Genomic DNA, 72089 nt, shown 5'->3' with positions numbered 1-72089 from the left:
TTTGGTTCTTATTTTTTTAACTATTTTAATTAAGGCTACAAAGAAGTCGAGTGACCCATGACCCAACCTGATCCGGCTCATTTAGACTCGATCCAACCCACTTTAAAGGATCCGTAAGGCCGAGTCGGGGTCTGAAATTGGACTTGTTCCTTTTTTCGGTTTAGTTTGAGTTCACTGAATTTTGACCCAATCCAATCCGACCTGACCCATTATTTTTTGGGTTAATTTTAGATCGTTTATTCAACGACTTGATCCGACCCGATCCAATCCCGAATTATCCAATCTGGGCCCGTAGGGGCTTGTTGAATTCTTGGTCAGCATTCATATCATTGTTTGTACTTGCCGTAGTCATGAATTAATCTGATAATATTATCAGTTTGTTAGCATCTGCTGGTGAACCATTGTCTCTTTAGATTGTTAATGTTGTTGGAGTTGTCAGAACATTTAGTTTAATTAAGTATAATCAATCTGATAAGACTGATGTGGGGCATCTAGTTGATGGATAAACTGGGACACTTAAAAAGGTCCATGTGAAAAACCATTTTTGCCAATCCAAACAACATTTGAGACATTTTTCCTCTAGTATTATAAGATATTTTTTAATTCAAAAATAAAAGTTGTGGCAGGCTTCCAGTTGAATTATGTAAATTTCATTACGATGCGACATTGTTATTCTTCGAAATGTGTATGAAATTCCATTTGTTAATAGAGTCTCCACTTTTTTTGATATATTTGGGGGATGTTTAGCTTGGACTAGTTAGTCTAAAATGTGTTTAAACTTACTTATCTTGGTAAAGAAAAATTACGGATAAAAAGTTCAACTTTAAAGTAGTGAATTATGTTTCTTTATTAAGAATTATAGCATGACCCGATCTGGACCTGAATTGGACTCGAATTTTTGGATTGGGACCGGGTTATGTATGACTTGACCCGATCCGAATGACCTACTGGGTCAAAAATTGTAGCCGTGGACTCGACCAGACCCGACCCAATCTTCTATTTGATTGGGTCTAGATCCAACATTAGGACCTAAATAAGAAATCGAGTTTGGTCGAGGTCATTCATGACCCAATCCAACCTAATCCATTTGCACTCCTAATTTTAATATGGTCATTACCCCATATTTCAGCCACTTTCTCTCATCGAAAGTTCTTGCTAATATTAACCAATGATTATATGACTGGTGACAATGTAAAAACTGATTTGCAGGGCCGGCCCAACCCTTAGGCGACTTAGGCGGTCGCTTAAGACCCCGGCCCAAAGAAGGCCCACCCCAGAAAAGGCCTCAAAAACAATTGGGGCATTGGGCCGCCCCTGCTGATTAGATAGATGATTACATGACCGATTGATGAAGATATAGCATATGAATGATGATGTGGTATATAAGTGATGATATGGCATAACACAAAAAATTTTATTTTGATGATGCATATATAAGTGATGATGTGGCATATGAGTGATGACGTGGTATATAGATATCCAATCGTCAAGTGCCATACACACACACATACACACTATGTTAAATTTGGATCCAGGAGTTACTTTTCAGCCACAAGTGTTATTGTTCAAGGGGGTTCTTCAAGTTCCACATGCCACCAACATCTAGTAGCTTAGATGCCTGAACTGTGGCCCCCCTTAGTCTAGTATGGCATCCTCCAATTCAAGAATTGTGTGGATTTTGGAAATAAACACCTCCCAGACAACCACCAACCACAGAATCAAATATCTGCCAGCAAACGCACCTTCAACATATCCACGCCTCCCATCATCAACGCAAAAGACGCTTCGTTCATAAAATCAACGCACGTGAAACAGGACGCCACTCATAAGCCCTAGAAGGACACTCCCACGTGGACATGTGCCTCCCTTAGATCCTGCCCATCATGTCCTGTCGATCCTGCAACGAGACAAAATCCTTTGTCCCCGCCCTCCTCTCCCTCGCCGGACCAACTGCGACCCACCGTGCCCCAACATCAGCCCAGGAGTAAAAAGAGAGACCCCGTAGAGGCCATTAAAGAGTTATATACAACAACCTTAATAGTAGTTGCGGCACTGATATCACTAGAATCTTCTTAATCTCAAAAATTCTTCGCCCTATGCCTCCACTTCCCATTCCATAATATAAAGTCCTAAAGTGAAGGGTAAATGGCCCTCGGTCTTTAAAATTCCGCACATAACGCATCTCATGCCGACACCACATAAATGCACCCAATTTTTTCCCTTTTTTTATTGCAATCAGCAGCACCAATGCCATGGAATGGTGTGAACCGAAATCATTCTTCATACACCAAACCTCACCACACCTCACTTGAGTACCCTTTTTTTTTTTTTTACTGTCTTTTCTTCAGAATTGTACAAAACAAAACAAAACGAAAGGAAGAAAGGTCGTAAGAAAAGAAAAGACCTTTCAGTCCTCTACAAATGTACACTCCCTCTCGGTCACATATTTACATTCCAAAATAACAACCCAAACCATCATTGCACACCCGCCACGTGGCACAATTTCGAGTCGCCGGCTGCCTCATCCCTATTCCGCCTCCCTCCCCCGCCTCGCCGTCCTCGGCTGCCTCAACAGCTCGATCAGCGCCTCCGCCTGAAATCCAGAATCGATCAACCAATGACCAAAAAATATACAAATAAAGCAATCATAATAAAGTGGAATTTTTTTTAAAAAAGTATTAATTAAAGAAATAAATAAAAAAATTACCTCGAGTTTGGCTCGGGTGGTGCCGGACTGGGAGAGGGCGACGAGCGGCGGGATGGCGCCCTCGCGGGAGACCATGGCCCGGTAGGCGACGCTTTCCTCGCAGATCTGGCGGAGCGTAAGCGTCGCGATCTCCTTCTGGCGCTGGGTGCCGACTTCGACCATCTCGACGAGGACCGGGATGCCGCCCTCTTCCACCGCGGCCGCCCGCCCCTCCGCCGCCGCCACCAGCGAGTTCAGCACGTACGCTGCCTTGTCTACCATCCCGGACTCCGGATCCGCCATCAGCTCCAGCAGCGGCCGCATGACCCCCTCCTTGACGGCCCGGATCTTGTTCTCCCGCGTGGAGCACAGCGAGTAGAGGGCAGTCGAGGCGTCCTTCTTCCCCCGCGGGCCCCCGGTCTCGAGGAGGTGGACGAGATGGGGGATCGCGCCGGAGCGGCCGATGGCGATCTTGTGCTCGTCGACCTGGGAGAGGCGAAGGAGGGCGCAGGCGGCGTTCTCGCGGGCGGCGGGGGTGCCGGTCTTGAGGGCGCGGACGAGGGGGCGGATGGCCCCGGCGGCGAAGATGGCGTCCTTGTTCTCGTCGCAGAGGGAGAGATTGAGGATCGCGGTGACGCCGTGCTCCTGTAGCTGGGGGTCCGGGTGGGAGAGGAGGGCGACGAGTGGCCGGACGGCGCCGGCGCGGGCGATCTTGAGGCGGTTCTCCGGGTTGTGCTTGGCCAGGAGGCGGAGCACCATGGCCGCGTGGAGCTGGGTTTCGACAGGGGCGGAGGGGGACTCTAAATCGGAGATGAGGCCGCGGACGACCTCGTCGGAGTAGTCGGCGGCGCAGGACATGAGGAGGCGGTGAAGGGCGGCGCCGCCGTTGGAGGCGGACGGGGCGGCGGAGGGGAACTCGCCGGAGCGGTCGCTGTTGCAGTCGCTGAAGGCGCCGGAGGAGTCTCCGCCGTCGCTGAAGTTGCGGGCCATGTACCTATAGTTCGCAAGGCTCGCGGTTTCCATCCAAAACTTCTACCCACAGTGGAAAGAGAAGAAAAAGATGGTGCCTTGCGTTCGAGAAGGGGGAGGGTGAAACATAAGAAGAGGAAATATGCGAGGCTCGGGGACAGGGCGGGCATACCGGGGAGAGCTGACACGTGCGAGGGGCCAAGCCGTACGGAATCTCAGTGGCGTGCGCACGTGGGAAGAGGGGACGCCTGGGGTGGTTGTGGTATATGGCTTCTTCCGTTAGCAAGAGAAAAGTCGGGTTTTGGGCCAAATCTTCTGCTTTTTCAGTGACAAGATATTCTCTCTCTCTCTCCTCCTTTCTCTCTTCCACCAAGAATCCCTGAGATTACTTACTTGATCTGACTGGTGTTCTTTTTTCTTATTTTTTTGTTTTTGTTTGATTTTCTAGTTTTAGATTTCGGTAGTTTACACTTGATAAAAGGTTCTACATAGTTGAAATATTTGGAAAGTGAAAGAAAAAGAAAAACTATGAAGTTGAAAATTTCTGCTAAAAATACAGCATTTTATTTCCATGATTTTTATGGAACTTGTTAGTTATACCTCAAGGGTCTTTTGAACTAATGCGCCAGATTGGTTGCAGCAAAACAAAACAAAAAAAAAAAACACATGAAAGCGTAATTATCATCTAAATATGCTTGCTTCTTTCGTATTTATTGGAAACATTCATCTTTTTGATAAAAATGTTGACAGATAAAAATATATGACTTTTTTTTTTCTAAGTATAGTGATAATCATTTCTTTTCTCAAACTAACAAACTTTCTAACAAATCAAACATACAGATGTTTACTTTTCCATGGATAAAAAGGATTCCCCTTTCCATGAATTCTTTTTGCTTGGTTGGGGAGAGAGCTGGTGTAATTTTTTGATCCATCTATTTATTTTCTTTTATTTTATGAAAAAGAGAATTTTTATAGTTACCATAGTTTAAAAACTCTTCACCATCTCAGTGTAAGCCATAAAATTAAACTATTGAGATCTAATTATATTTTCATCTTATTACTTGTAAAAACATTTGTTTGATTAAACTACTCAACCATCTATACCCATCTAGATCGCCACTTTATATCCAGTTTCTCTATTTATCTAATCCGAGAAAAGATATGTTTCTTTCCAATGTACTCTTTTTCTTTAATTTCTTAATTTTTTATTTTTGTTCCTATAAGTAAGACTAAAGAAAGTCTAGCCGAAATTAATTACACCTAAGGAATTCGATCCAAAACCTCATCAAAAACTTTCAGGCTTCCATCCCTATCCCAAAAGCTCTTGTAACTTAGGGAAGAGGACCTCCTCCAATAAGGATAACTTTTCCTACTAAGACTCAAGACCTGCGGGTTCCCTCAATCAGTGGTACGTACAAGAAGGCGGAGATCTAGTTGGTTCAGGTAGTATTCGGTGATAAGCTCCAACTGGATCAATTGGCCCAAGAACAGGCTATGTAAGATATTGATTATGAGCGGTTCAGGGTGGGATCAGAAGGTCTGAAAAATTCCACCCGACCTCCCCCAGGGGGGGTGAAGGTTCCTCTTGGAGACTGCCATGACTAGATTTCAGCTATGTCATTGATATCAACAACTAATGACTTTACCAACTAAGCCGATTGGTACCATTAATCCTTTTTTGTTTATTAAAAATTAATTTCAATGTGTCTATTTGGTTGGGGAGAGAGCAGGTGTAACTTTTTGATCCATCTATTTATTTTTTTTATTTTATGAAAAAGAGAAATTTTTATAGTTACTATAGTTTAAAAACTCTTCACCATCTCAGTGTAAGCCATAAAATAAAACTATTGAGATCTAATTATATTTTCATCTTATTACTTTTAAACACATTTGTTTGATTAAACTACTCAATCATCTATACCCATCTAGATCGCCACTTTATATCCAATTTCTCTATTTATCTAATCCGAGAAAAGTTATGTTTCTTTCCAACATACTCTTTTTCTTTTATTTTTTAATTTTTTATTTGTGTTTTTATAACTAAGGCTAAAGAAAGTCTGGCCGAAATTAATTATGGACTAGATTTCAACTATGCCATTGATGTCAAAAACTAATGACTTTACCAACTAAGCCGATTGGTACCATTTCTTTTATTTTTTGAAAAAGAGAATTTTTATAGTTACCATAGTTTAAAAACTCTTCACCATCTTAGTGTAAGCCATAAAATTAAAATATTGAGATCTAATTATATTTTCATCTTATTACTTCTAAAAACATTTGTTTGATTAAACTACTCAACCATCTATACCCATCTAGATCGCCACTTTATATCCAGTTTCTCTATTTATCTAATCCAAGAAAAGCTATGTTTCTTTCCAATGTACTCTTTTTCTTTAATTTTTTAATTTTCTATTTTTTTCTTATAACTAAGACTAAAGAAAGTCTAGCCGAAATTAATTACGGACTGGATTTCAACTATGCCATTGATGTTAACAACTAATGACTTTACCAACTAAGCCGATTGGTACCATTAATCCTTTTTTGTTTATTAAAAATTAATTTCAATGTGGCTATTTGGTTGGGGAGAGAGTAGATGTAATTTTTTGATCCATCTATTTATTTTCTTTTATTTTATGAAAAAGAGAATTTTTATGGTTACCATAGTTTAAAAACTCTTCACCATCTCAGTGTAAGCCATCAAATTAAACTATTGAGATCTAATTATTTTTTCATCTTATTACTTCTAAAAATATTTGTTTGATTAAACTGCTCAACCATCTATACCCATCTAGATCGCCACTTTATATCCAGTTTCTCTATTTATCTAGTCCGAGAAAAGTTATATTTTTTTTCCAATGTACTCTTTTTCTTTATTTTTTTAATTTTCTATTTTTGTTCTTATAACTAAGACTAAAGAAAGTCTAGCCGAAATTAATTACGGACTGGATTTCAACTATGCCATTGATGTCAACAACTAATGACTTTACCAACCAAGCCGATTGGTACCATTAGTCCTTTTTTGTTTATTAAAAATTAATTTCAATGTGGCTCTTTGGTTGGGGAGAGAGCGGATATAATTTTTTGATCCATCTATTTATTTTCTTTTATTTTATGAAAAGAGAATTTTTAGAGTTACCATAGTTTAAATATTCTTCACCATCTTAGTGTAAGCCCTCAAATTAAACTATTGAGATCTAATTATATTTTCATCTTATTACTTCTAGAAACATTTATTTGATTAAACTACTCAACCATCTATACCCATCTAGATCACCACTTTATATTCAGTTTTTCTATTTATCTAGTCCAAGGAAAGTTATGTTTCTTTCCAATGTACTTTTTTCTTTAATTTTTTAATTTTGTATTTTTGTTCTTATAACTAAGACTAAAGAAAGTCTAGCCGAAATTAATTACAGACTAGATTTCAACTATGGCATTGATGTCAACATCCAATGACTTTACCAACTAAGCCGATTGGAACCATTAATTCATTTTTGTTTATTAAAAATTAATTTCAATGTGGCTCTTTGTTTGTCAAAAAATCCATATATCATGAATAGGATAATTGATTTTATTTAAAATTATCTATTTTAATTTTTGTTACAGACCTCGTATTTACCTTCGATCGATTGTTAGGCCAGAATTCTATCCTCATATAAATTCCAAACCCTCCTTGAAATGGATCTCATCTATAGATTTCAGCTTTAAGGAAAATATTTGAGGGCAGGATGATAATACATTTTTCTATCTTTTTTTTCCCTTAGTTTCTTCCTAGATTTGTAACAATAGTGGGATCTATAGAGAGTTTTTATGAACATCATCTAATTAATATAAGAAGGAAAACATGGGGCACAGAGATATGGAGAAGGAATCTCATTGCTTAGTTAAAAATTCTAAATGCCAAGTGACGGAGCACAAACGTCTTAAACTATAAATTATAATAACTATACTAAATACCTTCCCTTAGGAGTATCTAGAAATTCTATTATTTTCAACAGGTATAATCCTCAATATAAGTTTTTCTATAATTAAATAAACATTTCCATTTAACCACACATATCTCGAATATGTAACTCAGTATGAGTGATATTTTTTATGGAGGACATCTCAAGAAAAAGAAAAGAGGAGGGGGACATCTTTGACCAAGGAAGTTCTAGAATGAAGATTCCATGGTCCATCCATAAGACATATTATTGTATGAAGTCAAGACAAATGGTTGGGAGATGTGATGCAAATTTATACACTATAATAACTATACTAAATACCTTCATTTAGGAGTATCTAGAAATTTTATTATATTTTCAACAGGTATAATCCTCAGTATAAATTTTTCTATAATTAAATAGACATTTCAATTTAACCATATGTATCTTGAATGTGTAACTTCATATGAGTGATATTTTTTATGGAGGACATCTTTGACCAAGGAAGTTCTACTTTTCATAAAAATGAAGATTCCACGGGTTTTCAATAAGACATTTTATTGCATAAAGTCAAGACAAATGCTTGGGAGATGTGATGCAAATTTATAAACTACAATAACTATACCAAATGCCTTCCTTTAGGAGTATCCAAAAATTCTATTATATGTTCAACTTGTATGTTCAAATATCTAACTTTGCATGAATGACATATTTGATGGATGACATCTCAAGAAATAAAGGGACATTTTTGACCAAGGAAGTTTTATTCTTATGCAACAATAAGAGATATTTTTGCATAAAGTTAAAACAAACTATAACTACATTTCTGAATGATGAAAACTGACATTGCACTTACCTACTACGAAGTTAAATAATATTTGAGGAGGTGATGCCAATTACTTTATATGGTGATTCAACCGTAGTTATATAAGGACTTGTGCGGGCGTGTGTTTAGTCCCACATTGATTATTCGCTGGGTAGAATTTAGGTACTTATACAGGATCAAGAAATCCAAATAATAACTTATGGCTAGCCATTTTGGGTGAGGTCCTGAGTTGTTACAAATGGTATCAGAGCGGACCCGGTTCATAACCTATGTGGACTAGGGGACACTGCAGCATGGATCCATTGGGCTGACCACGGGCCAATTGCGGTGTTGGTGATTAGATTTGAACTCTTATCCAGATGAGGACGTTAAGACTTGAATGGGGGGAGTATGTGAGAACCCGTGCGAGCGTGTGTTTAGTCCCACATCGGTTATTCACTGGATAGATTTTAAGTACTTATACAAGATAAAGAAATTCAAATAATATTTTTTGGCTAATTATTTTGGATGAGGTCCTGGGTTGTTACAAGTTATCATAATTACACTACAAGAAACTTGGACATTAGCGACGCTTTTTTTGGCTATTAGCGACGCTTTTAAGCGTCGGTAGAAACCATCCCGACGCTTTCCAAAGCGTCGGTAAAGCATCGCCTATGCTACAGTGGAAAAAATATTTTCCGACGCTTTTAAAAGCGTCGCTAATTCCAATTTAGCGACGCTTTTAAGCGTCGCGCTTTACCGACGCTTTAAAGCGTCGCTCTTTACCGACGCTTTAAAGCGTCGCAAATTACCGACGCTTTAAAGCGTCGCGAATTACCGACGCTTTAAAGCGTCGCGAATTACCATTTGCCAAAAAAATAACCAATTGTGGTCGGCATCTTCTCCTCCCTTCAGAAATACAAACAACCTCCTCGATCAGTACCTTTATTCCATCTATGCGGAGGGGTTGGGTTTGGCTATATAAACAGTTTTTTTTTTCAGATCTGCCGATGTGGGACTAAAATGAGATGATTTTTTGGATTCCGACGACGCTTTTAACGACTCTTTTAAGCGTCGTTATTTAACGACGCTACAAAGCGTCGTTATTTAACGACGCTACAAAGCGTCGTTAAAAGTTCGACGACGCTTTTAAGCGTCGTCATTAGCCGACGCTTTTAAAAAGCGTCGGCAAATGTTGACGGGGAAAATTTTTTGCCGACGCTTGGAATAAGCGTCGGCAAATAAGAATCACTAATGTCCAAGTTTCTTGTAGTGTTAGAATACTTATAAAGTAATACATGGTTTGCTCTAAAAATCCAATTGGGTGCCTAGATAGTTCATACATGTTAAAAATAACCGGCTACATATTTGGGTTGCAGGACTCATGCGAAAAGAGTGTTTATAGGCAAAGTACCAGGAATTAGGACTTTGGAAGCTGCGTAAAGATCATAGCGTTGCTCATCATACTTATGTTGGAGACAACTGCCATTTGAATACGAGAAATTATATTGAAGACATAAGAACACATGGTATTGCATTAAAGAAGGTGACTAGCGTGCTCAAGTCTTAAATAATTACTCTCTTTATCTATTTATCTACACACCCTCCAAAAAAAATATAAAAAGAAAGCTGAGATAAATAGGTATGGCATTCTGCAATTTTATTTTCTTATCTAAAAGGTTTATAAAATTCTATTCTTATATTTTCCTGACAAAAAATTAGGAGAAGAAATAAAGAGAGAGAACAAAATTACATGAAAAAACTCAGGGTTCTATCAAAAGCTGCTCACTCTGCCCTTCTTGCCTCTTTTCTCATTGTTGTTGTCCTTTTCTTCCAACGAATAGTTTATGATTCAACATCTACATCAGTATTTCCCCTGAACTGCATCTCCCAGCAATATTATAGTATGAAAACAACAAATTTTCCTGAAATCCATGACATAGGTTTTTTAACTTATGGCTAGTGGGCATAATCCAAGTAGCCATGCAAAAGATACGTCTCAGATTCACTATCTCTTGTCCAATTTATGAGGTTGATTCTTGCATTAAAAATAAGTGGGTAGCAAGACAAACAATCTGACTCCACATTAATGGAGAATAAATATTTAGCACCTTGCAATTGGATTGCACAAGCGCTGGAAAATAAACGGGAAGCGTGGTACTTCCTCGCCATTCCAAATTCTCCACTAAAATTATAATCTTGACAGAGACATTGATAAACATCGCTACCACATTTAATTTTATGTCGTGTAGGTGTAAGATCACTCTCTTGAAATTTGGCCATCCTTTTTGATGGAGGATATTGGTGCCGAATTGAGGAATTTGTTGGACAGCCACACGTCCCCTTCAAATATGAGAATCCGTGCAAGCATGTATTTAATCCCAAATTAATTATTCGCCCAGAAGATTTTGAGTGCTAATATGGAACTAAGAAATCTAAAAAAATATCTTCTGGCTAGCTTTTTTGGGTAAGGTCATATAATTGTTACAAAGAAAGAGAACAAACACTTACTTACTCTTACTGCTGATTTCATTCAAAAGCGAAGGAACAAGTAGCATGAATCCATTAGGACTGACCATGAGCCGATCGTAGTACTTGTGATTAGATTTAAATTGATTTGAACTCTTAGCCCGATGAGGAGCATGTAAGAACTCGTGTGGGCGTGTGTTTAGTCTCATATCGATTATTCGCTGGATAAATATTGAGTACTTATATAGAATTAAGAAGCTCAAATAATACATTCCGGCTAGTTATTTTGAACGAAGTCCTAGGCCGTTACATTAACTATTTCGCTGCTCGATTGGCTAATTAGATTAATCAAATCTAAAGAACTGCCTGGGAGAAGATCTCGGGTGTTTTTATTTAAAAACTACTACTACTAAAAACTAAAAAAAAAAGTAAAAGAAGACTCTAGGTCCACCTGATGGGCGATCTAGATTCTAGATTTAGAGAATCAATGAAATCTCATTTGTATCTATTTTCTAGTCTTTGACCAGACCCAGGGATCATCGACCTGGATGTCAACCGGCTTTGCTTTGAGCTAATTTTTAAAAGTGGAATTTGTCAGCTTCCCAAGGAAGTGCTAATTAATTGAAGTCGATCCCGGACCTAACAAAGCTAAGGATAATTTATTGACCACGACCAGACGTGTGTACAAGTCTTTAGAGGCAATGCAACATGACAGAGGTGTGATTTAAGCGAAAAAGCTTAATAGACAAATGCCTAAGTTTGTGCTAGCATCGCGGTGTTGCAAGTGGGTGAGGTCAAGTTGGTTTTGAGTCTGACTTCTGTAAATTTTATATTCATCAGATTAGAGTGTAATTTTTGATATTTGGACTGGTCTGAATTGTTCTTTTATGATAGATCTATCTAATTATTCTAGGTATATTGATAGTAGAGCTTTGGTGACATCAGAAGGTGTTGTACTTGAGCTAAAAACTCGAAGAAAAAAGAATATGTTGATGCAACCGATTATGGCGAGGTATAAATCCTATTACAGCATGTACGATGCAAGATGTTAAAATGGACGAGCTTTTCAAGATAAGCATGGTATGGCAAAAGTTTTTTCTTGGTTTTCCACTTCCCTTGAGTTTGGCAGATGATAAGCGCCGAATCCCCAAATACTTCGATTTCTTCTATTCCCAGGGTCAAGGCAGCGATACCAATTGTCATTCCAAAAACTCCGGCCATTTTATTTATTCCGAAAAGTTCGAAGGATCAGAAAAAAATCGGTCCGGATCTACTGCGGGAATGATTTGGAAGATCCAAAACTAAAAACAGGGGCCAAGTCGAACGCTCGAGTATAGATTCCCTATGCTCATGTGAACGGCCGGCCCGTAGATCTAAAAGGATCCATCCATAGGCCTGACCGAAAAGTTTGTCCACGAGAAAAAAAAGGGGAAGTAGGGCAAAATATTATTTTGACTGGCCACTTTAAGAATTCAGCTTTCATACGCTTATTCACAAGTCCTAGGAATCCACCAAAATGGATGAAGAGAATAGAGAAAAGGCAATAACAATTTCCATAATAAAATTCTCACTAATTAATAACTTAAATATCTCGAGTATAATTACATTAGGAACCCCAATAGAGTATTTATAAATAATACAAGAGAAACCCATTTTTATACTTTCTATTATGGGATTCTAAATCTTATTCTAACTTGAAGAAACTCAATTACTAATTTTCTTAATAGCATTAAAAGTTCTCAAAAAGAAAATCTCAAAAATCAAAATTCTCTATAATTAACTAATATCAAACTTTTCTAATAAAACAAAAAATAGATTGCACACCAAAACTTGCAAGCTCTTATCCTAAGATTTATGCATATAGAACCCGCAACCCATATGGTAGACACATGCACTTGCATGGTCCCATGACCTGAGCATTCTAGTCTCAAGCCCAGTGTTGGGCTCAAACCCACTTGCCCAACAAGCTAGGCACTGGAGTGTCATTTAGACTTGAAGAGCCCAAAAAATGACCTGCTATAATCCATGCATAAATAAGCTAAAAAGGAAGTCTTAAAAGTAGTAGCGGTGTCTATATATGTACTATAACACCAGAAGATTGGATCCACCATGCGATGATGCAATTCTACCCCACAGAAAAATATATTTCCCCCACGTTTTATGATGATGATGAAAGATCAATTCGTAGATTATAAGGTCGAACATGCAGTAATAGACCATTGCACATACATCAACATACCACATATTTGCTAGATCTATCTCATTGGTACATATTAGCAGTATCCATAAACCAAAAAAAAAAAATTCTTTTGGTTGAGGTATTATTTGTCAACAACAAAAAAAAAAAAAGAACAACGAGCATTAGTCGAATTTATTTGCAGATATCTTTGAGGACTATGATTTTGGTTTGAACTAAAAATCAATATTCCTCTTTAGGTGTATTATTCCAAATGTAGGTGTTTGTTTGACTTGTCACCATTGAAAAACATCTTTTTCTTTCATTTCCTAGGTGGGTTCCATGTCCAAGCCACTGGAAAATTGGCTTGGCGGCAGCCGGAGAGTATAAAAAGTGCAAGCAAAAATCCTGCACGGCTGCCTTCATTTTTCTTTTCTTCTCTGAGATCATTGTCAACAATTTTGATTGGCAAAAGGAATAATGTGAATTGCACTATGACCACAAACGTTAAGTGGGAGGGAAAGAACTGTTTGCTTAAAATCTAGGCCTAAATCAAGGATGAAAATGATATTATTAGTTTTAGCCTCACCAACCATGCCGCCTTTTTAGCAATAGTGAGAATCACTCCTTACCAACGATACCCAAGAATCAGGGAGCATCACTTTGACTTAAGAATTTTTGCGTATTGTGCCGCCATTTAAAAATTTTTCTAAACTATTGTAAAGTGTAAAGAAAACTTTTTAATAGCAAGAATTCTTTAGTCAAAGTGACGTTCCATGCTTGTTGGGCTGCATGGTTGGTAAGGAGTGATTCTCACCGATCAAAGTTTTATATCTTTGGTCTTGTAAACTTATGTATAACTGTACCATTGAATATTGGCGAATGTTTGAGACTTTAATCCAATAAATATTAATCCAACAAAAATGTCCTAAACATTTTTATTTATATCAAAATTCATTATTTAAAATAATCGAATCCGATTAATGCAGCATAACCTGACCTAACCTAACCCAACTAACCTGGCATTTAAGTGGTTGAGAGATTTAGGTGGTTGGACTGTGTTAGATTGACCTCAACCCAACCCGACATGCTCAAGTTGCAGCCCCAGTACCTTTGCTTTTAGAAAAATACATTGAATATACAAATTCTAATATATATATATATATATATATATATATATATATATATATATATATATATATATATATATATATATATGCATACCAGAGCAACTTGAATTTCTTCAACATCTTTTAAGACACACCGTAGTTTCATTTTTTTCCAATAACTTTTTGAGATTGCTCTTCCAAATTTTAATGTTTTACGGCTGAAATACATTGAACTTTCAAATCTTTTGGTAAATTTGCCAAGCTATATAAAATCCCATATGAGTCTATGACATTTGCCTAGTCAAAAATAGTTACCATTGAAACCATTCCAATAAATGAGTCAATTAGAACACTAGCCAACCCAACTATACCTTCAAGTCGGATTTCCAGCACATAAACACTGGGGCTCGTTTGGTTTGCGGGAGCATTTTTCCTCCTAAGACTATGATTCCTGGGAAGCAGATTCATAGGGAGAGGATACTTGAGAAAATACTTTTAGCATGTTTGGTTGACCATGGAAAAGTGATAGATTTTGAGAGTGCTTATGTTTGGTTGACCATCCACTTTCCTAGAAAAGTTATGTATAATTTCTATTATATCCTTAATAAAAATTAGATCTTTAATGCCTCTTTAATGTTGAAGGGCCTTTTCGGAGAAAAAAATGGAGTGATTCCTGTCTTATAGGAAAGTAACTTTTCCATGAAATATGGAAATCATATTCCCATGAGAATACAACTTTTCCATCTCTCTCATTTGAAAACTCCAACCAAACAAGAGATATCCCATTACTTTTCTATTAACCACACTTTTCCTCCTCCTTTTTCCACGAACCAAACAAGCCCTAAAATGCACCTAATGAACTTTTAGGTTAGTGTCTTCTCTTATAAATCCTTGCATTGCAAAATAATTTGCTATCAACCAGATGTCCCCTTATGGGCCACACAAGACTTTCATGCGCGGGGCGCAGATCAGCAACCTTTCAGTGTCATTGGCCTGCAGGCCCCCTGAAATCCTTCTCACTGCTTTCACTTCATTGCAAGGTCCCAGTTCACCCTTCACCTTTATCCACACTCGAAAGCTCCCTGAGAGGAATCTCTCCCAGCTGCGTCCCACTCCTGCCCCTAGACTTGAGCCTCCGATGACATCCAGACTCTAAAGAGGTGATGTGCCAACTTGACTCAGTAATCAGATGAGAACCAGAATAATTTCCTTTGGATGGCACCGAAGACCTTCCTCTGAGAATGAAGCTTCGTCTTCGAGTCCTCAAGTGAGTCGCTGTTGGGACCAGTGACTTTGCGTGTACAGCTGGGCTCGGAATGCAACAACAGTGTTGACACCATCACTCTAAGATGCTTTAGCTTGCTTACTGTTAAGCATCCCTCCTTATGCATTTAATTATGCTCGGAAGTTGTGGGATGTGAGTCTTCAATGTTTGCTTGGGTAATTAAAGCTTCTTTGACTACTTGTCTCAAGGCAAACTTGTGGAACGTTGGTGCTTCATTAGAAGCTGGCTTTTGAGATTTTAAAGAGCTGAGTAGGAGTGGAAAAATTCAGATTAGTGTGCTGGAATTTATAGCTGTTACTTTGACTGCAGTTCTGTGTCTCTTCGGTAACTTGGAGAGCTTGATGCCTATTCTTTTCAGTTTTTTCAGCAACCTTTCCACTCTTTTGTTTTGGAGCTTTTGTGTAGCTTCTTCCTCCTTTTTCTCATTTCTCATTTTACCTACAAATTTTTTGTCATTTTGTGAGACATTTGTGTTTCTTGTAAACACTTTGTAATCCTGCAAAATTAGTGGAATTGGACTTCGGTCCCGTGGACGTACATTAATTGAGGGAACCATGTAAAAATCTTTTGTGTTCTTGTTTTGCTTATTGATTTCATCATTGATTTACACTTGTAGGGAACCATTTTTCCCAATACTTACCTCCAAACACTCTTGCATGAATCTTGACAGGCACTGGTGGAAGATATCCCCCCCCCCCCCCCCCCCTCTCTTTATGTATTCACAGCTGCTCTCCTGGTGGATATCTTAGCATCCTTGCTTTCTCCAGTTTCATAGAAATCAATGCAGTCATAGGGGACGCGGTTTTGATGTCGAGGAATAATAGTCCTAAGAACATACACTCGTCGTGCTTATATACTCTTGGACTTATCCATCTAAATACCTAAAATTTTAGATAAGAACTTAACATGATATCAGAGCTCACCGATCGTTCTAATTAATCTACGTAGGCCCATGCATGTTCATTTCACTGAATTTCGATTTTGGAACCTAACTTTAGAAAGAATCATTTGGCTTTAACGTACGTGCTGTTTCCAGTGGTATCATCTAAGGGCATAACCAGGAATTGGGGCAGCAAAATCACACTACTTTTCCAGATGTGGACCTTACTGGATAAAGTCCAAAAGAACTATACCCGGTGAAGACTGTAGCAACAAAATACAGCATGTACAGTGAAAGAATATAGATTGTATGCACATTGGAATTTTTGATTGTCTAATGCAGCATTGACCGTAGATCATGCCTTTGGCTAGAAAGAAGTATATGCTTCTCTTGATGGTAGTCATTTGAGGTCATGATATGGATTGGATCATTTCTCTTGTTCCAAATCATGGCTTAGTAGATAAAGGCCAAAATGAAATTAATGGATCTTTTGGGTGCAACAAATGACTTGCAAGGGGTAGGATAAAACAGCACAATTTATAATTGGATCATTTTTGATTCTCCTGCGCAACATTAACCATGCATCATGCCATGGGTTGGAATTTTATGCACCTTGATTTGGAAATGATCCAAATGCTGGATTTTGAACGATAGATGGGATGCTAGCTTTGTCTATGCTTAATCTTTTGCTAATTTTGGTTACTTTTTGTTACCACCAATTAATACTCGATCTAGTAGGTGGAAAATCACTGATAGATCTAGGCATGGAGATGAAGATCCGATATACGCTTTCATCCTATGTATGGTAAAGAAGAAAAGCTTGAAGGTTGCAAGAGCTGATCTGGATAGAAGCCGTTCGATGCTTAAGTTACACGGAGCTCTATAGAACAACAGGAGGAGAGAGAGGAGACATGGAAAGTAGAGAGAGAGTAGAGAGTATATATATATATATATATATATATATATATATATATATATATATATATATATATATATATATATATATATATATATATATTCTTTCATGATATGTGTTGTAATATATACCTGGTACCTTAGGCCTCCTTTTATAGATGGATCCAGATAAGAAAAACCAAAAATCAGCTCCCCTAATATGAAACATGTATATATACCTGGATACGAGGAGTGGACACGTATGAGGATGGTCATCCTCTAATATAGAACACACGCAAATTGGTGCGGGAGCTGACCTCCTATTAGATTGCTCATATATATCGGAAGGCGAACAGTGCAGCCGACTGGGTCGCCTCTTATGTTGTCCGGCACTCTTGGAAAATTCTCTGGACTAGCCTAGATTGCACCCCATACTGTTTATTTTGTTTACTTTCTTTTGATATGTCTGATTGTATTCACGTTAGAGATATATGAAATGAAATACTGTTTTGACCTTAAAAAAAAAAGTGTTTGAACTCTTACTCACTATTACAGATTCTCGCCATATCACCAAGGGAAGACAGGAAATGGAGTAACTCAAAAAATAAGAACCTTCTTCTTCTTGAGCATCTCGTTTGGGATCGGAAATGGAGGACAAATTGCCTTTTGGCTCGATGAGTGGGCAGCAAGCAAGCCATGAACGAATCTTATGCCAAATACCTTTCTCATGCATAGGGATCTTTTCATATCTGTGGCAAGATTCATGGAAAATTTTCAACAGAGTATCGGACTGTTAACTCTTTCATTCAGAGAGATAACGAAGAGTTTGAACTCTTACTCTCTATTATAGATTCTCGCCATATCACCAAGGAAAGACTGGAAATGGAGTACCTCAAAAAAATTCTCATTGGAAAAGCTTGGGATTGCATGGTAGCTACAGTGTGATGGTTGTTGTGGAAGCAATGAAACAAAGCTAATAAGACGAGAGGAGCATTAGAAAAAAAAAAAAAAAAACCGGAAGACGAGAGGAGCATACGACAAAAGGAATCGAAAAACAAGCTAAAAATAAAGAATTTATTAAGGGCCCTACCGGGTTCGAACCGGTGACCTCTTGATCTGCAGTCAAATGCTCTACCACTGAGCTAAGGACCCCTGTGTACTTTAATGTTCTCACATCATTTCTTAATTTCGCTTATCTTGTTGTGATGTGGCTCATGCATAATGTGATTGGATTGATATATTGGATCTAGTCACAAAAGGAATGGGGAAATTTTGCCATGGAATAGAATTTAGAGACAGAGAGATGAAGTAGAAACATGTTATTTCAGTATTTGGTATAATTAATGCATTCCTTGGTGAGTTATGTTGAAATTTTGTTAGATGGCAATATGGCAACATGATGCTATATGGCTCTGAATGTTTGGAATTAAATTCATATAACATGGATATGACCAAAACGTGAATTTTGAGACAAAAGTGAGGTAAAATCTTCATGGATAGAGAGAGAACGGGTATACTAGAGGAGGAACAGAATTTGCACCAGTTGATGAGATGGTGATGGAGAAATTATTAAGATGGTATGGCTAATGCAATGAAGATTTGAGGAGGCCTTGGTAACAAGAGATGCTAGGAAATTTGTGGGAGCGTCTAGAAAGCCATCACAGATGGTACTTGGGAGAAAGGAATCAAAAATTTCCTTTTTTTTCATAGGATTTACCTGAAATATATCAGCAATTCTTAGTCACATAGCTAGAATTTTCTTCTGCTTACAAAATTATATATTCATGGCTTCTATTTTCATTCTAAATATATAAAATACAAGATTTATTCCAATAATTAGTTTACGAGATATGACAAGTCATTGGTTGAGTTCATAAAGATGGTCTTTTTTTTTTTTGAGTTCATTGTTATTTTTCCCTTTTTTGTTGATTAATTGATGCTCTGACTATGTTATCTATAGGTACAAAACGGAACTAAGTCTTTGCTCCTCAAATGTCAGCACCAGAGAGCACTTCACCCCCTCTTGCATCATGGTGCCCTGTCTATCTTGCTGTATTTTGCAGACCAAACTGTTTTGATAAATTTTTTACGAAATTCTGGAATATCAAGTCTATCGTACCTGATAATGAGGATGTCTTCGTGCATCGGCACTAGGTTAATCATTGTTGGTAAAGAAATATCCATATGATTGATTGATGGAAGTTAATAGCAATACATGATTATGTAGCTAATTGTAATAATCTAGGATCTCCTCCAAAAATTTTAGTCGGAAGTTTTATTTAAGCTTGTTAGCTTTGTATAAATACTCAAGATCTATCTAGTGCATAGCTGATACGAGACTAAACACACATCCGCACGGATCCTTCCCCATTTGAGCTCTAGCATTCTCGCTAGGTTAAAGGTCCAAATCTATTCAAATCAAATCACAAGCATCACAATCGATCCGTGGTCAACTCTGATATTTCCGTGCTGTAGTATCCTCTAGTTCACATAAGCCATGGGTCAAATCTACAGGGATACCATTGTAACAACCTATGATCTCACTCAAGAAGACCAGTAGGAAGGTATTATTTTAGTTTCTTGATTCTGTATAAGTAGCTAAGATCTACCCAATGCATAATTTAGTATCATAGAAAATCAAAATTTACGATATAGGTAACATAAAATATCCCTAATTTTCCGCGCATGATACAAAATGTCTATAATTATATAGATGGTTGTAGTTAGAGATCCTTATCTCTATCAGCAGCAAAATTCAACCTAATGTGTTAGCTTATCTCACCGAACATCAAGAACATCCCGTTAACTCCAAGCCAATATTTGGAGCTATAAAATTCAGAAACCATCCTCATTATCGATTTAAACAGTTATGCTCTAATTTTTTAGATTTTCTGAGATCTAATTTATCAAATCTAGCCTATCAAAATAATAAATAATTAATTTAAAAAATTAACAGACTAGATTTTACCTTAATCAGTGGGCCGGGAGAGATCCCACTCTCTGTCGTCCATCTATAATTAAATCAATTGGAGATTATAAAATCAGAGTGAATAAAGTAAGCTGGATTTGGCTCTACCCAAATCACAGAGAGAGGATGGTTAAAACATGTTCTAATTTCTCCAGTTGCTTTCTGCCGGTTTTAGGGTCGGAAGGCTCGCTAAAGAGCTACAAGAAGAACTATCATTACACGAAGTCGGCATTCTCATGGCAGCCAGTATCAGCCTATGCTCTATAGTCCAATGCCACCTGGGGAGAACCATTCTGAATGCAGTTTTGAAGGGGCATAAGCGTCAGCTAAGGGCCTTTCTGAACCCTGAGGTGTTCATGAAATCACTTCTATGTTACTGGGAAGAGAAATAACTTGTGGAGTCTTTGATCCACCACTTACCAAATAATAGCTTTAGATTCATCCATACAAGTAACCTTGGTCTTGTAGTCCTTTTGCCTGTAGAGTGCTTTTGTGTCATAAACCTAGCTATGACTTCTATTTTTCATCATTTAAACTTTGTTTAACATGATGACCTACTTTTTATCTATATCATAATGCTTGCAAGGTGATCCATCGGGGACCTTCGATATAGTTTTGCAAATCAATGAAAAAAAGGATTACCATGAGAAATGATTAAAAAAATTGAAACTCAAATCACTGAAGTCGCAGCCGATATACCAAGAGCTATGATTAAATGATTTTATGCTATTTATGACAGATTGTTCAAGGTTATGATTAATTAAGCAACTGAAATTATGGATCAAAATCATAGTTGATTGATCAAAAATATGATGATAAGCAATTAAATCCAATGGTTATCTTTTCTTTGACTGTTTATTTAATTAATAAAAATTTGATTTATTGAAGTCATAAGTAGTGGAACAAGAGAATGGCTTGATCAATTTATGATTATAGTAAAATATTTATGGTTATGATTGCTTCATCGGAGGTTACAAATTATGATTATGGCTGTTTTAAAAATATAAGATATAGATTATAACGTGTTCATATCTTGGTCTACCTATTATAATTTCATTAATGGCTCAATAAAAGTTCATGTTTTCATTATACTGCAGGAGGTATACATTGACAATATATTTATGCAGAAATTCTATCAACTAAATAGTTAGAGCAAACCAATTATTCTAAAACTTATATATTAATTAATTAACCAGTTAAAGTTAAGCAGTTATTCTTTCTGATAGATTTTTAACCTATGTTCTAATTAATTTTCTTGATGGCTTGAATGCGAGAAATGTCTTTTTTTCTAGAGTGCAACAAGTGGCATCATGCAAACAAGGATACCTGAAAATAGTTTCTCTCGGAGAAATTACACTATTGCAAGAAATAAATATATAAAAGATAGCATATTTTCTTTGATAAATTGTGGGTTATAGTCTTCAACTCATAATCTTTCTTCTATCGTATCTTGAAACTATTTTATGTCATTTTAGGTAAACTCTTCTGATGCAAAAAGATAGTCAAAATAGGGAAGAAACGACTCTTTAGAGTGAGAAACTCTGAGGAGAGAGAAAATTCAGTAACGGCTATCTTCACCGGTGGTCGGAGTGCTCTGCTGCTGGCCGGTGTTCGGTGGCGGAGAACGAGGCGGGCTAGCTATTGCCTGCCCTGGTTCGAGGGTTCTTTTCTTTTCAGGTGCGAATGGGCCGGAAGAAGGGGAAGCAGCCGTTGGTGGGAGCGACGGGCTCGGTAGGGGAGCAGGCGTCGGGGGCGCCGACGGTGGATGGAAATGGTCCGACGGAGCTGCCCGCGGAGCCGATGAAGAGGACGTGGGCGCAGGTCGCTGCTCAAGAGAAAGGTACGCTATTGGGGGGGAAAGGGGAGCGGCCCGTTGGCCGGGCTCGGCCTGGACCATGGGTTACTCACCGGCTGACGGAGTCGGAGGTGGCTCGCTTGAGCCACCACTTCTCGTCAGTCTTTGAGCTCCCGGGGGAGCCCATCGAGGCGGCACGCCGGGAGTGGGATGGCCTCGCCGTGGTTGGCCGGAGCCTTGGTCGGCGGGTGCCGGTCGAGTGGGTGGCCAAGGACGTGGCCGCCCGGCTCAAGAATGCAGGCGAAGTGGTGGCGGTCTCCCTCGCTGAGGACCACTTCGCACTGCGGTTTAGGTCGCCGGAGGGCCGGGACCGTGCCCTGGTGGAGGGGCCCTGGGTGGTGGCGGGGCAACTTCTTGCCCTGGAGCCGTGGTCGCCGGATTTCTTACCTAGGGAAAATCCGGTGAACACGGCGGTGGTCTGGCTCCGGCTGCCCGGGCTTCCTCCAGAATACTGGTCGACTTCGACCATCATGGATATAGCTGCCAAGGCAGGGCGGCCTTTGGCAGTGGATGGTGTCACGGAGGGACGCCGTGCCATGGGGTTTGCGCGTGTCAAGGTGGCGATTGACGCCTCCGCCCCCCTCCTCCCCGGAATCCGGATACTCGGAAGGACGAAGGCTCTCTGGCAGCCGTTCGTCTTCGAGAATATCCCGGATTTCTGCGAGCAGTGTGGTAGGATCGGCCACCTCGAGCTAGGATGCCCATTTGGGGTTCCGGCGACGACGGGAGTGAGCCTACCGGGGGAGGTGGCTCCCGGGCCGATCTATGGCCCGTGGTTGGTGACTTCCCGCGCCCGGCAGCCACGGGAGCAAGTGCCACGGTCGGGGAAGGCGACGGAGCCCTCGCGTGGGCCGCCGACGCAAGCGGGGAAGGTGTCGGAGCCCTCCGGTGGGCTTCCCCCTTCTCGGCCCTCCTCGCCGGCCGCCTCGCCTAGGCCTCCGGTGTCACCACCGGACCTAGAAGGTTGGCAAAAGCCGACCAAAGTGGCCCGTCGCCACTCCCCGCCGGTGGTGGTAGAGGCCCCGGCTTCCGGTGGGCAGAGAGGGGGCTCCCGTGTTGACACGGTCATGGGACGTGTTGACTCGGCTACAGGGGCGAGTTCGAGCTCGAGCTCGAGTGGGCCGTGTGAGGTCCGGGCCGGCCAGTTGGTTCAGGCCGGGCCGGCTGCTGGTTGGGTGGGCCCGCACATGGACCTGTCCAAGAAGCGGCCCAGAAATGCTGGGCCGCTACTGGATGTGGCCCGTCAACCCGGTAAGGGGCGCGCGGGACCCACGGGAGATCGAGATCGCGTGAACCGTGTGGTTCACACGGTGAATCGCGCGACGGGCTCCCAGGCCCGTCGCGCGGTGGAGAGAGCGTGGCCCAGTTTGGCTGGGCCACGCGTAGAGGACTCAGGGAAGGCCCCTGTGGACGAGGGCCTTCCACTGTTCATGGCCCACTTGGGGCCTGCTGTTGGGCCTGAGTCGCTGGCTTTGCTGGCGGGGCCCAGTGAGTCTGGGTTCCAGTTTAGGGCCCAGGCCCTGGGGGTGGTTCCGCCGTCTGAGGTTCCTATTACTTTGGGCCCTCTAGAGGTGGAGGTGGGATAGGGGGTTGTGGTCGCGAGTGGGCCCAATTTGGGCGATGCGACTATGGCTAGTGCACTCCCCGTTTGCGGAGACTGCCCTGCGAGGGACCCTCTGGCAGGGCGGGACGCGCCTGCATTCGTGGAGCCAGGGGTAGGGGACTCGAGTAGCCTTGAGGGGGCGGTTAGTAGGTCCGCTGATCATTCGACGGTTGTTCAACGGGTGAAGGCGGCAGTCTTACGAGTCGTGTCCGGGGCTAGCGTCGATGAGGGTCTGCGAGACGACCCTGATCATGAGTTGATGATGGACCCTGCGGCCCAGAGGGTGGATGCACCTGTGGCCGACCTCTCGGATTTTTCCCCATGAGGATTCTTGCGTGGAATTGTAGAGGGGCGGCTAAGCCGGCCTTCATGTCTTCATTTAGGCGGTTGGTTCAGATCCACAGTCCAGAGATCTGCCTTCTCTATGAAACACGACTATCCGGTAGTGGACTGGATCGTGTAGTACGCCGGTTTGAGGTCGACTGGGAGTCATATGTAGTTGAGTCCCAGGGGCTGTCCGGGGGTATTGTGGCTCTGTGGAAGCGGGGTGGGGCTACAGTCGATGTGTTCCATAACTGCTCCCAACAGGTCCTGATGATTATTTCGGCACCTAACGCCGCACCATGGGTCCTGAGTGGTGTGTATGCTAGCACTGACCATCGGACCAGGAGGGTCCTGTGGGATGAGCTCACCCACTTAATCGCTCAGGGTCTTCCAACGGCGATAGTGGGTGATTTTAATTGTATCTTGGAGGGGAGTGAGAAACGTGGAGGTAGGGCTTTTTCTGACACTGTGGATAGGAGGGAGTTTCGAGACTTTCTTTCGCGAAACGGCCTAGTGGATCTAGGATTCTCTGGCCCGCAATTTACTTGGTGTAATAACCAGTCTGGCCAAGCCAGGGTGTGGGAGCGGCTCGATAGGGCTATTGCTTCCTCTGACTGGCTTACCAGATTTCCGTCCTACAGGGTTAGTCATCTACCCCGGATTGCTTCGGACCACTGTCCTTTGTTGATTTCGACTGTATCTGGTTCTTCTCACCAGTGCCCCTTCCGCTTTGAGAAGGTTTGGTTGTCTCTCCCTCAATCCTGGGACATTGTCCGAGGAGCTTGGAGTCTGCCGGTTCGTGGTGACCCCATGCAGAGGGTTTCACGTAAATTGGAATTGACTAAGCGTCGGTTACGGCGTTGGAACCGTGAGGTAGTGGGGGATATCTTCAGGAGATTGGAGGAGGTGGAGGCTGCGATTGCCGACCACCAAAGTAGAGAAGACCAGATGGGTGCGCTCCCCGAGGCCGATATGGTCAGCCTTCGGGGTCTCCTCGCCACTCACCACTCGATCTTGCGGCAACATGAGATCTTCTGGAGGCAAAAATCCAGAATTCAATGGGTCAGAGAGGGTGATCGAAACACTAGTTTCTTTCACCGCTCTACGATTATCAGGAGGCAGAGGAACATGATTCGATCCTTGCGGGATGAGCAGGGTCACCGGGTTGAAGGCGATTCGGCCATCACCCATATCCTGCTTGATTTCTTTCGCTCTCGTTGGACGGAGGATTGTGAGTCCGATCCTGCCGGTCAGCTCCCGAGGGCTGCTTCCCAAATCAATACGACTGAGAATGCTATGTTGGTTCGTCCAGTGACGGAGGGGGAGGTGCGTGAGGCTATCTGGGCACTGGGTGCGGATAGGGCCCCTGGTCCAGATGGTTTCCCACCTTTCTTTTTCCGGAGATACTGGGGTATCGTTCGGACTGTAGTGGTGGAAGCGGTCTTGTGTTTTTTCAATCAGGCAGGTATGCCCGACGATTGGAAAGCCACATTTGTCACGCTTATACCAAAGCGTCAGGACGCGGCCGAGCCGAGTCATTTTAGGCCGATCAGCTTGTGTAATACTTTATACAAAGTTGTGGCAAGAATACTGATGGATCGTATGAAGCCCCTCCTCTCCGGCATTATCTGTCAGGAGCAGGGTGCTTTTGTGAGGGGTCGGAGTATCTCCGACAACGTTATGGTGGCCCAGGAGATGATGTGGGATCTTCGACGGGCCTCGCAGCGGCGGAGTTTGATGGCCGTCAAGCTAGATATGGAACGAGCTTATGATAGAATCAGGTGGAGTTTTCTTAGGCTAGCTTTGGAGAGCCTGGGGTTCCATGAGACTTGGATTGGGTGGGTTCTAGGGTGTGTCCGGGGATCGAGGTTCTCTATCTTGGTCAATGGCTCCCTATCTCCTTTCTTCAGTTCTACTATGGGGCTTCGGCAGGGATGCCCGTTATCTCCGTATCTATTTATTATTTGCTCTGATGTCTTGTCTCGGGCATTGCGGGCTGCGTGTGCTGCCGGTGAGTTGGGGGCCTATGTCCCAGCTCCGGGGGCCCAGCCGATATCACACTTACTATTTGCCGATGACTGTCTCCTCCTGACCCGGGCTCGCGTAGCTGATGCTCGGGCTATCAGGAGGGTTTTGGGTGCCTATTGCACGGTATCCGGTCAGAGAGTGAATGGCCAGAAATCCTCCATCTCCTTTAGCCCTAGCACATCACTCAAGGTTCGACGGGGGATTCGGAGGATTCTGGAGATGCCTGAGCAAGATGGGACCTGGACCTATCTGGGTGTTCCGATCTCGGGCAGGAGACTGCGAGTTTCTGAGTGCACCGGGATGGTGCAGCGGGTTCAGAGCAGACTAGAGGGCTGGAGGGCAGCGTCCCTGTCTATGATGGGCAGAGTCATGCTGATTCGAGCTGTACTGGGCTCCATGCCCATCTATCTTATGGCAAATACGGTGGTGCCAAGGTCTGTTTTATTTAAGATTGAGCGACTTCTTCGGGGCTTCTTATGGGGCTCACATGGAGGGGGTCGTGGCGTGCACATGGTGGCATGGGAGCGCATCTGCCTTCCCCTCAGGGAAGGTGGTCTAGGGGTGGTGTCTCTCCTGGAGAGACGAGAGCTACTTCTTGCCCAGCATGCTTCCCGTCTCATACTGGAGCCGCAGGGGCTCTGGAGCCGGATTATGACTATCCGCTATGGGGGGGCAAGCCCGGAGGGCTGGGCCCGAGGAGGGCGGAGATGCTCCTTTCTATGGCGTGAGATAGCGACGTACTTGCCATTGGTGTCGAGTCACACCCGATGGCTGATAGGCGACGGACGTAGCATCGATGTAGCTGGTGACCCATGGGTCGACGGCCTCCCGCTGCGGCTTTGGCCGACTATGGTTAGTGTCGAGGCTGGGGAGGGTCTACAGGTTTGTGATCTCATGACCCCCGGGGTGGCTGGTTGGGATGAGACTCAGTTGGCCCGTTTGTTCGGGCAATCTTTGGCGGAGCGGGTTCGCTCACTACCGTTACCACAGAGTGGTGGACCAGATGTACGTGTGTGGGGTTCCTCAACCAGATCCAGGGTCAGGATGGGCGATCTCTCCCATATCCTGCGGCAGGATTATGAGCCTGGCCCGGATTTTGCCTGGATCTGGCGATTGGGGCTCCACCCGAGGGTCGCGTTGTTCCTCTGGAAGGTGGCCTGGGACCGTCTTCCTACGAGTGCTGTACTCGCAGGCCGAGGAGTGAGGATCCCATTGGTGTGTGGGGCTTGTGGTGTGGCCGAGACGGTGGACCATGCCCTGTTTCGGTGCACATGGGCTAGGGGCACTTGGCGGTTGGCAGGGGTTCCACCGGTGGTATGGCGATGTAGGGACCTGTTCTTACAGGCCATGCGTCAGGGATCGGAGTCCTTGGTGCTGCGTCAGGAGGCTGTCCGAGCTACCTGTATTGCCTACCAGATCTGGTTGGCCAGGAATGCTCGTACCTTCAGCGAACGACGTATGTCGCCGCGATTTGTTGTCGAGAGTGCCCGCGCTCAGGCGGCGGAGCTGTGTTACACTATCCCTGTTGGAGGGACCTTGATAGCTCGGGACACCTGGGGTTCCCACTCTGCTTCGGCAGCCTCTCGTACGGTGTTTTTCACCTGGGAGCCCCCACCCCCGAGTTTCCTCAAGGTCAACTTTAATGGGTCTGTTTTGGATGGTGGCACGCGGGGAGGCGCGGGTTTTGTTATCCGGGACCCGTGTGCCAGGGTTGTGGCTGCCGGTGGCAGTCAGTTATTTGACACTTCAGTTCCCAGCGCGGAGCTGACAGCAGCCTGGGCAGGCCTTTGCCATGCCCGGTGTGTCTTACGGGCTAGGTCCATTATCCTGGAGGGTGACTCAGCCACCATTGTCAGTTGGATCCAGGGGGGTCCAAGGCGTGGCGGGTGTGACCATCCCTTGCTCCGTGACATTTGGGTTATGGCGAGGGATGGATGGGCCTTTCGGGCCAAGCATATTTACCGTGAAGGTAATGGTGCTGCGGATTGGGTAGCTGCGTATGTAGCTTCTCACTCCGGAGGCACCTTATGGAGTGGCGATGGGGAGTTGCCTTTGGCACTCCGAGGTATTTTATTTTCTGACTTTATTGGGTGTATCCGGTCTCGTCAGGTCTGATCCACCCGCATTAGCAAAAAAAAAAAAAAAAAAAAAAAAAAAAAAAAAAAAAAAACTCTTCTGATGCTATAATGGATGTATCAACGGATGAACTAAACCATTTATAGAAATCAGAAGATAAAATATTTAACAATTAAATAGGAATATTTATTGAAGAATCCCAAAATGTAGATCCAGTGTGTATCTTTGATGCGAAAGAAGGATTGATCCTCTTTTGCAATGTCGACCATTAGATCACTCCCAGCATAGATACCAAAGTATTTTGAACTCCTTCATTCATCCATATGCATAGATCTCAAAGCAATCATTATGCAATCCAATGGTGGATCTGCTTGAAAAAAAGTGAATCTTTCTTTCGTGCAAAAGATACAACCCTCTTCCGGAGCTGGTACACCATACCATCCGTGTTTGACTGAGAAGCCGAGAAATTTTGGCTGAGCGTTAACCTTTAGATGTAGGCCCAGAACAGGCCTGGAAACCAGCTCGGGAACCTTCTCCCTAGCCCTGGTCAATTTGACTGTTGGAACATTAGAGCACGTGTGCTCTCTAGATTAGCTTCCGTGTTCTAACCACTAACAACGCGATCTTTCCATGCTCTCCAGCTCAAATGGATGGAGGAAGGGAGAGAGAGAGAGAGAGAGAGAGAGGCCATTGTGAGGCTTATGTGATTCCCAAGCTTCCTTTGATTGGTCCAACATGTCTCATCCTCTATAAAGTCAAAATAAATATCAAACAAAACAAGTCAGCGTTCAAGAGGCAAATTTTGAAGTGTCTACTAAGCATAAATAGCAAACCAATATTAAACTTTGCCAAATGATCATTTTTTCATTCCCAGCTTTGTCTCCATTCTTCATGGCTTGGACAGTGGAAACAGCAAAGACAATGAAAAGTCAAGGCAAGGCAACAACAAACTGATCATGGATCCTTACATATATAATAGCATTAGCTTTACATTGGAAGTCATTAAAGAGATAACAACAAGAGGATCCTAAGTCCTAAACTAACGAAGGGGTTATTTGTAAGTAGAAAGTTTCCTGCTTGAGTTGAAAGCTGACCGAGATATGGTTGGCACGTAAGCAGTGGGCGCATGCCCATACGTAATCAAATTGAGCACGTCATGGTGCCATGCATGAAAGAGTTGCACTCCCGTGATTGAATATAGTTCTTCATCTGATTTTGGAACAAATGAAGAACGAATTTTATGCACGGTTTCTAGGTTCCGCTCCACCTATATAATCAAATTTAGGCTTACAAACGGGTTGAGTTAGGTCACAATCTAACTGGACCCAAATACGATGTGAAGTAGCTTTGGGTCTACGATTTATATCTAGATAAGCCCCATCATCTTACGGTCTTGATTTAGCCTGAGGGAGTCGGACTCCATCTATGAGGTCCATTTAATTTGGAGGTTGGGTTTTAATTTGCAATCTATGCATCCATGGGTCTTAACTCCGAACTAATCCAACACCAATTGGGTCCAAGTCAGGCGAACCCACTTGCGTTTCAAAGTCAAAATTGATGAGCTCATTGGTCTCCCTTCCCTTATTTAAAAGATACTTGCATCTATGAGGTCCTAAACCATGCTCGTTGCAACCTCCCCCAGCTTTTCACGCCTTCGCAAATGACCCAGCCGCTTTCGATGACGGTGATGGTGGTAGGTAACGATGCGGACAAAAATCACCCTCGAAATAAACCCATCTCCACACTCATTAGTGGGACCCTCGCCATTCCGGTCCTCGTTGTCATCCTTTGCACCCGTGTTTGTCCTTATCTTCACAGCGTCATTAGTCATCTCGTATCCGTGAATCTATTTGCTTATTACAAATTATTTTCTTTCTCTCTCTATAAATATACCTTGAAACCCCTCTTTCTCTCCCATCAAAAGGCTGCTCAATTGTCTCTTTAAGAGAGAGCTCTAGAGAGAGAAAGCGGGTGCACGGAATGGAAGGTCTGATACCGTTCGTGATCCACGCGATCAAGAAGAGACGGGAACGGAGCCGCTACCGCTGCCTCTCCGAGGGCTCCACCGGCCGCGGCGGCAGCAGGAAGCCGCTCGTCGCCGACTGGCCGCAGGAGAACTCATCCCACCACCGCCGCACCCGATCCGACTTCCTCCCGCCCTCTATCGGATCCGAATACTTCTCCTCGGATCCGCAGTTCGCCCCCTCTCGAAGCCTGAGAGAAGACGCCCTCAGAAAATGATCGCAATCTCCGTTTCGTTCGTCGACCGAATTCCTCTTTGTTTCATCTGCTTTCGATTAATTAATATCAAAATGTAAAAATATGTTATTTTTTTGTTTCAATTGGAAGTGTCATGGATGGATATAACGATTTAGTTTTATAAATCGATAAATGCAATTACTGCGTTTTATTTTTTCCTTTTTTTTATCTGAGTGTTTATGAATGTTCTTCTTGGAGATATGACTACCGTTGGATTTTCATCCAACGGCTGGGAGAGTATAAGGCGGAGAAATTATAGAAAAGAAGATGCTTGCGGTTGGTAGAACTGGTCGGCATTGTTAGCCCAGAACAGTGATATATTGGGATTCACGAGTGGATATAAAATAAGAGACAGTGGAGGGATGGACACCCGCTGCTTTGTGGCATTCGTGCTGGCGAAAGATTGTGGCGCCTTTTAGCCGTTCATGTGTATCGAGAGGGGCCGCCGACTAGGTCGTCTTCTTTGCTACTCAACACTCCAAAAAGGTCCTCTGGATATGTCATGTAGCTGTCCCTCCACCGCTACACCATTTTTTTTCTCTCGACTCTGTTGGATGTGCTCATACTAGCGTTGTGTGAGCCGCCGTTGAAAAAAAAACGGTGGCGTATTTATTGAGAAATATAAATAAAATTTTGGGAAGTTATTTATTTACTTATTTATTTGGGTGGATGTGAAGAATTTTTGGGTTTAGTCTGCTACCACCCTTGAGTGGTGTTGTGATATATTTTACTCGAATCCCTCTGATTGCTATCATGAAATGGCGACAGAGGTAGAGCATGTCCTCATCCAATGCTCTTTTGGTTAACCAATTGTCGACTATAACTGGTCCGTGCAAACCAAGTTCTTGCTAAGCTTTTGGAGCCAATGTTTTATCGTTTCATTCATGTATTCTATAGAGGCTGGGAGATTTAGGATGCAAGAAATTACTACAATGGAGTTTTGATGTTAGGGCATCTGGTTATGCTCATGTCTTCAAACTTCAAAATTGTCTTTCCTCATTGCGTCTCTCATGCCACCTCATCTTTCTCTTCCTCAGTTTACTTGTTAATTTATAACTCCCATCCCAGATATAGTGAAGATTAATTTAGATGAGTTAATCATGCTAAATTACTAGAGTAGTTATCCAATTGGAGAAAATGAAGAATTTTCTTAACTCATTTAACTCAAACTTTTCAAAAAAAATCTTCAAAAGTAGAAAAATGGATGAAAATAGGGTCGAGGCTTTCTTTCCATTTATAGATAATTTCTAAATTGAGATACATTGTAAAGTCTATTGTTGCACAATTCAGATTTGATTTCCCTTCTAGTTTGAATAAAACTCGGCTTCCAAAAAATAAACATAACTAATGGAAATAAACACGAAAAAGCTAAAATCATACAAAAATATATCTCAGCTTCTTCATTGACTTTGCTTAAAGATGCTCTACCTAATTCTTTCTAAATTGAGAGGTATGCATGGTCAACATCTTTCCCTAAAAGGAGTTTAACGAGCCCTTTCAAGACCCAAATGATGAAATTTAGTCAAATCACTTGATGTGCCACATTTTTAAAGGGAGGCACCATGTTGTAGAATTCAAAAAGTTATCCGATTTACCAAAAAAATAAGATTATCTTAATTAAGTATCATACGATTAAGTTATAGCCTTTGAAAGTTTGGCATATGATTCAGCTTTTCAATATGGTGCATCATGCTTCTGGATCCTGGGTAGTCTATAGTAAACTAAGTGATTCATATCGTGTCTAATAACCCTCTTAGATAAAGTAGGCTGTCAATTCTTTTGGATAATTGCAGCCGGAGATGGCTTAGCTTGTTGAGTTAATGTTTTTGCAGATAGTTGTCAATTGGTTAAGATGGGTGAAGCTGGCAACACAAGCCGTCTACCTTTGCTCAATGATGTGATCCAATTGGCCTTGTTCTATGTTTCATACACTTTTCTATTCAAAGGAAATGGAGTAGTTGTTTGCTTTGTGCTAGGTACGGTTCAATATTTGGTGGTATATACAACTTGCCCTATAGCTATTTTAATTGTGAGACGATTTATTTCAAGATAGTCCTAAGTTACAATCTAATAAGTAACAATTTGAGTTGCAGACATCCGAATAAGTAGCTCCGCTGAAAAACCAGATAGCCCACTTGGCTTGCCTAAGCCTGGATTGTTTCAGACGAGTTTGGACCTAATTTTTAATCCCGAAGGCCTGCAGAGAATTGCAGCTCCGCGACACATCATTCGAGAAAATTTCTTTAGGTAAACTAGGCAAATGTTTTTTTTTTTTTTTTTTTTGGTTAAAAATAGGAGGGGAGGGGGAGGGACCAGCCCACCCGCGTAGCAGCCCCATTACTGGGCCCCCTTCCACTAGGGAATGTTCGATACAGGTCGCAGGTTTCGCGTGCATTCCCCGACCCGTGGGCTCACCCCACTGGGTTCACCGCCTCACATGTGGGTACGTCACCCCAGCGCCACCTTGGTACAAGTGGAAGGAAAGCATAACCGCCAACAAGCCAGCCGGGCATGGGGCATCCGGTCCCCTAATTTAATCGACGCCCGCACGTTTCGAACCCGGGCAACTTGGGCGGAATTATCGCCCCCTTACCACTAGGCTACTACCTTGGTGGCTAGGCAAATGTTCTCTTTTCGTTTAGTCTGCTTCTGTCTTCTAATTGTTTTGACTGTACTCAAATATATTTGGTGTGAGAAGCCGGTATACCAAAATAATAATGATAAAAAAAACCGAACCGTGCCTAAAATTTAGGCTCCACACACCAACCATCCCAGCCTCAACCCAATATTTATATAATATATATAATATAATATAACATAAAATAATATATATATATATATATATATATATATATATATATATCTTCTTCCCCATCTCATCCTTCCCATCTCTCTCTCTTTGCCCCAACCTTCCCCTCCCCTCCTCCTCCTCCTCCTCCCCCCAACGCGCCGGCCACCCCTTGTCGCACGACTCCCACCTCCCCGGCTCCTCCTCCTCCCATTGCCCTTGCTTTCCCTCGCCCTACTTCACCCTTCCCTCCGCCTCCTCCTCTTTCTCCTCCCCACCAATCCGACCCCGCCTCTTGTTCCACCTCCCCCTTCCCTCCTCCTACTCCTCCTCCGCACCTCCCCTTCCCTCCTCCTCCTCCACCCCACCAGTCCGGCCGCCCTTAGTCCCACCTCCCCCCTGCCCTTCCCTTGCAAATAACTAATACAACCGTTTGACTGCCTACAATTTAATTATAATTAGAAATTCCAACTGTAGAAAAGTCAAAATTTGAAAATGACTTAATACCAATTGCAACATAAGTTGCAAGTCCTAACTCCCCCATTTTGCATCCTCTCACCCAGTCACTTTCTTAACTTAAATTTCCTTAATACTATATATTAATAATTCAATATTAGTTAATTATTTTATAGTATATATTATAAAGTATAAATGATATATTATATTTATTTTAATATCCAACAATGTTAAATATATACTATTATATTATTAAACTATTATAATAACTATTTAATAATGTAACTATTGTTATGATTATAATGCACTTTAGTACTATGTCATAATGATTCTCATTACAATTATTTTGATAATATATGTTATAAGATATAAAGTGTATAATATATATAATTATTATAAATATATATTAAGTTATATAATAATAAAATCTAATTTATTACAGTATTAAATAATTTTATAGTTATACAATAATTATAATATTTAGAATTTTTTATCTTTGTTACCTAGAAGAGAAATTTGACCTAGATTCTGAAAGGACAAATTTTACTAGTATAGATAGAGGTCATGTGCCATAGTTTTGTATATATTGATTGAAAGAAATTAAAAAGAGTATTTTACCCTGCTTTTCACCTAATTCCTCTTTTATATAGAACAAAAATTTGATTTAGAGTTAGCAACTTCAACATAATTAGTATAAATAGTGATTTTGTGCATTAATTTTATCATCTTTAATGAAAGCAAATGGTTTAGCACAAATTGGTGCTGACACTAGTGCTAAGTCAGCCATCATTCGAGTTTATGGTCGCTACAGAGTCCATCTAGTTCAGTAGGTCCAGCCAGTTTCATCAGTTCAGTCAGCTTGATTTTATTTTGGATTGATTTTATATTATGGGCTTGTTTGCATATTGTCATTTTAAGACTTTTATGGGATTGTTTTCTTTGTACGAGTCTTTTTGTTATTTTGTGACTCTATATATATATATAGGTCCATGTTCGTGTTTAGGGTTTAATGAATGATTGATTGATTGAATTAGCCTCATTTTCTCTCTGAAACCCTAGCGTGAAGCCATAGCCATGGCCAGAGTCAGGTGAGAAGCTTAGTTCCCCTTCTTTTCTTCCTCTTCTCTTCTTCTTTTTTTCCCCTCTTCTCCTTGCAGTTGTCTTGCATCAACTTTGGTACTAGAGCTACACTTAGATCCCGCACGAGGAGCTATAGTCGATTGACCTGAACTTGTTGGAGTACTACTGGGGCTACACCGAGCCGCTTTCGTCAAGGTCGATTTCTTTCCATCTGGGAAGAGTTGGTGCGGACACTAGTGCCAGGTCAGCCATCATTCGAGTCTACGGTCGCTACAGGGTCTAGCCAGTTCAGCGGGTCTAGCCAGTTTCGTCAGTTCAGTCAGCTTGATTTTATTTTGGATTGATTTTATGTTATAGGCTTATTTGCATATTGTCATTTTAGGATTTTTATGTAATTATTTTTTTGTAGGGATCTTTTTGTTTTTTTGTGATGCTATATATATGGGTCCATGCTCATGTTTAGATTTTGATGAATGATTGATTGAATGAATTAGCCTCCTTTTCTCACTAAAACTTTGGCGTGAAGCCATGGCCAGAGCCAGCTTGGTTTTCCTTCTTCCCCTCCTCTTCTTCTCTTCTTTCTTCTCCCCTTTCTCCTTGCAGTTGTCCTGCATCACAAATTCTTGCTATTCTCTATTATTTTATTATAGGATATTTGAATTAAACAAGTTGAAGAAATTCTTTTTTCCTCTGAATTGGATTATTTTGTAATTATATATAATTTTATTAATATGCATCCAACCTCAATAGGTAATTTTCTCTTGTTTCTTTCCATCAAAATAAGCAAAAATATTTATAGATAATTTAAGGATCAAGATTTTTTTGTTTCATGGTTAGATGAAAGATGTTTTTGTATTGTGTAACGGCCAACATGGAGCTTCATCGAGAACATTCTACATGGCTTAATATTAGAATAGATTTTGCGAAATACCAAGCTCCTCATGTAAGATTTTAATGCTGTAGGGGCTAAATAAAAATATATTAGTTTGCTAAACTCCAATATACAAACTCTTATCATAAGAAAAAGAAGTAAAGAGGCTATAGCATGGTTATAAACATTCACTAGATTGGTGCCCACGGCTCAAGAGCTATTAAAAGTTTCATCAGTAAGATGCCTACTCGCTCGAGAATAAAACCGTAAACTCGAGAATAAACCGTAACTTGGGTGGATTTTGTTTGGTTTGAAGGCCGATGAGCCCCAACTCCCCTTCCAAAACTGATCCAATCCAACTTATTGACAGAAACTTAAATATTCCATTTGAAAACCTGTTAATGAATCCAAAGAATGATACTAAAATCCAAATCTAGCTCAACTCTAAATTTTCAACCTGGTCATTATTTGGAGTGGATCATATTAAATTAGGTCAGTACAATCAGAATTAAAGTAAATCATGTTGGAAGCTTAGCTAAATACATATGAGCTGAGTTTAGTTTTGTTGATATTTGGAACCCTATAAAGAACAGCATTGGACTTGATTTGGGTTAAGTTAAATTAGATGCCCTATCATCAACCTTTTGATTGGGTTCGGATTCGATCGAGTCATCCAAGTTCTAAACCATCACATTTGAAGTTGGCAACCCAACAAATTTTGCATCAGCTCCTATCCAACCCAAATCGTAATTTTATTCGTTCCAAGCTGGCCTCCTGCAATAATCACAAATGTTTGGATTCCAATTTACTCCTCTCACAAGTCGAAGGGCAAACACTCGTAATCCCAAGCTGGCCTCGTGCACGTCTCAATTTACATGCTAATCGTCCGATCAGTGTTCCATTCCAAGGATCCATCTCCTGCTTCCATCCAGCCGTTCATTATCTATTCCCCTTCCATCCATCAAATACGCAATAATTTAGTTGGGCTTGTCCCTTCCTCCCCCCTACCCCCTTTTTTTAAAGCAAAAAAAAAAAAAAAAAAACGCAATAATTTATTCATCATCATAATAAAAAAGAAATATAAAAAACGGAGTGCGAGAATTCTCCCTTCCTCCAACTTCGTGGCGGCCGGACCCCTTTTTCAAGCCCCCAGCCCACCGCCGCTCCCACTCGTCCACTCCTCCCCCACCCTTCTCTTCTTATTTCCGGTCAAACTCCTCTCTCTCTCTCTCTCTCTGTCCGCCGCCGCCGCTGCCGCCACCATGACGGGACCGGGGCTCTTCTCCGACATTGGGAAGAAGGCCAAAGGTCTCAATCTCTCTTCCCCCAAATCCATCGCCAAATAAATGTCTTTTATTTCTTAATTTTTTGGTCTTTTCTGGTTTTTTTTTTGATCCTGTTTTCGTGGTATTTAGATGTGCTGACAAAGGACTACAGCTGTGACCAGAAGTTAACCATCTCGACCCACAGCGCCTCTGGAGTGGTAACATCCCAGACGCTACTTCTTCTTCTTGTTTTTTTTAAAAGAAATTTTAATCTCCGATTTCTATTTTTGTTTTCTGTTCTCAATTCTATAGATCGATTGATCTCTAGGGATATTTCTGCTGTTTGTAGGTTTCGGATTGATGTCTCTTATGTTGTGAAATCTTAGGGTCCAACCAATTTCTTACATAACCGATTCTTTACTGATCGATCAGATCGTGTGACGCGATTTAATTTTTATTTTGTGGAAGGTTTTAGTGCTGATCTGATCTTTGAGTTAGGATTTCTCTTGTTAATAACTCTTAAAGCGAAGTTGGTCAATTTTAGAAATCTGCTGAATATTTTTTTTACCTTTTTTTATTGTCAATTTTTGTTTTTGTTTTCTTTTGCTTGTGAAGTTGAAAAGAAAGTAGAACTAATGTTGCATTCGTTTATGGTCAGATTGCAGAAATGTTCTGTTTTGCTAATATTGAATTGCTCACTTTGTTATTGTTTTAATGGAACTGTAGTTGTTTTGTTTCACTGTTGTAATTATTGTTTCATTTGATGAGGATTTACGTGGGTCCAATTCTACTAGAAAATGCTAATGAGTTTTGTTGTTGTTGTTGCTGCTCGGCCATTCTATTAGTTGGTTCCGTACATATCCCATAAATCCTTTCCTCTCTTTTCCCCTATTAGATGTACGAGGATTCCCATACTTTTTCTTTTTCTTCATCAGAAAGAGTGATTGGGAGCAGTCGGGTCTTTGTTTTGTTTAGAATTTCCATTCTGCAGTATTCTGGTTCATTCTTTCAGCCTCTATATGTTTTCTAAACAGGCCTGTTTAATTCTTCATTTTCTCTTTCATTTTTTATGTGCATGCATTTGTGTGTAAGAATTCAACTTTGACTGGGAACCTGGCCATCCAATTTGCTACTCTTTTCCTGCGAAGAGGAAAAAATGATTGATAGCTATGTGATAGCCTGTCATTTGTCCTAAATGTCATGACTAGTTCTCGTAAAATATCACAGGGCATCATCAAATCCAATCTGTGGTTGGTATGGCCTTTTTATCAATATCACATCTTTTAATCTATGCTGAAGATCTTAGTCTCCCATTTTTGTTGCATGGGCATAGCTTAATGCTATTGCTAGGTTGTCAAATCTATCTGTTTGAGTACCAACACCTTGTCATGTAATGGCTTGAAGCCATAGGAGGCCTAGAGGAACTGAGGCAATATGTCTACTATGTGAAAAAAAAAGAAGGGCGAAGTTGGGAGGTATGACTAAGTTTGAAAGTTGATGCAGAAGGTGAGTGCCTTTCTTGGATGTTTAGAGGGACCAAGGATTCCATCTAAGTCAACTTCAATGAATGTGTTTGGAAAAAAATCAGGTTTTTTTCATTTGAATAATGAGGGCAAGGGAAACTAGTTTTAATTCCCTGGACCATTTAGATTATCAATATTTAAATTCAGGGGCATGGGAGCAAGTTTCTGGTCTCTAAGAGGGATGAGCTGTCTGAGAGGTATAGGTATATTGGCAGTGCAAAGTTGGAACTGATTTTTTAATTCATATCTTTCAAGGATAGAGTTAGAAGGTGGGCAAAGAGGAAATGTTTGGAAGCTACAATAGTGGGTTTGCCAGCAATGCTTTTCATGATCCATACTATATATTTTTAATTTTTATGGTGATTCACCATTTATTATGATTTAAGCGGTTAGGATCCTACTGGAGATAGCCACTTTCACCCATATGTACAAGGGCAAGTATAGTAAAAAGATGGAAGTGGAAGGGTATTATCATGTCATTCGGTCTCTTTGCACAATGGCAAAGCAATGATAGCCGCTCCTCTCTTTCACCACATCCACATTGGGCAGCGCAACAAGGTAGATAGATCCCAATAAGGACGTTGGTCTCACTGCAATGGGCGAGGGTGCCGTTGGTGATGGGGGCCAGAACAAGGTGGTGCCAATGGTGCGTAGGGGCATGGTGGGGGGGAAACCTGTATGTTTTGTTGTTTGGCGGCCGTCAGTGAATAAGATGCTGGAGGAGGAAGGTTGATATGGCGGATAAAAGTGGACGGAGATGGAGGAAGATCCATTAGACTGTTTCTTTATTGAATTGGGATGCTGATATGGTTAGCTTGGATGGTTCATTCCTTTGAGCTTTTTGCCAGAAGAGAGGTAAGAAAAGAAACCTGTTGTCAACTGCTTTCCTACCACTCTCCTATAATGCCCTCCATTAGCCGATGGTTGAGATTGATTTTTCCAATCTAATAAATTTAAATAAAGTTGTATTGTAGCAAAATGCTATGATAGTTGGTTGTTCAAGGGCTAATTATTAAAAGGTTGGAAAGTGAAAAGCTTAGCTTCTTAGCTGGTTGTAAAAGAAAATTAAGAGTAGTATATCAGGTTGGATGGTAGGTGCATATTATTGTATTATGAACCTGTGGATGGTATTGGCATGCGAAGTAATCGTATGACTATGTGATGCTAGTCCACCAGGATTTTTTGTTGGTTACTTAAAGAAAAAAGATAACCAAGGTTTTGCATCACTTGATTTGATTAGTTTGTGGGGAGAGTTCTAAGTTTGCTGGAAAATTGAACTTTTGGATTTACACTAGATTACATTTGGCTTAGACAACATTGAAGTATTTGGTAGATATAATTTGCAGGGAAGGTGATGCATTGCAATTAATGCATCTGATTGATGGTTTCTTCATGGTTAAGTTGGTAGAAATGAGATTATGCATTATCAACCAATACAATCTAGTGGCTCTTTGCCAAAGACTTATTCAAGATCGTGTTAGGTTGTCAGGTTAAGGTTGTCAATTCAACTTGGATATATTTTTTCCATTTATTATGTAGATCAATATAGATGGTAGATAATCCAATTCAAATGAATTCAACATAGGTCATGTTTTGTTGCTTTTGTAGAGTTCCCTTTTTGAGACATTGCTTAGGATGGTGACCTGGGGATTATGAGGGTGAATTTCTTCTTGTATTCGATGAACCATTAGAAAGGTGCCTTCATATGGAACAAGGGCTAAATGCTTACTGCATAAATCCTATGGTTAACAAATGTATTTTGGGGCCATAGTCAGTGGAAATAATGCATGATATCTACTACTATATTCTGTCATTTGAAATATATTCTTCATTTCTTTCACAACTGAGTGTGCAAAAATTGACTACTTGTTGGTATGTTCTTTTTTCTTTTTAAGTTTTCATATCATGACCATCTTTTTTTGTGGATTCATTGATTTTACATATCCTATTTCCTGTTTGTTTATGTTTGGTGTTATAAAGATGGATTTTAACCATAGCCATGGGTTACAGATTTGCAATATTCATGTATAACTATCAAAAATCTACTTGAAAAGTCAAGTTTTTGGGAGATGAGATCTAAAGACAAGCTTTGCTTAAGTTTATAGATTCAGTTTTTTTTATCACTACTTTTTTCTTGTTTTATTTTAGAAATACTCATCTTCAGTAGATGAATAATGCATATTTTTATTTATTAACATCGGTGTTTTTAAATTGACTAATTTTTTCAGTGAAATAAAATTTAAAAAGTTAGCATGATGCATAAATTTTTTATCGGTTGGAAAGGAGATTAGATGACATAAAAATTGTCATTGAATCGTCATAAGGAGATTTTGGGTTTTAGATAACTTATCTATAATTAAGTTCCTTTAAATATCTTGATTTTTTTAGCTCCTGCATTCATTGCTTTTTATTATAGTAGATTGTACAGTATGTTATTAAGCAAGTTATCGTTTGATGCTTGAAGAGAGATTTTGTGAACATCAACTTATTATGATACAGTATTAGCTTTGGTGAATCTCTAGGGTAATGGAATTTGACCATTGTTGCATGCAATAAATATTTCTATCACCTGAAGTGTATCAAAGTCAATTCTCTTGGTGCAGCTCCTTTTTTTTATCGGATTTGAGCCACTATTTGGCTAGCTGCTTTTAGCTCTTTCATTTGCAAGTTCCCAATTTATTTGTTTGCCAAGAGTACACTATTCTATCATAGTTGTTTGCTTGGAACTATTGATGATATCTTTTCACGGTCTCCAGATTCTTTTGACTTTCTTCAGAAATGCTTTTCCTTAATCACTTAGGACTTACCATACTTTTTGAATTTATGATGATCTCATAAAAAAAAAAAACAGTTTTTGTGAATCCATTACAAATCTTTTCTAATTTCCCTTTGCCTATTCATCTAACTTATAATGTTTTACATATCTATTGCATAAGCATTTTAATCACCAGTTTTTTCAAATTCTTGGTATTTTGCTAAATAATGGACCTTTGCTGTTGTCAAGGTCAGTGCGTTAAGTGCATTTAAGATTGGAAGAGTTGTTTTAGATACCTGGGCATGCTTCACTATCAATTATTTATGATGCCAACATATAAAAGCATCACTGCATATTGGAAATTGTCCTTTTCTCTTGTTTTGACCTTTTTCTTTGTGAAGCACCATATTTCTTTGCAAACATGTCAATATATATTTCTTAATTTTCAATTTGCATGCATTCTAGTGTACTGTGGAGTGGTAATAATATTGCAGTTGTTTCTATTTTATGTTTTTCTCCTTAAATCTCATGGGCTTTTTTAACCACTTGCAGGGCAGGTGCTTGACCATATTAATCTAACTATATGAACCATCCAAAAGCAAATGTTTGAGATGCAATTTGTAAATACTTGGCCTTTTTGTGTTCGGAGTGCTTTACATATTAATTGTACCTGCTAGGATAACTACACTTTCTACTTAATTGAAAAAAATATTTTGAATTTTTCTCCATTTGTTTTCAAAAATTTGGTAAAAGCTAACATTGGAATTTCAAGGGTAGGTGATTTGGTTTATGTTTTTATTATTTTTATATTTATTTATTTTTCTAATAATGGCTTTCATTTTCAGTTAATTTACAATCTATTGAGTCTTAGGGGTCTTGTTTTGGTATCTTAGGAGAAGGTTAAATATTTTATATTTTCTTGTAATTTTTGGCTATTAATTTTAAGTTACTTTTTGTGTAGAATCCTAAATTGAGTGGGATTATTGTCATAAAGTTATATTTTAGTCTATATTAGGTTAGGAAAGATTGAGTCATTAGGATTGTGTTTTGAATTGGTCTTGATAACTTTTCTATGGAGATGCATATTTTGGTATTTTTTAGAAAATCTTAAGTATCTGGCTCTCTTTTTTTTTCTTCAGGAAGAAAGTCTTGATGTATCCTTGCTAGTATAGAAAGTAGCTAGCTGTTTCACCTTGGGTACTTTAGTACTCTTAGAATTTCTCTGGAGTCATGCTCCTGAGCGCACCTCCAAGGTGCATTTTAGCCCTGTGGTTCCCCATTCTTAAACATAATTCTGCTTCCAATCATTTAATGGTCTACATTGTGTCAACATGTAGGATGTTAAAATGTAGTGACATTGTATTGTATGATAGTAACTTTAGTGACAGTTTTTGTCAGTTGCAACCTAGTTGTGCTTTAAGTGCTGGCCTTCTACAAGCATTTCTGGTTGGGTTGGCATAGACTTATAAGTCCCTTTTTTATTTTTTTAAATTAGAAAGGGCTTTCAAGTTTTTTCTTTTTTTGTTTGCTTTGTTTAAGGATGACATGGTCAGCATGTCATAACACTTCCAGTGTTTTAAAATGTGGTGTATGCAGTCGCATATGCTGCAGCATGTGTATGCTGTCCCATGACTGCAATATTTTGCCTGTACGTGGTTACTACATGCAGTCAGATTACATTTGGACCGAAAAGATAGTCCATTGTGCTTTATGCAACTATATATGCAGCCCATTCTTATGTGGGCACATGCGGATGGAGCTAGCTCAAGCTGATAGTTAAGCTGGATGCGTTCTTCAAAGATATGGGTATTGTTAATAATGTTAATATATTGGTTATGTTATAACTGTAGGTATTAGCTATCAAGTACGAAACACTAATTAGTTGTTAGTTGTTATTATTAACATGATTATTTTATCCAAAAAAATATATTGTTATCATCATTATTATTTATAATGTATTTTATTTTGTTTACACATAAAAAGCACCTGTTTATGTGGCCTGCATATCGAATATGCACTTTCCAGTCCCCTGATTGCCGGCAGATGGCAGCTGCCTTTTTAAAACACCGACACTTGCAATGCTGGCTAATTGCTGGCATGCCCCCTGCTAGTGGCACTTAAATCCTTGAACCTAGTTATATTTAGAGAACTCTTTTGCATAATCAATTTGTTAATGGAACTCAGGAATTCATCATGCCTTTCTTGAGCCTATGCTAAAATTAAGTTATTATGATCAAAAAGTATAATAGAAGAAGAAAGATATGAGTCCCCATACGAAGGTGATTAGGTGATATCAATCTGAAATAGAAGAAGGGAACAGAGAAGACAACTTGGCAGTGGTGGTGAGCAGAAAAATGTGAGCTATGAATCTTGTAGGTTGATAGAATCCTGTGATCCCATCGAAGCTTAACATTGTATAGCAGCATGAGTGGTGTTACAAAATACTTAGCTGGTATCTGTTTATGTATCCTGACCTGTGAATATTATTGTATTTGGATAATGTTTTAAGCATTCTGCAAATCTCCATTTAGATGTTTTTTTCAAGACTTGAAAATTCTTATTGAGTTTGCAAGGACTTCTTACTTTTCCAGATACAATGCCTTGAAACTAAGTAAATTCACAATGAATTTGATGGGACACCACCTCCTTTTCTGTACATTATCTGCATCCTATTAATTTATGTACTCGCCAAGATTTGAGCTTGCTTGTCCGTATGAAAGCTTGAATGTTAAATAGTCTTAGTGGACTCTATACCTTCATTTCTATGCACCTTTGAGTTCTACAACATGCAAATAATTTGTATGGAATAGTGGCATGCATAATTTCTTTTGGTTATGTACCTCCAAGTGCATGCATCCTTTTCATTATTAAGCTCAAGCCCAAAATGAGAGGAGAAAAGCATATCCAATTTTCTTTCCATCTCTCTAAGAAAGGTCACATACCCCTTCAGCCCATTTCATGACCCACCTGTGTCTTATTTTGGATTGAAATGATGAAAATGTACTGCTCCATATTATTTAACCTCCACTCTGCTCAATCTCCAAAGCTACTTTCCTGAAAAGGCTCACTTTTTGTCATTTGACCTCTTGATTACTCATCTTTTTTAATCATTAAGTTTGTGGGCACAACCCATAACTGGTCTTCAGGCTGTGTCTTGCCTTGTGTCTACTTTCAGCATTGAAAGAGATCACTTTGGACATGCCTCTTCTTCATCAAGACATATATTGGATCCTTGAAGATTGACATAGGACACAGCCATGGTTCTGTTGCTTAATGTTCAACATCAGACATCTGCAATTAGTAATATATTCTGCTACTATTATAGATTTCACAAACCTGCCCAGTTTTCTGTTAGCTGAAGGGCAAAGCGTCTTGTGTAGCGCAATAGATGTGTATTAATTGGAGTACAGGATGAGTATTCACAATACTTTTGGAGTTATGCCCATATAGTCTTTCTTGATACCCTGGGCTTTACATCCTCTTCAAAAAATGTTCATTATCTTATATTTACATTTGGACCTCTGCTGTGCTGTCCCTTCAAAACTGTATTTCTTCGACAGGAGGTACTGATGTCACATTCATCTTTTATTCTTCTGAATTTGCTATAGCCCCTTTCACCCTTTTCCCTTGCAATTGTGATCTTGATCCCTGTGGACGTCAGGTGGTCTTTCAGATGGCCTTTTGAAATTCCTTTTCAAATACCTAATTCTTCAGCTTCTGGAAGATATTTTAAATTTGTGATATCTGACAGAATCTTAGTGATGAATTTCTATAATTTGTTGATAGGTTTTTCTATTCTATCTTTCAGAATGACAGGCTAGATTGAAATTTATACCAAATCTAAAGTTCAGGACAATAATTCCTCAGAAGAGTAGACAAAGAAAAATCAGGATGATGACACAATTGAAGCAGATTATCATCACTATGAAACTTACAACTAAATTGAGGTTTAAAGTTTGCTTGAATTAGTGTATTAGTATGGCAGTTTCATTTATTTGAACATCACATTTGTTAAATTAAATGTAGTTTTGCATGTTTGATTGTACCATTTGACATACTGAGAAATGGTCTGAAGACTCTAGGATTTGTGTATTTTTCCCATGAGTTCTGTGCATGTTGTTGGTGTATGGTACTTTCTATCGCAGCTTGTCTGGTTTAGTCAAGTGCTCTTGTTCTCATTTATTTGCTCACTGAATTCTTCATTTTGTGCAGCTTCTTTACCATGTTCACCGTTATTGATCTTTCTGTTTATCTTTTCTATTCCAGTTGTGGTCACGATCTTAATTAGTTTTGACATCAGTCTCCTTGTCGGATTTTTTTTTTGGGGGCAAAATTCAGACTTATCATTGTGCAGGTTATGTTACTTTCAAAATAGTCTTCAGTTTTACATTTGATTTATTTTTGCATTAACTAATATCGTTACATTGTTTCAAATTGCTGACGGTTGACAGAATGAAAATGCTCTGATGTTAATGCTGTGACGTCTGTGTGCATGCATGCGTGTGTGCAACCTACCACATCTCTTTAACAGAATTTTGCATTTGTTATGTTTTCCCGATGATAACAATGTAATTTTCCTTTGGCTTTTGTTGCTGTCAACTGATTTCTTGTGTCCTTGTTAATAATAACTAGTTATTCATTTGTTGGTAGTTGTTTATAATTGGCAGATTGACATCATAATCTCACAATTTTGTCATTTATTTGGTGGTTTTGTTATCATCTGGTTTGTGTTGCCCATGTAGTTTCCCCCTATAAATATATCTAATAGAAAAGTGAAACCTAATTTTTCTGGTTTATTTTCAGGGCCTTACTTCTGCTGCAGTGAAGAAAGGGGGCCTTTATTCTTTTGACATTGGTACACAATACAAGTACAAGAACACCCTTATCAATGTTAAAGTCGACACAGATTCAAATGTTTGTTGCTGCTACTTGTCCTTCTTATGGCTATCTGAACTATAAATTGTTCAACAATCTAAGCAAGTACTTTTTTCAATGTGTACTAGGTCTCAACAACTCTCACCATGGTAGAGATCTTGCCATCTACGAAAACTATTGCTTCTTTTAAGCTGCCAGATTACAATTCTGGGAAGGTAATGACTGTTCCAAGCTTAGAAGGATTGTCACAAAGCTAATAGTTGGTTACTAAAAGACACGTTCCTTTTTTTCCAGCTGGAGATTCAATATTTCCATCACCATGCAAGTTTTACCACGGCTGTGGCCTTGAAGCAATCACCTGTTGTTGACCTTTCTGGGACGGTAGGTGCCCATGGCATTGCTTTTGGTGCAGAGGCTGGTTTTGACACAGCTTCAGGAAGTTTTACCAAGTACAGTGCTGGAATAAGCTTGGGAAAGCCTGATTATAATGCTTCCATAATTCTGTAAGTTTTTAATCTACTATCACATTCTCTAGCATGAACATACCATACAAGGGTATATAGAAGCTGATCTCTTTTTTTTTTTTTGATAAATTCCTGACTTTTTTTTTACTAGGGCGGACAAGGGAGACACACTCCGTGGTTCATACGTGTTCCATTTGGATGAGATGCAGAAAAGCGCTGTGGTTGGAGAAATTACCAGAAGGTTCTCTACCAATGAAAACACATTCACTGTTGGAGGGCAATATGCTCTTGATCCCCAAACTACTGTGAAGTCGAGGCTGAACAACTCTGGGAAGCTTGCAGCACTTCTCCAGCATGAGCTGAAGCCCAAGTCGATTCTGACCATCTCTGGTGAGTTTGACACCAAGTCCTTGGATAGAACTCCCAAGTTTGGTCTGGCACTTGCTCTCAAGCCATGACTTGTCTGTGGGTAGAGGGTGAAACTTGATTTTTTTTGGTTGGGTCCAGAAGTTACCGCCAATAAAATTACATCACAGATTCTTTTGTTGAAATTTTGGCTCACTGTGGATGATTTGGTTGATGCCCTTATTTACTATTTCCCTTTTATTCTTGGATGTAACTCGACCTGTGGTAGAGTTGTAATGTTATTTCCTGTTGAGGCGCTGTCCTCACTAGACTCTGAGAAATTATCACAGGAGTTCCTGTCTTGCCGAATTTGCACTTGACAATGATGGTTTTAACTTTGCTTCTCTTTGCTTTGAACCATGGGAGCATCTCGCATAATTCTATTGATAGTACCATGGGATTTTCTCTGAATAGACCGGCAGGGAAAGTATGATGGAGATTTGTTTTCTTCAACCCTTGTGTCTTCTCGTGTCTGGCACAAGGAGGCATTTCTGGATCTGGGCCATGATTTAGTGCCAACAATACTGTGTTTATCCCTTGGGGTGAAGTAAAAGTTGCTCTCATAAATCGAAGAAAGCTGTACTTTGCTGGGTTTGTGTGTGAAGTTTTGTTCTGCAGACCTTTGTTTTACAAACTTTAAGCATTGTGAGAGCACTGTAATGTGGCAAATGAGTTCTTTAGGTTGTAGAAATATGTTCTTTGTAAAGAATGGATAGTTATATCTCCAAACAACATTCATGAAGTGTAGCTTTGCTTTGCTAGAGTTTTATCATCCTACCCTATTGGCCCCAAGTCCACGTGAGATTTTTATGTACTCTGTGAAGGTTGTATCATTCAACTATGAAGTATGAACGATGCCCTCCCTGTTGGGCTTAGTGTTACAGTAGTATATACTTCTGGCGAGTCCATGGCTCGAGGTGAAAAAGAAATAGAACGAACAAGGCTATCCTGGTGGATGTTGAACGCTTCACAGATGAAAAGGATCCTGCGAATAAAGAGAGAATGTTGTGGCCCGAACATACGCACTGCTAAGGTTTCAGACCCCTCAGGTGGCTGCTAATAACTGATTCAATTCTGCTAATAGAAGTTATTTCTCCACCCCAACACTAAGACCTTTTGAACAAAACAGCTGCCATTACTAATCATTGTAATGGTTATTACAGATAATTAAAAAAAAAAACCATTATGAGAATCACTGTTCACCACCTCCTTGTATTAGTACACAATTAGCACTTTAGTCCTTTCTTCTTCTTCTTCTGTTTTATTTATTTATTTATTTTTTGAAAGAAAGGATGAACGCTTTATTCCTAAAACAGCGAAAACAGCAAATAGCATATGCTAACTGCATAATGGCCAAAGAAAGCTGTTAAAGAGATGCCTCTTTGTTGGGAGCTTCTCTAATCATTAGAACAGCTGCTATAATGTCATAAACATGCTGGGGACTACAGTACAACAAAGTTTTTGACCTAAGGGCTGATGTAACTCAAATAGAACAGCAGCGGAGCAACTGTTTGCAACTATGTTTTTATCGATAATAGCTCCCTCTTTGTCATATTGCTCCTCATCTTGTAGGCTGAAATGTAGGTCCAAGTCCTTGTCTCTTCACAGGCTCAGGATCATAGCCTTAAAGTTTGATATGCTTCTATACTTCAGAAATGGCATGGCTTCACTTTGAGCAGCAGGGATTTCATGTCCAGCCGGTTGTGTTTGTCCGATAAGGGATTGACCTATAATATAAATAGGAACATGAACTTATTAAAATAGCTACAAATGGGAAGGGAAAATTTTGACCAATAATACAATTACTAGATAGTGGTGTTTGATATAGTTGATTCAAATCATAACTAAGATTCTCTATATTGATTAACAATGATGATTTGCGGAGGCTCCAAAGAAGGGGTACTTTAATTCTGAGTCAAGGAAGTTGGAAATGGAGGGGAGGATCTAAGGTAACATTGATAGAAGTTGCAAGAAATGATATGGAAGAGCTTGAAACAATATCACAGATGAATGAAGATCCATAAAACCAATCCAAACAGTTGGGACAAGGTTTGATGGTCATGGTAAAGCTCTTTATGTCAGTAAGGAAATAGAAGGATGATTGAATGGCCTGATTGAGCCTTTTCCTTTTTGCTTCTAGGAGATTGATCAAAACATATCTTCACTTGTATTAAGAAAGCTCCTCCTTTTTATGGATTATTCGGGGGAGCAACGATGGTTTTCTTTTTATTATTCCATTTTGAGTGATAGGCAACAGCTTATATTTGATTAGCCATGGTACCTAGTATATGCATATCTTTAATGGATACGACCACATTAAGAATTATAACTCATCTTGACTTAGAAACTGTAACGATCCTTTCTGTATTTGTGTGGGCATGTGCTTAGTCCCACATTAGGTTTAAGTTGGGGAGGTCCTGGATATTTAAGCCGGGTTACGGATTCTAATTAATAACTCCTAGCTAGCTCTTCCTAGGTGAGGTTCCAAGCCGTCATATTTTTTCTCCTCAATTTTGACCCTAGTCAAATTTATTTGGAATTTGATCAAGAAGGAAATAAAAAAGATTCAATTAGGTAGTTGCTCAGACCACAAAATTTAAACTCCCCCATAGACAAACAAAAAACTTTTCCTTGCAAATTTTTGAAACAAAATTCTCAATAACGAAGTAAAATACACATGCCTAGGATTTTTCTTATTGATAGTAGGATTATTAGTTGCTATTTGCCAAGCCATTTTAATATCCTATCATCTGATTGAAATCTAAACACAATTTTAATTTGATAAGATCCGATCCTAAACTGTTTAGTGTGAGACTATGAGTCCATGTATCCCACTCTTATTTACTTAATGCTAACTGTCATATGATTAAGATCTGTCGGCTCATATAGTTAACTGGATCAATCACCCTCCTAATCGTGGTCCCCATTGACATATTTCTAAGACGAAGTAAGGAGTTACTGAAAATATGCTACCTTCTAGTTCAGCAATCATCTAGTGCGACTCTGTGCAAACCAGAATGATGCAGGGCACATTGGGGTTAGGACTGCAAATGCGCAAGAATGGACCCTTAAGAACTAGAATTTATGAATGGTGAATATATTTTAGGGTGTCAAAGGGATTTGCAAGCTGAAATCTGTGTTATGCTCACAGGTTTCTGCAATCATACACAGATAAACAACAATTATGGTTAAAACAAAGAGTGCAGATAATGGTAAAGGGTATTTCTAGGATTAATAGTGGATGGCAAGATTCTGAGTGAGTTAACAGATCAAAGCAGTGGAAGCAGATCGATAATAAAACCAATTGCATTCAGATCCAAGTGTAGTTATTAACCAGAGAAAATAAACTGCATATATATATGTATACATATATGTATGTATGTATACCTATCCATCTATCCATCTATCCATCTCTCTCTCTCTCTCTCTATATATATATATACATATATATGTATGTATATGTATAAAGGGAAGAGCAATAGACTAAAGAGAGAAGAATCAGAGGAAAGAAGACGAGGAAGAAATAAAGAGTCAGAATAAGGGAAAAGGAGAGAAGATAACTGAACCTTGGTTTCATTTCTTTCTTTTAATCAAATAATCTTAGGTACAATCTCTTAAAAGAGAGGATTACAATCTTTATAGAGACTCAAAACCCTAATACCACTAAATCTTAACTTTTCAATTAAAGGCAAATCCTAGCCATCGGTTAGAACATAAGAAGAGAAAATTTAAAGGACTCAGAAGCCACTAATAAGTTACTGATAAAGTACATGAACAGTACCATGCATAGTACAAGCTACAGTATCACTAGAGCAACTTGACATTAAAAGCTCTTTAAACATGGTTAAAGCCCTTCAATAAAACATGGACTGCAGGAATCATTTGAACTCCCACATCGCATAAATACCACGGACGTTGGCCATTAAGCGTGTATTAAACTGGCTCCTATTTTTGTTGACACATGTAGGTTTTGTTTTCCAGCTAGAAGGAAATTTCAATATCCAACTAAAGCAATAGACATGATGAGCAGCAGACATCATGATGGTTATGAAGTTTCTCATCCAGGAGCCTGGTGAAAAGGTCTCTTGTGGCACACATATATTCCTTGGCCCCGAGCCTGCAATCTAGTTTTCCTGTTTTTTTTAGGCTATAATCAGCATGTTTCTACTCCTAACAACCAATTCATACTTGCACATAATAATGGAAACTTATTCTTAAGTACAGTTTTCTGTCTCTTAAACTTTTACTCTCTATTCATGCCATCAACCTATAATGTAGAGTTTTATTCTCCATTTTATATGAGCTAGAATATTTGCTCTGTAACTATTTTGGATGACCACTTACAGTAATGCATAAGGTCATTTGAAAAGTATAAGCATCTACAAGTACTATCACGTCAAAGCTTTGATATTATATGTACTTTCAAATTAACATATTGGCATTTTCATGGTATGGATCATCTAGTTGTGATCGTAGAGCTTAGGTACCAAACTGTCAAAGGTAAGTTAAATGAGTTGTGGTTTCCCGAAGAGCAAGACTAAAGTTTCTCATATAGTATGGCCATAACCATGACCAACAAGCCTTCGCCAATCTAACTTAGTTTCACTTAATGCTATGCCTGTCTTAGATATTGTTAACAAAGTTTAACATCGCACAAAATCTGACAATTACTATGTAATACCATTATGTCAACAATATAATTAAGACAAATATCAAGAAGATACAAAATATAAACTATTAAATATAATGCAGAACATGCAACATTTATGTCAACCATGAAATACACCTAAGATTTTTTTTCATATTTTCTTTTTTCCTTGGTTATGTTAAGAGGACCTAGGTGCTTCTTTTAAGTTTTTTAAACCAATGGTCAGTAGTCCACCTTTTTTTTCAATGGATAAACAGACAGAGGTCAATTGGCCATGCACTGGTGGATGTTTGTTTTGTAGTTGGCAACGCAAAACAGCTCTTCACCTTCTTCTTAACTGCTTTGAGCAGACTTATTTGGCCTCACTCTAAGCAAATTCTGCACATCAAAGAAAGGCCAAGCAGTCTAAGATCCTAGTGTCTGAACGGATAAATAAATAAATTATGCCAAGTTCAGAAAGGTGTTGTTTGCCGGGGAGCATGGAGAGAGAGAAAAATACGTAGGATCTTCACCAAGAAGTTAAAATCTGTGGAAGAGATAATCCAGCTGGTAATGTCATCTCTGGAAGAATATTAATCAAGGCACTTGCAATCAACAAAGCAAGGAATTTCACATCCTTAATGCACATGCACACACATGTACATATGCCAAACACATGCACACACATGTACATGTGCCAAACACATGCACACACAAGTCAATACTTCTGGCTAGTATTTCTCTAGGGGGTGAGAAATTCCAGCTCCAAAAGAAACCTTAACCACAACATCATCCAAAGTTCAAAGTATAACCTCTGCTATCTCTCACTATCTCAAGTTGAACTTTTGCTATCTCTTACTGTCTCAATAAACTGGGCTGGGAATTTCACATCCTTAACACACACACACAATTCAGCGCTCCTGGTTGGTATTCTATGGGCGTAAGAAATACCATCTCCAAAAGCAACTTTAACCACAATGTCCTCCAAAGTTTAAAATTTAACCATTGCTATCTCTCACTATCTCAATGAACTCGGATGGGAATTTCACATCTTAGTGCACACACACAACATAGAGGTCAACGTGTCTGGCTGGTATTTCTCTAGGGGGTGAGAAATTCCAGCTCCAAAAGCAACCTTAACCACAAGGTCATTGAAAGTAAAAAGTTTACGATACGTACCCATATCAGTAACTTATTTGTGTGGTGTGGATTGGTTTGATATGGCACCATGTTGATACATGGTACACTTATTGATGCCAGCATAGCAAAAGTAAGATATAGTACCATGTGTCGGTTCGGTACAATACCAAGGGTATATTAGTACCTGTACCTTACTAGTATGACACTGTATAGTTGGTATTGTATCATATCCATAAAGTCATCTAATCTTCCACTTTCGATAATATACCATGATCCAATGTAACCAAGCTTTGTTTAAAGGACTCAAACATAAGAATGACATCCTTAATATTTATACAGCTTAGACACAAGCTCCAAATGAAATAGACAACAAGGAAGAATAATACCTCAAGACCACCAACGTGCATTTGGATGTACAGTGTAAACGTGATTACAAGCAACCATCTTGACTTTGAGGTTTAAACCTTTTGCCCCATTTCATAAGAAGCTCCTCGATGTTAGCATCCATTCTAGTCCCTCTACCTCCCCACACCAACATGTGAGCTAGGTCTCCCATTGAAGAGCCATCCACTTCGTGTACTGCCTTGAAACCCATCCTTGTGTAGAACCGAACAAGCTGACATTCAAAATCACTAATGAAATAATTTCAAAATAGACAAGCAATAGTAGTCCTATAATGCTGCACACACACATATAAAGCCAGGTGTCAAAATATCCTGGCAAGAAATTTATTTGCATGAGAAACATCAGCAGGGAAAAGGTAAAATTTCACTTTTTTCATTCTAATATATAGGACTCCGTATAGCATTCTCTTTAATATATTGGCTTTAAAACACTTCCTAACCGGCCTTGAATGTTTCTTTGCACGCTTGTCACCTGCCTAAAATTTGCCTTCACCACGGTTTTGTCAACAATTCTTCAAGGTTTGATATTAGCCCATCAGGCCATTGTACAAGGTGCTCAATTCTTCCATACATCATTCTTGACCTGGTGACAATGACACATTTTCTAACTTTCTTATCTATATGTTTCCATCGTACCAATAAGTTATCTTTTTCCCCTTGATGCATAATTGTAACCCGTTAATAATAAAATTCCTCGAACTAATGATACGTTATTAACCTAAATGTACTAACATATTTTATAATACAATAACAAGCAAAACATACAATTATGCATATCAATATCAACATTTTGACAAAAATTGTTAATGCATTGCATAAACTACTTATCTTATTTCTTGTTCAAGTTCTTCAATTTGAGTTATCTAAGGCCTAGTTGGGTTTTGCTGATCATGAGTTTTTGTAAATAATTTTGTTTCTCACTAACACCTTTTCGATGGGGCAAGTCTAGTCTCCTTGCTTTCTTATTTATACATTTTACACTATCCCATCGAGTTTTTCTTCCTAATTACTCCTGTTACGGGGGAATTTAGCCACCATGCCCCACGTGACCGGCACGCGCGCCCAGAAAGACTACGGCAGTCCCTTGATCCAGCAATCCGACCCCGAGTCGGATATCTTCGGCTCCGCAGCCCGACCCCGAGTCGGCTGCCCCTTGATCCAGCAATCCGATCCCGAGTCGGATATCTTCGGCTCCGCAGCCCGACCCCGAGTCGGCTGCCCCTTGATCCAGCAATCCGACCCCGAGTCGGATATCTTCGGCTCCGCAGCCCGACCCCGAGTCGGCTGCCCCCTGATCCAGTCATCCGACCCCGAGTCGGCAATCTCTCGACAACAACAGACTGTTCCTCTGAGGCACGCCGCGGCCCCCTGCTCCACTACTCCCTGCAACGGCCGTATCCGGCGCTGCCCCACGATCCCCTGTAACAGCCGTACAAAGCGGAGCTCCACTATGCCCTGCCAGGGCCGTACCCAGCGCTGCCCCACGACGCCCTGTAACGGCCATGTCAGTGGCAGCCCCATCGTGCCATACGATGACGAATCCCCGGAAAAACCCCCCAGCCTGATATATATGAGGCTGGGGGGGAAGGGGGAGGGTAAGCAAAGGTTTTCCAGAGTATTCTCTTATCCGTTACTACTATCTCTCCTTCTCCTTCAATCTCCTCTGACTTGATCGTCGGAGGGCCCCCACTACCCCAGTGGTGGTGCGAGGCTTGCCTGCAGGTTTTCCGGTGGAAGGTGGAGCGCAATCAACCCAACTCCAAGGGAACCCCGTTCACACCGCTGTGCCAATCGTTCTCGGTTTGGACCACCAGCAACAGTTGGCGCTAGAGGAAGGGCCCCGGATCTCAGAGCGATCGTAATGGCACGGCGAGGTGCTCGTGGAGCTTCCAATGCTTCCGGTCGCGGGGCCTCTCGCGCCACTGGCCGGGAGGCCGCTGCATCCCCAACACGCTCTCAGCAACACTCCACCGCCCCACCGCCCATTCAGATGGTCGAAGCCGCCCAGTTCGACCAGCTAACCCAGCAGGTTCGCACCCTCGCGGAGGCAGTGCAGAATCTGCAGGGTGCGATGTCCCGGGCGCCGCAGCAGGCTCAGGAGCCGCCGCTGCCTGAGCGTTCGCCTGTCCTTCCCAACCCGCGTTCCTTCCTCTCCCATGGGGAGGAGCGCCGACGCGAGGAGGATTCTCGAGCACGCTCCATTCTGCCGGGACCTTCCCACCGGAGCTGCGCGGGGTACGAGAGGCGGGCCCGGGCGCGTTCCCAGACCCCCCAGTCCTCGAGGAACCCGCGCTCCAGTCGATCCCCCTCTCGCCGCTCCTTGTCTCCCACCCACCGGTCGCGTTCCCTGGACCGGCGGGTGGACGATCTCCACCGACAACTCCAGGTCCTGAAGGGCCATTCCAAAGATCCCTTCGCCGACTTAGAGATCTCCTCCCAGCCGGCGCTCGCCTCGAGGATCCTGCGGACCCCGAATCCGCCGGGGTTCAAAATGCCGGCGATCGAGCCCTATGACGGGGCGGCGGACCCGCGGGATCACGTCGAGAGTTTCAAGACCCTTATGCTCCTCCACGGAGCATCAGATCCCCTTCTCTGCAAGGCTTTCCCGGCAACCCTCCGTGGCCCGGCGAGGGCATGGTTCGCCGGGCTGGAGGCTGACTCAATCCGGTCCTTCGACCAGTTCACTCGCCTCTTCATCACTCATTTCGCCGTCAGTAGCCGGCGGCGACTGGTCTCCGACTCCCTCTTTGATGTCCGGCAAAACGAGGGAGAAAGCCTGCGGGATTATCTTACCCGCTTCAACAGGGCTACGCTGGAGGTCCGGAACCTGAGTCAGGAGGTAGCTCTTTCAGCCCTGAAGCGTGGCTTCCGGAAGGGCAGACTCACCTTCTCCCTGGACAAACGCTTGCCGCGGAGCTTCCCAGAGCTGTTGTCCCGGGCGAACCAGTATGCGGACGCCGAGGAGGCGGCCGCCCACCGGAGCAAGGAGGCCGCCGAGATCCCACAAAAGCTTGGGAAGAAAAGGCGGAAAGAGGCACGCCAGAGGAGGAGCCCGACGCCCCAGCGTCGGCGCAGAAGCCCGTCGCCGGCGAAGAACCACGGCGCCCCACGCCCTCGTTCTCCGCCCCGACGTTTCAACCGGTACACCCCTCTCCTGACTCCCCGGGCCCAGATCCTTATGGAGATCAAGGGGCGGGAGGACCTCCCGGCCCCGAGACAGATACGAAGGATCCCTGGAAAGAGGCCCTCCCGGGCGTACTGTGAGTACCACCGAGACCACGGCCACGACACAGAGGACTGCTTCCAGCTTCGGGACGAGATCGAGGCTCTTATCCGTCGGGGGCGTCTCGGTCGGTATGTGAGCGACCGACGTCCCCCCGCAGACCCGCGTCCGGCCGACCCGGCTCCTCCGGAGCCTCGGGAGCAGAATCGACCCGTTGCGGGCGTGATCCACACTATCACTGGGGGCTGCTCTCGGCCCGTGAGGAACGCAGGGGGCTCGACGGAAGCGTCAGGGACGGCCGTCGTAAAGAGGCAGAGGGTCGGCAATGTAATCACCTTTTCTGATGAGGATGTAAAGGGGGTTCAGACTCCCCACGATGACGCCATGGTGATCTCCCTCACTATGGCAAACTATGATGTAAGGCGTGTTCTTGTGGATAGTGGAAGCTCAGCTGATATTTTGTTTTACGAGGCCTTCCAAAAGATGAGCTTGTCCAGACAGTTGTTGCACAAAATGTCCACCCCCCTCGTAGGATTCACCGGTGACGCTGTCCCGGCGGAAGGTGTCGTTGAGCTGCCTGTGACTGCGGGCGTCGCACCCGCAGAAGCCACGGTGCGACTCGGGTTTTGGTCGTCCGTATCCCCTCGGCCTACAACGCTATCCTCGGGCGACCCGGGCTGACGCCCTTCGCGCGGTGGTCTCCACGTACCACTTGCTCATGCGGTTCCCCACGGCGGTCGGGATCGGAGAGGTCCGAGGTGACCAACCGACCGCACGGCAATGTTTTCTAGCAACCCTCAAAGGGAAGAAGCCCGTGGAAGCCCTAAGCGTCGAGTCCCTTGATGCCAGAGACGAGGTGGCCTTGCGGCACGGGGAGCCGGCCGAGGGAGTGGTCGAAGTCCCCCTTGAGGAAGGCCGCCCCGACCGGGCGGTCCGGGTCGGCGCCAATCTCGACCCGGGAGCTCGGGCCCGGTTGGTGGAATTCCTCCGAGCCAATGCCGATGTATTTGCCTGGTCGGCGGCCGATGTACCTGGGATCGACCCGGAGGTCATTTCTCACGCCCTCAACGTCGACCCGACCCACCGACCAATAAAGCAGAAGAAGAGACACTGTGCCCCGGATCGGATCCGGGTGGTCGACCAGGAGGTAGACAAGCTCTTGGAGGCAGGATTCATAAGGGAGGTAAGCTACCCCGAGTGGCTGGCAAATGTTGTACTTGTCCGGAAGGCGAGCGGGAAGTGGAGGATGTGCATCGACTATACCGACCTGAACAAGGCGTGCCCTAAGGATAGCTTTCCGCTTCCGCGAATAGACCAACTGGTCGACGCAACTTCCGGATATCAGCTGCTGTCTTTCATGGACGCCTTCTCCGGTTACAACCAGATAATGATGGCCCCACAGGACGAGGAGAAAACTGCCTTTATAACAGACCGGGGGCTGTACTGCTACAAGGTAATGCCTTTCGGTCTGAAGAATGCTGGCGCCACTTACCAGCGCCTCGTCAACAAAATCTTCAAAGAGCAAATCGGCCGGAACATGGAGGTGTACGTGGACGATATGCTGGTGAAGAGCCGCCATGCAGACCAGCACATCGCGGATTTGGAGGAGACTTTCACCACCTTGCGGAAGTTTCGCATGAAGCTGAACCCAGCGAAGTGCGCCTTCGGCGCTTCGGCCGGGAGGTTCCTCGGTTTCATTGTCAACCAGCGGGGTATCGAAGCCAACCCAGACAAAATCAAGGCCATCCAAGGTATGTCCCCTCCGACCAAAGTAAAGGAGGTTTAGGAGCTCGCTGGAAGGGTCGCCGCGCTTGGACGATTTGTGGCAAAATCGGCCGAACGCTGCCAACCATTCTTCAAGGTGTTAAAACGCCCGAAAGACTTCCTCTGGACGGCCGAATGTCAAGCAGCATTCGACCAGCTCAAGGAATACCTGGCGTCTCCTCCCCTACTGTCCAAGCCGCAAGAAGGGGAGATGCTCTACCTCTATCTGGCGGTCTCCCCAACCGCGGTCAGTGCGGTGCTGGTTCGGGAAGAGGCAAAGCTCCAGAAGCCTGTGTACTACATCAGCCGGGTCCTACGGGATGCCGAGACGCGGTACACGAAGGCTGAAAAGATCGCCTTCGCGCTGCTGACCGCGACCAGGAGGCTTCGTCCCTATTTCCAGGCTCATTCGGTCACCCTCTTAACCGATCAACCACTACGGCAGATCCTCAGCAACCCCGAGAATGCGGGACGACTGGTGAAGTGGGCAGTAGAACTCGGTGAGTTCGACATCCGCTACCAGCCTCGACCCGCCATCAAGGCCCAGGTGCTCGCAGACTTCCTCGCTGAGTGCACGGTGCAGGAGGCGGAACCTAGACCGCCGGAAACGCCCAGCCTCGACCTCCCGATTTGGACGCTTCACATCGATGGGTCGTCGAACCCCGAGGGTGGAGGGGCCGGGCTGGTCCTTACCAGTCCTGATGGAGTGATAGCCGAGTATGCCTTGAGGTTTGGATTTCCAGTGACCAACAACGAGGCGGAGTACGAGGCCCTAGTCACGGGACTCAAACTCACCAGAGAGCTCGGCATTCGGCGTTTGAAGGTCTTCACCGACTCCCAGTTGGTGGTCGGGCAGGTTCGTGGGGAGTTCGAGGCCCGGAGCCCGACCATGCAGAACTACGTCTGGAAGGTGCAAGCACTCATTCCCGACCCCGGCAGTGTCGACATTCAGCAGGTCCCCAGAAGCGAAAATGCCAGGGCCGACAGGTTGTCCCGCTTGGTGGGCACAGAGGCGCACAACTTGTCGAGGGCAATCTACCTGGAGACCCTGGATGCCCCGAGCATCGGCGAGGCTGGAGCGGTGATGGCGATTGATCCGGAGCCGTCTTGGATGGACCCGCTCGTCGCCTACCTCGCCGAAGGGATCCTCCCTGAAGACGAAGATCAAGCTCGGCGACTTGTCAAGAAGTCCGCCCACTACGTACTCTATGAAGGGAGGCTGTATCGGACCTCGTTCACCGCCCCCTCTTAAGGTGCCTCCGCCCCTCGGAGGTGGCCTACGTCCTCGGCGAAGTCCATGAGGACGTCTGCGGATCGCACTTGGGGGCTAGGTCCTTAGCGCACAAGATCATGAGGCAAGGCTATTATTGGCCTACCTTGTTGGAGGACTCGAAGGATCACGTACGGAAATGCGACGCCTGCCAGCGCCACGCCAATGTCCAGAGAGTCCCTTCTGTCCCCTTGGCACCAATCACCGCGCCCTGGCCCTTCGCACAGTGGGGAATGGATATCCTCGGACCATTCCCCGTCGCTTCAGCCCAGCGGAAATTTTTGATTGTTGCAATCGACTACTTCACCAAGTGGGTGGAGGCAGAGCCGCTGGCCACTATCACGGAGGCGCAAGTCCGGAAGTTCGTGAAGAAGAACATCATTGTCCGATTTGGGGTACCTCGGGTCCTCATCTCGGATAATGGTCGACAGTTCGACAACAAGCATTTCCGTGACTTCTGCGAGGAGTTCGGGATCGAGCATCGGTTCACATCTGTGTCGCATCCCCAAACCAACGGTGAGGCCGAGGTCACAAATCGGACAATCCTCCAAGGAATTAAGGCGCGAATCGGTCGGACGGGGCAAGCTTGGGTCGAAGAACTCGAGAATGTCCTTTGGGCGTATCGGACCACGCATCGGACCCCTACCGGGGAGACGCCTTTCAGCCTAACCTATGGCACGGAAGCGGTTGTTCCCGTGGAGCTCAGACTCCCCTCGCCCCGGGTCGCCGCGCACCGACCCGAGGCCAATTCGGAGCAACTCCGAGGGAACCTGGACCTCTTGGAAGAAGCAAGAGAAATGGCACAGGTGCGGATGGCGATGTATCAGCGGAGGGTGGCCCGATATTATAACTCCAAGGTCCGACCGAAACTTTTCAGAATCGGAGATCTGGTGCTAAGGCGAGCCAAAGCATCTCAACCCGCGGAAGGTGGGAAGCTGGCGCCAAATTGGGAAGGCCCGTATAGGGTTCGCTGGGTAAACCGACCTGGCTCCTACCAGTTGGAGGCCCTAGATGGTCGAGAAATTCCGAGGAGCTGGAATTCCGCTAACCTGCGGGTGTATCACCAGTAGAGCGACAAAGCCAGGAAGACAGTTCGAAAAATGTACAATTCTTTTCATTTCAATAATTCCTGGTTACAACGGTGTGTTCGTGTGATTACAAAGAATTCCCAGAGGGGAATTGGGGAGTAAAGAAAACAAGGAAGAGGTGGAGACTCCGTGGAGCTGAAGATCTGGGACCCCGAACCCTCCATCCGAAGCAGCTGCAATCCCACCGGGCGTGGGTGCTTCTCCCCGGAGGCGCCATCCACGCCTCACGCAAAGGACGAAGAGCCGGCGCGGACGAAGAAGAAGTGGACGAAGGAGGAGTTCCCGCTGCCTCCAGAGAAACGCCACCTCCAAGGGATATTCCGGTCCTCCCCAGGAGAAGGGGAGGGAAGGAATACAAGGGAGAAGAGCGCGAGGAGGCGCGATCCCGGATGAAGCGTCTGGCGCAGAGCTCAATCGGGAGGCGGGGCTGAAAGGAGGGGGGATGTGATCCCGGATGAAACGCCTAGAGCGGAGTTCCGCCGGGGAGAACCTCTTTGTTGATCCCAGATGAAACGGCTAGTTGGCGGAAGTCGCGAGGGGCGCGCCTCCCGTTCCTCCGGCGGGGGTTTCCCAGCCACACGCCGGAGAGGAGGTCCACGATCCATGGTAACCTGAATAGCTCCGGCTTGGCAGGCTCCACCGCGCCTGCACTTATATTTATAGCCAAACTGTGGCCCCCCGGTCGTTCCGATGCGGATGGCTCCAATAAAGGCGGGCGCACCGAATCCGGAGCCATTCCAGCTCTCGAGGCGTATCCTCCCACGATCTCCTAAGCGTCGTTCTCCTTAATTGCATTCTTCATGCAGAACACTCCGGGCGGTGTGTATCCCACGGCCCACGTATCTCCGCTCGCGCCCAGGCTGCATCCGCCTCGAAGAACGCGCGTATCGCGGCCGCTTAACTGACACTCCTTGCAAGCAGCAACTGGCGATCCGATTCCCCAGGTAACGCCTCAATTAGCATTTAATACCCTTCTGGTGTTCCCCAGGCGACGCTTGGAGAAGAGGAGAAACACGATCGTAGCTGGCCACGGAGAAATCTCGTCGAGCGGCAAGCGACAGGCGCGTGACCAACGAGCGGAATCTCCCGAGGCTCGGCCCTCGGATGCCAGGCTAACCCGATGATCATTCCGGGAGCAGACTAGCCTGAAGCCCCGACCGGTCGCCTCGGCTTGCGCCAGCCTTGGCCGACCAACGAGCGGAATCTCCCGAGGCTCGGCCCTCGGATGCCAGGCTAACCCGATGATCATCCCGGGAGCAGACTAGCCTGAAGCCCCGACCGGTCGCCTCGGCTTGCGCCAGCCTTGGCCGACCAACGAGCGGAATTCCCCGAGGCTCGGCCCTCGGATGCCAGGCTAACCCGATGATCATCCCGGGAGCAGACTAGCCTGAAGCCCCGACCGGTCGCCTCGGCTTGCGCCAGCCTTGGCCGACCAACGAGCGGAATCTCCCGAGGCTCGGCCCTCGGATGCCAGGCTAACCCGATGATCATTCCGGGAGCAGACTAGCCTGAAGCCCCGACCGGTCGCCTCGGCTTGCGCCAGCCTTGGCCGACCAACGAGCGGAATTCCCTGAGGCTCGGCCCTCGGATGCCAGGCTAACCCGATGATCATCCCGGGAGCAGACTAGCCTGAAGCCCCGACCGGTCGCCTCGGCTTGCGCCAGCCTTGGCCGACCAACGAGCGGAATCTCCCGAGGCTCGGCCCTCGGATGCCAGGCTAACCCGATGATCATCCCGGGAGCAGACTAGCCTGAAGCCCCGACCGGTCGCCTCGGCTTGCGCCAGCCTTGGCCGACCAACGAGCGAAATCTCCCGAGGCTCGGCCCTCGGATGCCAGGCTAACCCGATGATCATCCCGGGAGCAGACTAGCCTGAAGCCCCGACCGGTCGCCTCGGCTTGCGCCAGCCTTGGCCGACCAACGAGCGGAATTTCCCGAGGCTCGGCCCTCGGATGCCAGGCTAACCCGATGATCATCCCGGGAGCAGACTAGCCTGAAGCCCCGACCGGTCGCCTCGGCTTGCGCCAGCCTGGGCCGACCAACGAGCGGAATCTCCCGAGGCTCGGCCCTCGGATGCCAGGCTAACCCGATGATCATTCCGGGAGCAGACTAGCCTGAAGCCCCGACCGGTCGCCTCGGCTTGCGCCAGCCTTGGCCGACTAACGAGCAGAATTTCCTGAGGCCTAACCCTCGGATGCCTGGCCTAGCGCCGGAAGAATTTCCTGAGGCCTAACCCTCGGATGCCTGGCCTAGTGCCGGAAGAATTTCCTGAGGCCTAACCCTCGGATGCCTGGCCTGGTGCCGGAAGAATTTCCTGAGGCCTAACCCTCGGATGCCTGGCCTAGCGCCGGAAGAATTTCCTGAGGCCTAACCCTCGGATGCCTGGCCTAGCGCCGGAAGAACTTCAAGAGTTAGGAGTCGGCGAGACGCTACCAAGAGTTAAAAAGAGGAAGGACGAAAGTGAAATGAAGAAACACTCTATTTGCATTAACTTTCATTGTTTCAGGGCCGAGACCCATACAACTTGGCAAAACGCCAACATACAAAGAAAAGGACAAAGAAAGGTACAGAGGGATCTACGTCAATGAAAAAGAAACGCTCCTTCCAGCCGTGAATGGAGGAAGGAGCCTCCTTGACGAGGCCGCACCCTCGCCGCGCCGCAAAGCACCACCACCCTCTGTCCTGGGGGTGGCCGTTCAGGCCGTAGCATTCCCAAAAGACATTCAGGGTGGCGGAAACCTCGTGCATGCGGCAGAGAACCTGGAAGGCCGTCAGGGCGCGCCATGAGTTCGGCACCAGTTGCGTCGGCGCCACTCTTAAACCCCGAAGCACCTGCACAACTAAGTCCGAGGGGGAAAGCGGAACCCGGCCCGAAGGATGTCCTCGTTGATGGCGACCTTCCCTGGAGGAGGATGGGACATCCTCTCCTCAGGCCCCGGGAGCGTAACGTTGCAGGCTTTGGGAAGGTGGTACCGGGCCACGAACCTATTTAGGTCTTCGGGGACCAGATCCGACTGAATGCGGTTCGCTCTTACTTCGTCCATACCTAATGGCCAGTGGATCTACGGTCAGGACGGGGCCAAGAAGGGGGAAAGGACCGGAACGACTGAAGTACACTAATACGGAAGGAGAAAGTATGGAGAGCCCTAAATTGAAGAATGGGGCAATTCACCGGAAGGGAAGGAAGAACGGCTTCGAGAGCGTCAAAGGAGGAGCGAGCAAACAGTCCGACGGCAACGACAGCAGCGCAAGGGAGAAACTCGAAGATGCCTGCGAAGAGAAAAGCGGACGGGGGAGGGCCCTCGGTTAAATAGGCGGAAAGGCGGGTGACGCCTCGGTGACGCCAGAGGACGCCTGGCTGCCGAAGGGTCGCTCGCGCCCCAAAGGCGAATCGACGCCATTAAGGAAGGATGTCCGCCGAAATCCGCAGACTGCCAGATCAGCGACAACCGCTATACGCCATAAAGGAGGCGGGGAGCTCGAAGCGCGCGCGCCTTTCCGAGGGATGGCGGCAATCTCGAAGCATCACTCCTTTCACCCGTTCCCCTCCTGGTTCCAGGCTCGGAAGTGGGGGGCTACTGTTACGGGGGAATTTAGCCACCATGCCCCACGTGACCGGCACGCGCGCCCAGGAAGACTACGGCAGTCCCTTGATCCAGCAATCCGACCCCGAGTCGGATATCTTCGGCTCCGCAGCCCGACCCCGAGTCGGCTGCCCCTTGATCCAGCAATCCGACCCCGAGTCGGATATCTTCGGCTCCGCAGCCCGACCCCGAGTCGGCTGCCCCCTGATCCAGTCATCCGACCCCGAGTCGGCAATCTCTCGACAACAACAGACTGTTCCTCTGAGGCACGCCGCGGCCCCCTGCTCCACTACTCCCTGCAACGGCCGTATCCGGCGCTGCCCCACGATCCCCTGTAACAGCCGTACAAGGCGGAGCTCCACTATGCCCTGCCAGGGCCGTACCCAGCGCTGCCCCATGACGCCCTGTAACGGCCATGTCAGTGGCAGCCCCATCGTGCCACACGATGACGAATCCCCGGAAAAACCCTCCAGCCTGATATATATGAGGCTGGGGGGGGAAGGGGGAGGGTAAGCAAAGGTTTTCCAGAGTATTCTCTTATCCGTTACTACTATCTCTCCTTCTCCTTCAATCTCCTCTGACTTGATCGTCGGAGGGCCCCCACTACCCCAGTGGTGGTGCGAGGCTTGCCTGCAGGTTTCCCGGTGGAAGGTGGAGCGCAATCAACCCAACTCCAAGGAAACCCCGTTCACACCGCTGTGCCAATCGTTCTCGGTTTGGACCACCAGCAACAACTCCCTTTCAGCATATTATTCTAACATCTTTTAGTTAAAACCCTTAATCATATGTGGCAATCCATTTACATATCCATGACACATTTTATACCTCAACAACAAATAAACACATTTTAATTTCTATCAATTTCCAAACTAACTACACGTATCAGTATCGAGAAGGAACATAAAATTGTTATTTTTATCTATTGCATCAAACCCTTCTCATCTGCTTGTTCACGTTCTTCATTTCGAGTCATATAACATCTAGTCATATAAAGAATTTCCTTCATTAGTTACCAGCCCTTTCTAATGTCAATCTAATGCAACTTTCGTTTCGAAAACTACTGTGCAATAGCAAGGAATTAGTCCACTTTCAAGGCCTGTCTGGAAAATCTAGCAGGATTGGACTGATTTCCCATTGGATCATAGATTACACAGCCTATTTAAATAAGGCCCATATCAACCAAATACCTCTCTAGTCCAAATCCTCCGAGATTAAAAAAAAAAAAAAAACCCTATGGAGATCTTTTTTTTTCATCCTGCAGTCCAACAAGCCCATAAATAGGAATATAGACTAAAACTAGGACGAGTCTTTAGAAAAAAAAAGGCTCGGCAGACTAACAAGCCCCATTCCTATAGGACATCCAGCTTAATCCCGGTGGATTTCCCAAACAGGCCCTCAACAAGAAATTCCCTTAAAGTTTTGGAACAACACCACAACCTAGTCCTGGTCAAGTTGAACAAGCTTTTTCGTTTACGTTTGTGAGTCACAAAATATTCATAAGCAAAAACAAATTGTTTCATAATCATTTTAATATACAGTTTTGAGTCACGAAACACTTGCTTCAAACTAATTCAGAGGCTGGTACGAGTAAGGCCCTATTTGGGGGAGCTTTTAAAAGTAGAGCCGTTGAAAGTAGAGCTGTTAAAAGTAAAGCTTTCTGAAGTACAGCTTTTATAAAAAGCTGTTTGGTAACTACATTTCCAAAGTGCTATGGTACTTTAACATGTGTTTGATGAACAAACTGAGAAAGTACTTTTATGTGACAAAATGACCATAAAGAATATTACTAATATTATACAACAGAGCATAATAAAATATAATATATATTAATACATAAATATACGATATAGTATAATATTATGATATAGTATACCAGGCTTGCATACAAAATTAGCAGGCCATTATTCTTAAATCAAAATATGATCAAGAACTGTGGAGCTTTTGCTTTACCTTGGAGTGATAGAGAGGGGAGTCGTTGATGGCGAGGAGCTCGGCCCGGGTGCAACCCCGGTCGAACCCATGCCGGACTGCGACGGCCCCGAGGAAGAGGCCCAGGCCGAAGATGGAGCGGTCCATGGCGAGCGTCTCCCTTGCCATCCTCATGGAGTCCAAGTGCAGAACTTTGCCCTTGAGCCACGGCCTAATAACTCCCTCTGCCCTCCCGAGCTCCGCCCCACCCTCGCCCTCCGCCCGGACCCGGAAGAAGGGCCCCAGGGCACGGAGCCGGAGGCGGAGTCCCTGGGCTCTGGACGACTCCATTATCTCGGACATGCTCGGTATTAGAGAGAAGGTTAGGGGTGTTTCCGGGGAAACCGCTGGTGGGATGGGTAGAAAGCAAGCCATGGCCGGGGAACCTCCTCGGTTCCTCACCTTCACTCCTTTGATTATTCCTTCCTTGTTTCTTGCTGAAGACAAGAGGGGGCGTGGAGCGATGAGAACCGTTCGTTGGCTTTCTATTCGTCGTGAGTTTTCAGTCCCACGTCGGCTGATATTTATAAATTCTAGAAATTATGTATTAGTTTTACGGCTCCAGGATTCCATTTTCTGCCAAAAGTTCAGTTGAATTATCATTTACATATATTCTTATAACTTGTTTTCCACGAACATTCTTTTTACTAAGTAATTAAAACTCTATTATTTACTTTCACTTTCAAGATATCTAATGTGATTTTGTCCAAATTTTTACTAGCTTAAAAAATCTATCCTATAGACAAGATATAGAAATTTCAGAAGATTTGGAGCTACCAATCTGATGCTTAGCTCTGTACTTTTGTCAGATTGTTCTTTTAACCTTTGTGATATGATAGACTATTTATGGGACCACCGTGACAACAAATATTTTAAAATTACTAAATTACTTGCTAGAATCATAAAGCCACATAAGCATATCATTGCAATTAATAATATCAATTAATTCTAGTAACATAACTCGGAGTGAGCAATGGATGGCCACGTTTCAATAATGGGTAGCAAAATCCCTATTAGCTTTGAAAAGTAATTTTTCACTTAATGGTCCCTGGGACTTCCGTACACTAGATCATTTAACTTTGATATGTGGTAACTTAGGTTTCTAAAATCAATTTCAAATAACGATTAGTTCAGACTTTTTTGAGTGCAGAAATAAAGATATAGAAGCCCACGCATACTCTCTCTCTATATATATATAGTTAGTGTGTGTGTGTGTGTGAGAGAGAGAGAGAGAGAGAGAGAGAGAGAGAGATGGGACATAAGCAGTAAATCCATGCTTTTTATATTTTTTTTGAAATTTCAATAATGTAAGAAGATTGGCTCAACCTTAACACTACCTTGGCCTCATAAATAAACAACTAGTGCAAATAAGTACCTATAATTCTTGGCTCACTCTAAAACTAAGCCCCTTAGTGACATTTGATATATATTCGATTTATTTGGGCCTAAATGCTAAGTTACACAACAAGCAAGAGGTTTTAAATTTTATGGAACAACACTATTTTGGTTTGCCCATGGAATGGGATGCGCCACGGTTCCACCCCGAGTGGATACTTGGGATGGAGAATGTCCAAAAATGTGCCGATCGGGATGCTAGAATAATAGTTGGACAGTCCTTTACATTCAGGATAGTACTCTATTTTGGTATCTTGCGGGGCATCCCACCAAGATTTGAGACAACATTTGTCTTCAGCACGATACTAAGTCATCCTAATATCCAGGGTGACTTCAGAGGCTGCCTTTAATATCTATGGAAGTGTTTTGGATCATTTTTGTATCTCTCTTACAAAACAGAATGTCGAAGCTATATCATATGTATTCAAGATCAGTTATTTTAACTAGAAGGTAATTCTTATATATGAATTTTGAATAAAATTGATTTACATTCTCAATTCTTGAGTGAAACACCGCAGTCCAATCATTGGCTAGTAAAATAACTTTTTTTTGCTCATGTTTGTGATGTCACAAAATATTCATAATTAAAAAATGCTCATAATTTTGTTTTTGTACACATTCTAAGGCAACCATGACTCTGTGGCTGAAATTCCATCCTGACCAATCCAATCTGCTAATCAATTGCATTCTTTCAGTACCTTGCTCACTTGATCTTTGCAATATGATTGCTACTTTTAGAACCCTTGTTGTAGCAAGTATCTCGAAATATTTGGAACTCCTTGACGTTTTCTTGAGATCATTGGGCAACTTTTAGAGTTATATTGCTGTAACTGAGAGTATCAAGTGATTCCATTAGCAGAACTAGCACTTAGTAATTGATGGGAAAATGCTCTTATGTTTTAAACAGTTTTCCATGCCTGAAATTCTTTTTAGTTTTGAAATGTAATCTGCTGCTTAAAAATTTTCCATGATAGCTTGTACTCTGACATTAAAACATTGTTTTTTAAAAATTAATTTCAAATAACTATTAATCGAAAGTTTCTAAAGTAATGCATGGTTTAATTAGGTTACTAAAAATCTGATAGCTAACACTCTAAACAGTAATTTATAAAATTTAGTATGTGATGGATACGACACGAAAGCATGGAAGCACCAATAAAAATATGATAGCTAATGTTATCTCTCTTCTGCATACAAATGAGTTGATTTAAGTCAAATGCTTAAAAGAATTGTACTACAGCATGTAACCTGCATGCTCAGCCCTCAACTTTTCAGCTTTGAACTCTTAGCACTGAAATTTGGAAGATAGTAACAATTTTTTTAAGAAAAAAGCATGTTATACCCACTTAAACAACTTTATTTCACTTTATAGTTCTTTTTAAACTAAACAAATGTTTGGTATTATTGGCAATTCATTAGGACTTTTACTTCTATGGGAAGTCTTGATTGATTTTCACTTACATCTAGTCTTATCACATGTTCTCAAAAGCATTAATTATGCTACTTATATGTGATTAAAGCAAGTGATGTCTACATATTTCTTTTTAACTTATTAATTACAGCTATGTTAGTTAATCTCACTTTCTAGCCATCCAATGTAGCTTGGCCAAAATTCTTGCTACCAAAGGATATATGCAACATTTTTGCATCTGACATCACAATTCTATTTTTTTGAAAGAATTGTATTCATATTCGAACATAAAACTTTTCTTAATAAAAAGAAAATATCAATTTATTTTGTCAACATAATTAAGAATCAATAATCTATGAAAGGAAACTTTTAAATGTCATGCATTGCTAAAATCCATATCCAGATGGAGAGAGGTAATAAAATAATGTTGGTATCTGATTTTTAAAAAATAGTTTCCAAGAAAATTATTTATTATTTTTGAGGAAGAGTTAGGATAACCAACTTTCATTAAAAAAAAATTAAAAATAATTTTTTTTTAATTTTCTTTAGAACAAACGTACCTCGACATGTCAACCCTAGCGAAATTTTGGAAGTGTCAAGAATCGTTCAAGCAAGAATATTTCTTGACAATTGTTTAACAAAAACATGGAGATATATTTCTAACTCCTTACCTCGAAAGGTAGTAGGATATTGATTGCTTTCCTGATAATGTGTATGGTCCTCAGAGTCCAAGACCAAAAGAACTATTTACAAAACCATTATTGTGATATGTTACACCTAAATTTACTTAGATTTTCCCATGTATAATATATTGCTGGATTACACAATGTTGTTGATTTGCTCGCTGAGCAGACATGACATTGTTAAGATTAACTTCAAAAAATATTTTAGTAAGTTTTCCACCTGGAATTTTTCATGTAACATGACCCTTTTTCCTTCAGAGGGTAGTGAAGAATCTAAAGGTATTTTACATGTTCTAATAAATAGCATGAGAAAAAGGGCTAAATTCTAATGAGAATTGCAACATACAATAAGGGCATGCAGTTAACTGAAAACTAACAAGAACATGTGGAAAATTTACAAGGTGGTTTAAATATTTTGCAATAAATAAATATAATCGAATAGCAGGGACTTGGCTATGCTAATCTAATGAAATTGCAACCATGAGCACATCTAATGGTGCTTATGATCATTAGTTAATCCAAATTGCAACCATGAGCATATCTAAGTGTAGACAATACTCCACAAACCGCAACTGTCTCGATCATAGAGGGATTATTCACAAACATTTGCGTTTGTTCATCAATCAATCCGCTTGTTCTTAAACCACTTGTTTTCATGTTAATAGCTATTCTAATGGGTCAAATTTCTTGGAAAATTGTTAAGAGGCAAAGAGTCCGAATCGAGAAGACTAGGTATACATATTGGAACTCAAGTTGACCCAAAAACTTAAAAAGCATTTATAAGTTTTGGACCCAACTAGTCTATCAATCCAAAGATCTTGAGATACATGTGGATTTCCAACAATCTCGCCCATTTGTGTGAGCTCTATTTACATCCTCCTCAACTCCTAGGTTTTGATCCACCACTCCCAAGCCGACTCTATTCGAGTACATCACATAATTCTTTCACTTTATTGCCTTGAGAGCTGTGCCCCATCAATATCGAGCCACACTTTGCTGCTTTGAGAGTTGTGCACGGGATCATGCTCATTAGCTTTAATACCACTGTTGGGAAGAAATCTAAAGGACTTGCTCAAGTTGATCCAAAAGTTTAGACCATTGAATTTTTGGATCCAACTAGTATATTGACCACTGACCATCTTTTCACATGGATTTCCAACAAAATTAAAATGCAACAAGTCAAACAATGCCAAAGGCATTACTTTTAACATTATAGTCCATTGACATCACATATATTGGAAGAGTGTTTCATGATTTAACAAAAAAGTGTCGTTGCATTAAGTCCAAAACTCCAAATTTAGAAAACTAATTATAAACACACAGATCGTGAAGCAAATTTTAAAGTTAAGTTTAAAACAGTACTCAAGGCTGATTAAACATGTCATATGGAATGGCCAACTGATTTATGAGTAATAAAATCATGTTTTTAGCTGCTTTGAGGTTTTTACTGAAGCATTATTGTTGGCTCCTTTTTTGAATCTTCTTTCTTCATTGTTTCAGATGTAAATTCTTGCCTTCAGTCTTCCTGTATGTACATAAATTTTTTGTTTCCTTTTAATAAAATTGCAGGTGACTAATGTGGCTGAAGCTCATTAGTCTCCTATTCTCCCAAAAGAGAGATTCATGTTTTTGCACCATGTCTGACGTATCACTATTCATCCAGACCATAAAAATGGTTTGAGGGATGCAAGAGGGAAGCAGGAGTGCTTAAGGTAAAGGTCAGAGTAAATTTATGGGATGGGATAATATTTGTTGGTGCTTTCTATAATTTTTTCTCATAGTCCGCTGCATGTGTGTCACGCCCCGAACCCAGCACCCAGGTCCGATACGTAGCCGGCAGCATGAGCCCTAGAGTAGTGCCCTAAAGATCATGCAAGGCCTAAGATGAACAAAAATCCGATAATTTTATAATTAATTAATTAATTCAAATAGATAAATCCAACGTATCCAAATAATCAAATTGGTTCAATTACAAGAGCTTTCAATGTTCATTGGTATCAAAATAAATTGATTAACTAACTGATGACTTTGACACTTGCACTCTGCGTCTATCCTATCCATGTCTATGCATCTTGCAGCTCTGAAAAAGTGATAGAAGAGGGGGTGAGCTTTATAGCCCAATAAGAATCCCCACACATCCTCACCAACATGATAATAATATAGGTTTGAAAACCACAAGAAAACGTTGCACACATTGTAAAATCACAAACCGGCTATCAACAATGTTCGAATAATCAATATAAATATAAACATCAAATATCAATAGAAATCCAGCCACTCAAGAGTAATATATCATACGATAGCTCATAAATCTTTATTAGTATTTTCGATGCTTTTCATTCCATTCTTTGTTAACTTGATCTGGTTCAATTATCTTAACGACTTTGGGCCAAATCTCAGTCACATTCTCCGGCATGTGGTGGGGTTGCTAAAGATCACATTTCCAGCCTGTGGCGGGGCTTGCTAATTTTAGTTCCACATTTACCAGCCTGTGATGGGCTGCCAAGTATCACATTTTCAGCCTGTGGCGGGGCCTGCTAATTTTAGTTCCACATTTATAGCCTATGATGGGGCCTGCGAAAGTACTATATTTCCAGCCTGTGACGGGACCTGCCATAACAACGAGATAAATCCAAAGTCCTTATTTATTCAATCCAGTTCACATCTATATATCAATTCCTTTTTATTTATTTCCGGCTTTAGACTAACCACAGTCACGTTTTCAGCCCGTGACTGGGCAAC

At 42.5% G+C, this 72089-nt stretch overlaps 3 protein-coding genes and 1 non-coding gene across 4 annotated transcripts; 1 reads left to right on the top strand and 3 right to left on the bottom strand.

The window, feature by feature from the left end:
• Positions 1–2203: 2203 nt before the first annotated feature.
• On the bottom strand, positions 2204–3795 carry LOC120106814 (U-box domain-containing protein 4-like). The gene is made up of 2 exons (XM_039119865.1): positions 2708–3795; positions 2204–2593 (listed from the first exon to the last, which is right to left on the bottom strand). The coding sequence occupies exons 1-2, from the start codon at positions 3707–3709 to the stop codon at positions 2528–2530; spliced, it is 1068 nt and encodes a 355-aa protein (XP_038975793.1). The 5' UTR covers positions 3710–3795; the 3' UTR covers positions 2204–2527.
• A 14481-nt stretch (positions 3796–18276) lies between these two features.
• On the bottom strand, positions 18277–18348 carry TRNAC-GCA. Its single transcript has one exon. It is a non-coding gene; the product is annotated as a tRNA-Cys (tRNA).
• An 18277-nt stretch (positions 18349–36625) lies between these two features.
• LOC120106817 (mitochondrial outer membrane protein porin 5-like) lies at positions 36626–47126 on the top strand. Its single transcript, XM_039119870.1, has 6 exons — positions 36626–36812; positions 36920–36987; positions 45851–45961; positions 46051–46137; positions 46217–46425; positions 46538–47126. The coding sequence occupies exons 1-6, from the start codon at positions 36767–36769 to the stop codon at positions 46842–46844; spliced, it is 828 nt and encodes a 275-aa protein (XP_038975798.1). The 5' UTR covers positions 36626–36766; the 3' UTR covers positions 46845–47126.
• A 1015-nt stretch (positions 47127–48141) lies between these two features.
• LOC103718567 lies at positions 48142–66335 on the bottom strand. Its single transcript, XM_008807454.4, has 3 exons — positions 65841–66335; positions 52945–53174; positions 48142–48518 (listed from the first exon to the last, which is right to left on the bottom strand). Exons 1-2 carry the CDS (start codon positions 66231–66233, stop codon positions 52989–52991), a joined length of 579 nt encoding a protein of 192 aa, XP_008805676.2. The 5' UTR covers positions 66234–66335; the 3' UTR covers positions 48142–48518; positions 52945–52988.
• Positions 66336–72089: the final 5754 nt, after the last annotated feature.

Source organism: Phoenix dactylifera, unplaced genomic scaffold (genome assembly GCF_009389715.1).
Source record: "Phoenix dactylifera cultivar Barhee BC4 unplaced genomic scaffold, palm_55x_up_171113_PBpolish2nd_filt_p 000648F, whole genome shotgun sequence".
NCBI classification, from domain to species: domain Eukaryota; kingdom Viridiplantae; phylum Streptophyta; class Magnoliopsida; order Arecales; family Arecaceae; genus Phoenix; species Phoenix dactylifera.
The sequence above is the reverse complement of the archived record's forward strand: the minus strand, read 5'-3'. Positions and strand labels throughout refer to the sequence as shown.

What these genes read in the sequence shown, in the direction of transcription:
- LOC103718567 (XM_008807454.4), bottom strand. Translation starts at nt 66,233, where the DNA reads ATGGCTTGCTTTCTACCCATCCCACCAGCGGTTTCCCCGGAAACACCC. An exon ending in CCCCTCTCTATCACTCCAAG is followed by an intron (nt 53,175 to 65,840) that starts GTAAAGCAAAAG and finishes TTTGAATGTCAG; the next exon opens with CTTGTTCGGTTCTACACAAG.
- LOC120106814 (XM_039119865.1), bottom strand. Translation starts at nt 3,709, where the DNA reads ATGGAAACCGCGAGCCTTGCGAACTATAGGTACATGGCCCGCAACTTC. An exon ending in CCACCCGAGCCAAACTCGAG is followed by an intron (nt 2,594 to 2,707) that starts GTAATTTTTTTA and finishes TCTGGATTTCAG; the next exon opens with GCGGAGGCGCTGATCGAGCT.
- LOC120106817 (XM_039119870.1), top strand. Translation starts at nt 36,767, where the DNA reads ATGACGGGACCGGGGCTCTTCTCCGACATTGGGAAGAAGGCCAAAG. An exon ending in CCCACAGCGCCTCTGGAGTG is followed by an intron (nt 36,988 to 45,850) that starts GTAACATCCCAG and finishes GTTTATTTTCAG; the next exon opens with GGCCTTACTTCTGCTGCAGT. An exon ending in CAGATTACAATTCTGGGAAG is followed by an intron (nt 46,138 to 46,216) that starts GTAATGACTGTT and finishes CTTTTTTTCCAG; the next exon opens with CTGGAGATTCAATATTTCCA.